We start from the raw sequence: 72,089 nt of genomic DNA on the forward strand, positions 1-72,089 counted from the left end.
GGTTCACATCTATCAAATCCATGTCAAGCATGTGATGACGAACAATGGTGTTGGGTTAAATAATTTTTTTATTAATATTGTACAACAATTGGGTCTATCTAAATTTTCTATTGACCCTAGGAGAAATATTATAATAAAATCTTATGATGAGGTTGAAATATCATTCAAGGGTTTAATGGTGTTACCTATTTGAATTGGTTCAATTGAAAAGGATATGGTCTTCCAGGCTCTTGATATACCTCTTGCATACAACATTATGTTAAGGAGACCATGGATACATATATGCAAACAATTCCCTCTACTTATCATTAGTTTATTAAGTTCCTTTTTAATTGCATAGAGATATATATTCCTAGGGACAACTCTATGTCTATTAATACACTTACTATTGTTGAATCTTTGGTACCAAACAATAGAGTTGTTGATGAAGCTAAAACTACACTTGTTGATTGTAAAAGAAAACTCAAAATTTTGAGCATTGGCATGGGAGAATATACACTTGATTATATGATTGCATTTCTAGTTTTGCCTCATTCCTATGGGTAACCTTTAGAAAAACTGAGACCTTCATCTTCTTTCATGACAATCTTTGATACTTTTTTCTAGTCCTCGGTACCATCAAAAGATGAGAAAGAGGATCAACCTATTAAAGATTGGGCTTATAGAGAACAAGAGATGGCTAATGAGTTCACACTTGCTACTCCTATTTCTCTCAAACATTGTGGAAAAGGCTATGTGCTTATTAAGAGAATGGGATATCTAGAACATGGTTGTTTGACTAATAACAAACATACTCTTGCTAAACCTATGAGTCATAATAATGGACAAAGGAGAAAAGATACCACTAGTCTAGGTTTTGTTGTTGATGATGGTTTACCCATTTATGGTCAAGAACCTCCTACTATAAGTGATTCAAAAGGAGAAGTCCAACCTATTAGTATTGATAGTCAAGAAGATGAGGAATTCATTTCCTATACCTCTATTCTTTGGAGGGAAATTGAACAATCAAATTATCATAGTGCTGAAGTTTCTACTTCTAGATGATTTGATGAATTAGTTGTAGAAGATCCTAATGGAGATAGAATTAGGAGAAATATTTCTCATAAAATGTGATCATATTACTAATTATGATGAATATGAATGTTATTCTTTCTTAGTTGCATCTCATGCATTGGGGGTAGATGCTATACATAATTATGCTAACCAAACTAGTGTAGTAGATGTTTCACCCATAGGGCTTGATGAGTTGAACATGCATATTGTCTTAGTGGACCATGTTGACCTCACCAAGAATCAGTTTGGTATGAGTAACTTTGAATACTACCTTATAGACTTAGAATTTCTTGACATTGGAGATGACTCCCTCTACATCAATAACTTAAATTCTTCTAGTTCACTTGCACTCATGTATCATTATCTCATTGAGTAGTCCTAACAAAATTAGTGACCTGAACTACCTTCTTTCCAAAATGACTATGTGATTTCTTCCGACCTTAAAGTCATTAAACACATAGTCTCTTCCACCAATGAACCAACTATCAACATGAAAGAATAGAATATTGAGTACCTTAGTCATAAAATAAAATAAAAAATTAACAAAGAATAGGCACTCTGATGGTAAAAACCACTTTGTGGTGGTGTTAGAGCCAAAAATAGTAAAAAACATAGATGTATCTAAGGGTGAAAACCTCTTTGAGGTGCTCAAGGATGAGGTACTTGTAGTCTTCCCTATTACTTTTAGGAGAGATAATTAGTATTGATTGAGCCTATACAACCTATTAATCTTAGAACATAAGAGGCTCTTAAGATGATACATCTAGGTTAGTCCTTGTCAATTTAAGAAAAAGAGTAGTTCACTAAGTTCTTCCAAGGGAAAAGGATCAATTTTTCTTGGAACTATGTAAATATGCCAGAACTTAACACAAAACTAATTATGAATCATCTATACATAGCTCTTGATGTTAAGCCAATTAAACAAAAATTAAGAAAAATGCATCCACATGTCACCCTCTTGGTGAAAGTTGAAATAGGAAGACTCCTAAGTATTAAATTTATATGAGCTATAGACTATGTTAAATAGATTTCCAACATTTTACATGCATCCAGGCATGATAAGTCCATTAGAGTTTTCACATATTTTTGAGACCTAAATAAAGCTTTCACAAAGGATGATTTTCCACTACCTAACATTGACATTATTGTTGATATGATTATAGGTTATGAGACTCTTTAATGGATGGGTTCTTAGGTTACAACTAGATTAAGATAGCTCCATAAAATCAAGAGAAAATTGCTTCCACATGGGCATGGAGTACCTTGTGTTGGAATGATATGTCATTTGGGTTAAATAATGTTGATGTCACCCACTAGAGAAATATGACCACTATTTTCCATGATATGATGCACGAGAACATGGAAGACTATGTAGATGACACCTTGAAAAAATCTAAAAGAAGGAACACTCATCTTGAAGATTTGTGCTTGATTTTGGATCACATGAAACAATTTTAGCTTAGATAAATCCTAAGAAATGTGTCTTTGGTGTTACCTTAGATAAATTATTGGGATAAATAATATCTGGTAAAGGGATTGAGGTTGACTTTGAAAAGGTCCAAGCAATCATGAAATGTTACCTCCCCAAAACATTAGTCAGCTAAGGAGTCTTCAAGGATGTCTTTAGTCAATCAAGAGGTTTATATCATGGCTAGCTGATAGGTGACAACCTTTTAATAGAAAATTACACAAGGGATACGCATGTATATGGAATGAAGAATTTGAGAGAAACCTCAATCAAATCAAATAATTCTTGGCTAAACCTCATGTTTCGATGCCTCCTCTCCTAGGAAATCTTTGATCTTGTATATTTCAGCTACGACCACTTCCTTGGGAACATTACTAACACAACAAGATGAACATGGGAAAGAAAGAGTTGTGTACTACATTACAAGAACACTAGTTTCTTATGAATTTAATTACAACAACATTGAGAAGGTTTTCCTTTTTGTGGTGTTCACATACTAAAAATTCTAACACTACATGATTTCTCATACTACACACTTGGTTGTTAAGATTGATCCTCTAAAGTGCATCTTACATAAAGCTACCCTTATTAGTTGACTAGCTAAGTGGAAGATGATTATTTCAGAAGTTGACATTTAGTATGTTGATCATACGGTTATCAAAGGATAAGCTATCTCTTATCAACTAGTTGATTTCCCACTATAGGAAAAAACTCCAATGTATATTGATTTTTCTCATGGATACACTATTCCCAAATCTTACAAGTTTTGTTTCCTTGCACCAATAAAGTAGTTGAATATAAGGCTCTTACAAATGGGATTAAGCTAACTATTGAATGGAAGATTACATAATTGCACATCTTTGAGGACTCTCATCTTGTTATCAATCAAATCAATAATGATTATCAAACTAAAGATGACAAGTTGATCCATTGTAAGAAACTATTTGATGCTTTAATAAATCACTTCACTTTTGTGACATTCCAGTAGATTCCTAGAGCTGACAATAAGGTTATAGATGTTATGGCTACTTTTGCATCTATACTACAATTGCAAGAATATGAGTCAAGATTTGAATTCTTGGTGCAAGAGATACATTTCCCTGCCTATGACTCCCCTAATAATTGAGTTATTTGTACCATTTTTTTCATGACTCTTTCTAATACACCACTATCTACTCATTTTACCATAATCAAATCATACCTGATAACTTAACCTACAATAAGAAATGACAACTCATTCATAATGACTCCCATTATACCCTCATTTTTGATGACTTGTTTAGGAATGGTCTAGATGGAACACTTCTTATATTCTTAGAGAAGGATAACTCTAAACATGTGTTAGCTAAAATCTATGATGAAATATGCAAGTCTCACTCTATAGGCCTTGCACTAGCTCAAAAACTACTTAGGACTAATGTTGTGTGATATGCTAAGTCCTAAAAGTCAACTTCTTGGAAACTTTATTTGTGCTTTTGGATGTGAGTTGATACCTTCCATCACAAATTGTCCTTTTTAGTAGTGGGATTTTGACTTAGTGGGTAAAATTCATCCTAGTTCTTCTAGTGGTCACAAGTTTATTATCATGACTATTGAATACTTTACTATGTGGGTTGAAGTTGTCCCTCTTTCTATTGCTATGTGAAAGTGTGTATCCCTCTTCATATAGAATCAGATAATCTCCCACTATGACATTCCTTCATCTCTAGTCACTAATAATGGAGGATAGTTCAAGAACAAAGATCTCAAAAATCTTTGCAAGAAATTTAATCTTAAACAACACTGGTCTTTGATCTACTATCCTCAAGGGAATGGACAAGCTCAAGCATCTAGAAAAATACAAAATCTTGCATAGCACTATTCAAAAATTAGGAAGGGATTGGAACTTATAGATTAATCATGTATTATGGGCTAATAGAACTAGTATTCACATACCTACTAGAGCTACACCTTTTGCATTAGTCTATGGTTTTGAATTTTTTTTGCCACTTGAGGTTGTGATTCCCTTTGTACAGGTATCTTAGAAAGGTTTGATTACTAATGAAGACTATAGACCTATGAAGATTCAAGAATTATAACTCCTTGAGACCCTCTCTCTTATGTCCATCAAAATATTTCTTTGCGCTCTGAACTAAATCCATCTCATATTCTTTTGTCTCGACTAGTTTGTAATTGGTCTTTGTCTATGTCTAGGGGGAATGAACTATACAACTTATTGGGTCTCTAGGCTGCATTCACATTTCTTTAACTACTATATAGACAATATTTTATACTTTCCCTTAACATTGAGAGTTTTTTAGCACTTGTCAGATACTTTACCTTGAGTCGACACTTTTTCTACAATCTAGGATGATGTAATATTTTTCACTTGTAAACATGAGTCCTAGGATGATAGACACTTGAATTTAACATAAAACACTCAAACTTAAAAATGACTAAGATATCCTTGGCTTATTTCCTTTTTGTGTCACCTATGCTAATTTTTTTCTAAGTGTTCCCTCCTTCATCTTTCAAGGATGTCAATTGAACTAGAGGATTGGGGGCATGGGGTATGTTTTCCTTAAATTTTTGTCCATGGGTCTACTTTACAGATCTTAGTTGTCTTGGGCATCTTGCTTTGACCCACTTGACACTTATGATCTTCAAAGGTTTTTCCTTGTTTGTTCATTATGCTTGATGCGTAAGACCATGCTTATGGCCATCTCAATGTTTTGTATCTCAATGTGAGCATAATCTTGCTATACTAAACCTAGTGAATCTAACTACACTATCATCTTGACCTTTATGTATTTGATGCACAGGTTAGGTTACCACAACTTATCATATTCATATCCTCATAGTTAACACTCGTGATGATTATATGATCTTGTGATGTCCCTAATAAGTCTCAATGATAAAAACTAGGACCTACTTAGCTTATTGTCTTAAAATTGAAGCACTTATATGTTAAGAATGTTTATCCCTTTGAGTAAATGGTTTGGGGTCATGTCAAGCACCTTGAATGGGTCTTTGCATGGATCTAGTTTTTTTTGCCCTTGTTATGCTTCTCTCTCTCTCTCTCTCTCCATTTCTAGCCTATTTTTGATGACTTCCTCTATGAAACTGAGAACTTTGACTTTTTGGGTCAATGACAACCTTTTAGGTCAAGGTCAATCTCAACCTTGACCTAGGTCATAGATGACCTTGACCCTAACCTAGGTTAGGGTTGACTTTTTCCTTGACCGTGGGTCTATTTTTCAATTTCTAGGAGTTTCGAGACATCAAGCTTTAGAAAGTTTCATTTTGCCACTTCTGGGTCGGTTGTTTTGGGTTTCAAAATGGTAGACTCTTAAATAACATTTAATCTAGGTCTATTCCTAGGGGTTAAGGTTAAAGGTATTTAATGCTCCCATGTCATCCTTCTCTAGGAGTTAGTGCCTTAGATCTCTATATAATGAAGCCTTCTTCCCCCATTTTGACATCCACCTACTATGAAGTGAAGATCTGCTAGCATTCAATCACTCAAGTGTTCAAGCATCCAATTCATAAAGGAGATCCATTAGCCATTGAAGGATTCAATCTCTATGGAGCCCCCTTGTTGAAGATTTCTCCATCCACATTTATTCAAGCCTTCTTCTATGCAAAGATACATTCAAGATTGATATTTAAGATCTAATGCCATTGATTGAGACATTCTTTATACATTTCTACATTTATTTGGAGCATCTATACTTGTTGATTCAAGGATTCAAATCCTCCACAAGGATTTCAATATAAGCAAGGTGAATAGTTCCATTTACTTTGTTTATATATATTACAAATTCAATTCTTTTTCAAGGTTGATTCTAAACTAGGGTTCGACTAAGGCAAAGCCCCCATCCAAATAAAAAAGAACCCTTTTTTCTTGTAGATACGTGTGTAGAACAACAAATTAAAGATCAGATTTGGATACCCTTTTCATTGAACTTGCAGGACTTGCAACCAAAAATATTGTTGGAGCAGTGCAGGTCAAGGTCAAATTTTTGGGGTACAGTTGTGCCATGGGGTAAGATTGTGCCTTGTTATTAAGGTCAAGATAAACCTCCCTTCAAAAGGACAATTTTTTTTGGGTTTTCTTTGTCTCAACATTTCTAGTCCAAAACAGGTTGTAGAGATCCTCGAAATTATACACAAACACTAGAAATTAGCATTTTCAAGAATTATTCTACTTCATAGTTAGTATTTATCTTTTATCTATTTTAATATTTAAGCACATACTTCTCAAATAGGATGATCATAAGACCTCTTTTCTCCTTATTTTCCATTACATGATCCACTTGTGCATTGATCACTTTCTTGTGTTTAATAAATTTAGATAATTCCTAATAGAAATTAGATTTGAGGATAGGACATATTTTCACCCTATTCATTTTGGTGAACTTGACATGCTTACCCTATTTTCTTCTATGTAATTGGATGCCCTATTGTGTTTTGTGGTGTTAGATTTCCTTTCATATTATCTTGCATGTTCACCTTCACTATTCATTTTGGTGAATCTGACACGCTTACCCTTTTTTCTTTTGTGGAATATCAAATAGGATGATCATAGGACCTATTTTTTCCTTATTTTCCATTACATGATCCATTTGTGTATTGATCAATGTCTTGTGCTTAATCAATTTAGATCATTTCTACTAGAAATTAGGGTTTAGGATAGGACCTATTTTCACCCTATTCATTTTGGTGAATGCAACACACTTACTCTCTTTCCTTTTGTGGAATTGGATGCCCTATTGTGTTTTATGGTGTTAAATTTCCTTTCATATTGTCTTGCATGTTCACCTTCACTATTCATTTTGGTGAATTTGACACACTTACCCTCTTTTATTTTGTGGATTTGGATGCCCTATTGTATTTTGTGGTGTTAGATTTCCTTTCATATTATCTTGTGTGTTCACCTTCACTATTCATTTTGGTGAACTCAACATGCTTACCCTCTTTTCTTTTGCAGAATTAGATGTCCTATTGTGATTTGTGGTGTTATATTTCATTTCATATTTATTAGGTATTTGCTTGCATTAATATTAGATTTCCTTTATGCTCTTGCATTTTAATTCAAAAATACAAAACAAAAATGCAAATTTTCTTTCAAGATACAAAAATATTTATGCTTTATGTTTTCTTAGCTTATTTCATTTACATTGCATTGGTTTATGAGCTTTATTGCTTCTAGTCCTACTTATAATCTTAGGGTTAGATGTAGTTGTAGACTTATGGGTACCTTTGAGCCTGACTCTTCTTCTCCTTTCCTTAGGACTCTGGATGAGACTTTGATTCTTCCTGATTCTAATCCTCTTATGGAGAAAAGCTCTTCTCACTCATCTCATGATGAGGATGATGCTTTAAGAGTTCCTCCTAAACATGTCCAAAAACTTTCAAGTGAACTTGATAAAATGGTAATTGGCTTCTTCAAGAAAACCATAATCAAGATTCTATTCAAGCTATTGAGGCTCTTAAGAAAGTTATTTGTGATATTGACCAAGGTTTTAATCTCTTGTGTGGTATTACTCACCTTGTGCATTCCAGTGTTAGTCCTTTAGCTCAAGAAGCTCAAGATTTAGGGTTGTTTCCTCCTGTCACTAGTGTAGAACCTTCTTCTATTCCTCTTCTTAGTGTTCCTGTTTATACTCCTTTGGTGACTGTGATAGTTCCCTCTATCCCAATGAGTTTTCCTTCTATGTCCCTTCCTACATCACAACCTTCTTATCATACTATTCCTTTTACTTATTCTACTCCTATGCCAATTTTAGTTCCTAGTGTTCCTCCAATTGTGTCTTCTATTCTTATAGCTTCGTACACTTTACCTAGTGTTTCTAATGTTTCTAGTTCTCCTATTTCTTCACATGATTCTGCAATTATTAGTTTGTCTTAAACTATGTCATCTTTACAACAACAACTTGCATCCTTGACTCAAAACAAGTTTAGTATTCCTATGTGTGACATGGGAAGTCCTTTGTCCCAGGATATTATTTGTACTTCCATTCCTTAACAAGTTGATATGCCTCATCTTAAGAATTATAATGGTAAGGGAGATAATTTTCATCATGTTAAAACATTTCAAATCCTTTGTAGTGATTATGCTCATGATCATAGGATTTTAGCTAAGTTATTTTCTTGAACTTTTCATGACAAGGCATTACAATGGTTTTGTTCCTTGACTCCTTATTCTATTACTTCATTGCCATAAATTTCCAATTTTTTTATTCAACAATTTCAAAATAACATTGACCCACAAGTGTCTTTGACTAATTTAATGCATTGTAAACAAAACTCCAAAGAAAATTTGACTGAATTTATTGGTAGATTTAAGCATTTCCATGCTCAGATTTCCTACCATGTTCCTAATACTGATATTCAACATATGTTTATTTTAAATTTGTAAAAGGATATTAGAGATAAGATTCTACTTACTGAATTCACTTCTTTTCAACAACTTTGTGCAACACTTCATCATTATCAATTACAAGTGAGTCAATTTGAGAGCACCACTACAATGGCTCCTATTCTAGTTGATAAAAGTGATGTTACTCCTAATGCAAATAAAGTTAAAAAATTTAAAAACTATCTCAAGATAAATAAACAAGAAAATACAGTTGTTGATCAATTTTTTGTTGCATTTCAAAATGTAACTTCTACATCTACTGCTTTTCAATTGAATCATATTTTTACTCCTCTTTCTAAATCTTTACACTCTATTAGGAATAGGTTTTTAATTGCTAATATGATTACTTTACCTCCTATTCAACCTCTTTTACTTGCTAAAATAGTGGCTAAATATTTTGATCCAAAAGCTTTTTGTCAATATCATCATCAGAATGGTCATGATAATAAGAAATGTTATTCTTTTAAAACATAAAGTTCAAGACTTAATTGATTCTAATGCTTTATTTGTTGATAATTTTGATGCTAGTGGGAATAAGTTTGTTTCTCCTCCTAATCAAAATCTGCAAGTCTATATGAATCCTTTACCTACACGTGATACTAATACTATAGCTCAACCATCTTCTATGGATATTGTGTATGATTCAAAGATTGATGATTTTAATCATGTTGTTAATCAAGTGGAGCATGTGGTTCAATCTATATCTCCACCTCAGTCTCAACCTCTGCTTCAATCTCAAGTCTTAGATCTACCTCAATTGAAACCTAAGCCAAAATTGAATCCTCAACCTAAACCTTGACAACAACCTAAGAAAAAATGACTGCAAGAACTTTTGATTACCTTTGATGATTCTGAGACTATTAAATCTCTTCATGGTCCCCTTTTATATTTATGCTAAGATTGCTAAGATAGCCACTCGTGGTTGTCTTCTTGATTTTACGTCTTTAATTAATGTGATTACAAAAGAAAATCTTTTTATGAAAGGTTTGCAACGTGATTTTTATAATACATTAGATGTCTAGATTCAAACTTGTAATGATTTTCTTTATCCATCATTTGGTTCTATTAATTTATTGGCTGAACTTTGTGGGAAAATGGTAAACACTACCTTTTTTGGTGTTCATACTTTTGATTAGTTTCAAGTTAAGCTTGGTTTGTCATGGTTAAATGCCATGCATGTTGTTGCTTCACCTATTCATAAATGTCTAAAGTTTTTTTATGATGATGAAGTGAAGACAGTTAATCATAGTTTATATCATACTTCGAGACCTAGGGATTCTGCTACCATTGACTTCTTTTTGCCTCCATTACCTACTTCATGTCCTTTTTGACCTAATCATCTTTTTTGCTCACATCAAGCCTATAAGGATTGAAATATTCTTGAGTTAATTTTACCTCCTATGGATCTTAACCATGGCTCTTATTCCTACACCTTCCATACCTCCACTACGTATAGCTTCTACATATGTTAATTAAGCTCCTCCTATTGCTTGTCAGTCTCTTGATAATCCTATTAATCCTCTTATAGAACTTGTGAAGGATCTCGTAGTTGTTCCTCTTAGTTCTCAACACATTTCAAATAAGAAAAAATGTAATCGATCTACTAATGAAGGCTATAAAAAACACCGTGTTCAAGCTAAGGCTTGTAATTCTATTCTTCAAAAATATTTTCCTTTGTTGGATATAACTATGCATGATGTGTTAAAAGAAGTTATTGCTAATAATGATGTCCAGTTGCATGATTTTGATGATTCTATTCATATCTTAGATCCTATTTTGATTAATCTAGATGAAGAAGATACTATTAATGATGTTGATGATGTTAATGATGAATACGAAACTATTGGCATTGATATTGATTTACCTAATATGCTTTCCTCATAATTGAAACTTACACCTAGTATTGAACATTGTGATCCTCAAGAGGAGCCTTTTTTGGAACTGGCTATCATTCCTACTATGTTGGATATAATTCCTCTTGTGAGTTACCCACCTTCCCTAAATGATACACAATGAGATGGGGAGAGTAGGTAGTGCACTTGATTGGTTAGTCCTTCATGGTAGCCTTTGTTGTATGTTTGTCTATTGTACTATACTTCTCCTATGATATGTTTGCTAAATGTTGTTAGATTCTTTTATATGATCTTTGTTGCTCTATTGGTGCAAGGTGATAAAAAAATTGAACCTGTTGTAATATTCCTCTCTATGTATCTCTATTCTTCTATATGTTGTTTCATGTTGTGTTGTACCTATGTTATTGTTCATACATGTTTCTTTGTGTAATCTTCTTGGATTCACAACTTGGTAGCATTAATTCTTTTTGGTCTCCAATTGATGGTATGAAAAGATTCTTCTTTGTATCTCTTATGTGATCTTTCCTCCTTTGTAATTGTAGTTCTACTTTCTTTGGGGAATGATGTCAATTCATTTGCAATTTTATATATATATATAATCTTATGATCATACTAACCCCATAGTAGGTAGATCCATTTTGTGTTCCCTGTATGTTTATGTGTTATGTCCCTTGATTTCTCTTTGTCTAGGGGCATCTCATAGTGGAAACGTAATCAGTAGAGTTGTTTATATTTGAGACATATGCTTTGCTCACATATTGTGCACACGCGCGCGCACACACACACACACACACACACCACACACACACACACACACATATGTATTTTCAAGATACATTTTTCTCCTTTTTTGGATTAATGACTAATCCTTAAAGCACGAATTTATATATTAGGATCTCTTGATCCCTCCAGTTTCAAATATTTGTGATCCCTTAAGGTCTAAGGAGTCCTTAAGAATGGATGTCTTTTGCTTTTTGGTTTTACTCTTATAGAATAGAATATTCTTGAGAGTGAATCCTTGATGGGTTGACTACTAAGTAGCCACATTCACGATGCAATTCAATTCCATCTCTCCAGTTGTGTAGTTTCCTTGTGTGGTTCATAATGAGACATAAGTTCTCATTAGGCAAGATAATCACACTTTTTTTTCCCCTAGTGATGTCTCTCTTATTGCAATCTTAGAATTGACGAAGACTTGAATCTCTTGGGGCTTGAGGATCTCTTTGTCTCTTTGATTTTAATAAGATTATATTTTCATTACGATCTACTTTACCAAGAGTTTTCATCGATTCCATACTCTTGCTAAAGTGGGGGCTAAATGTAGCATCTTAAAATGGAAACACCTCAATGTTAAGAGTGTGTAGCCCTTCAAATAAGTGGGCTAGGGTCATGTCAAGTGCCTTGAATGGATCTTTGCATGGATCTGGTTGTTTTCCCCCTTGTTTTGCTTCTCTTTGTCTAGTTTCAACCTATTTCTAATAACTTTCTCTATGAAACTAAGGACTTTGACTTCTAGGTCAAGGATGACCTTTTAAGTCAAGGTCAACCTCAATCCTAACCTAGGTCAAGGATGACCTCGACCTCGACTTAGGGCAGGGTCAACCTCATCCTTGACCCTAGGTCCATCTTTTAATTTTTGGGAGTTTCAAGACATTGGGCTTCAAAAAGTTTCTTTTTCCCACTTCTAGATTGGTTGTTTTGGGTTTTGAAATGGTAGACTCTTAAATTACATTTAATCTAGGTCTATTCCTAGGGGTTAAGGTTAAATGGTATTTAATGCTCCCATGCCAGCCTTCTCTAGGAGTTACTACCCTAGATCTCTATATAAGGAAGCCTTCTTCCCTCATTTTGACATCCACTATCTATGAGAAAAGTTATTATCTACTTTTCATGAGAGCATCCACCTACTAGGAAATGAAGTTCTACTAGAATTCAAGCATAAAGTATTCAATCATCAAATTCATCAATGAGATCCATTGTTAGCCATTAAAGTATTCAATCTCTATGGAGCCCCCTTGCTGAAGATTTCTCCATTCACACTCATTCAAACATTCTTCTATGTAGATATATATTCAATATTGATGTTGAAGATCTAAAGCCATTGATTTGAGACATCCTACATATGTTTTTGCATTCATTTGGAGCATTTTTACTTGTGGATTCAAGGATTCAAATCCTCCACAAGGATTTCAATATAAGCATGGTGAATAGTTCCATTTACTTTGTTTATACATATTGCAAATTCAATTCAATTTCAAGGTTGATTCCAAACAGAGGTTTGACTAAGGAAAATTCCCCATCCAAGCAAAAAACCCCTTTTTCTTGCAGATATAGGTGTGGAACAACGAATTAAAGAGCATATTTGGATACCCTTTTCATCAAACTTGTGGTATCCACAAACAAAAATTTCATCAGAATAGTGCACATCAAGGTCAACTTTTCAAGGAACAATTGTGTCTCAAGGTAAGATTATGCCTTGCTATCAAGGTCAAGGCCGACCTCCCTTCAAAAGGTCATAAGTTTTCTGGGTTTTATCTGTCTCAACATTTCTAGTCCAAAATAGGTTGCAAAGATCCCCAAAACTGTACACAAACACCAAAAATTAGCATTTTCCAGAATTATTCTACTTTAAGGTTAGTATTTTTCTTTTATTTGTTTTAATATTTAAGCACATACTTCTCAAATGGGATGACCATAGGACCTCTTTTCTCCTTATTTTCCATTACATGATCCATTTGTGCATTGATCACTTTCTTGTGCTTAATCAATTTGGGTCATTCCTACTAGAAATTAGGGTTGAGGACAGGCCCTATTTTCTCCCTCTTCACTTAGATAACCCTTGAAATTACACTTTGTATACTAGTTTGCATTCTTAGGTTTTATTTGAGCTTAGTTTTGCACTTTGAGTTTAAGAGAGTCTCTTTCTTGGATGCGTCATCAACTACATTTGATCATCTTAACTTATATCTCTCAATCATGCCTTTATCACCTTTCTTGGTCTTTAATCACCATCTTTATTTCAATATTTATTCTATCATGTCATCAAAAATATTTGATCTTATTATTATATCTATCTACCCTTTTGGATCCTTTATATAACATTTTGACCTAAAATTTCAAAGTTTCATTTTTTTGCAAAAATTGCACCATTACCTAATGTTGACATCCTAGATCCATTTTCAAGATCAAAATTGAAATTTGGATTCATCTTTCTTGTTTAAATCATGATTTAAACTACCTTTAGTTGTGCAGTTGATTGACTTTTTGGAGCATAATCTTTGAATCTTTCTAAAGTAATCATCATTTATTCCTCCTATATTGTTTCCATCTTTCTTATAATCATTTGTCTTTATCTTTCATCCTCATTTCATCACCCTTCTTCTTGCTTTGACTTGATTCTCATGGTTCATCTTTCTTGGTCAAACTTAAACAAACTGGGGCATATTATCAACATTTGGTGGTCAACTATTAATCTTAATATTTTATCTACCATCTAGGACTTATCTCGATTGATCATACCTATCTCATTACTGTATCTCTTATTTATCTTTGATTTTGATCCCAAGGGGGTAGGAATACTATATTTGTAATTCTGCAAACTCATTCTGACTATATCAATCTACTTTGGATTGTTAGTTCTCATCTTATTTTTATGGGTCCTAGTTTGTCTTGGCTTGATCTACTTTGATGTATCAGTTCTCATCTTATCATCATAGGTTCTAATTCATCTTAACTTAGCTATCTATCTTAGACTTATTAGTGCCCATCTTATCGTTATGGGTTCTAATTCATCCTATCACTAGCTGCTATCCTAATATCATCGTTCTTTAATGTAATGTGTTCTCAAATTGATCACACACTAGTCAAAAAGGGGTAGGTGTAGTCACCCAAAAATGGTCTAGTAAGCTATGAGACCCCTTTCTATATTTTTAATTCTTGAATGCTTGAGTAAATCTCTTGTATCACCCATCTTTGATCAAATCTTGATTTAATTCAAAATACTTTATAATTGGCCACTTTATCCCACATTCCTATTTAATTAAAAGAACTTGTCCCCTTTTAATTAAATAAGTCCCACTTTATTCCTATGTGCACACATAAAAAAATAATTCTAATTTAAAATAAAAGATAATTTATTTACGTATATATTTTGAATGCACACTTTCCATGGCAATGGAATACCTCTTTTGTCATGTATTCTCCTCTGCACATCTTTTGCCTCTTAAATGCGACTGTTAATTTTTCCTCTTGGAGATTTGTGCATAAAGTCAACATGATATTTATTCTTCATCATATCTTTTTCCTCTTATTCTCTACTATCCATTTCTCTTTAAAAGGAGGCTCTCTCCTCACAACTCATACCTTATGCTTGCACTCTATTGTAATGTTTTCATTTTACACTTGCACTCTTCAAAACTTTGCACTTATTTTACTTTACTTGCATTCTTAGTTTAGATTTCCTTGATGCATTAGCTTAGATCACATAGTCTAACTAAGGGTTTTGTCACTCTCTCATTCTTTTTAGCTTAGCTTGCATAAATGGCATTGCATACTTGTGATTCTCGGATATTGTCACTCTTGCCTCTATACCTTTGAATCTTCTATTCTATGGTGCACCTTACAAGGGTTTCTTTATTAGGTTAATTTGAGAGCCATCATAGCCTATTTTATCCTTTCACATCATAGATAGGAAGCTATATGCCACCTCCTGGGATGTTCTTCATCATGGGTTCTCTCAAGAGTAATGGTCTAATATGTGTATTCACCTTTTGAGCATACAAGTAGTAGTTGGAAGCTAGAAAAATATGAAAGAACAAACTTTTAAAATATGAAAAACCCATGAATACATCTACAATTTATCAAGAAAACAAACCCTCAATAGAAAACTTGAAACCCTTAACAACAAATTTAATAAACAAGGAGGCAAGAAAAATACCCCAAAAATACCTTTTTAATGCAAATAATAAAACTTGCAAAACCCAAGTTACTAGAAACTTTTAAAAGTTGTTTAAGTGAAAATGCCAAAATTTAGTTAGCCATGAATCAGATAGCTTGTGATACATTTAAGTCTAGTAAATTTTGTGACCCATTTACAATCATGGTAAACCAACCAACATGAAAGCTCAATAGACCCTTAAACCTCATTATTTGTTGTTATCAAAACGAATGAATTTTTTTATCAAATAAATAGTACAACACATATATGTTAGATAACTATGAGAGAAGGTGGGGGGGGGGGGGGGGGGTATCAGTGATCCAGGCAATATTAGAAAAATTGACTATATCAACACCATATTCAACTTTAGTAGTAGATTGTGAAATACAACTATGTTTCTTGCTTATCCATGTTATCAATCTTTCTCCTAAAAATAAAGGTCCACCAGTTGTGCTTTTTCTATCATCAACATTACCAGCCCAATTAACACCCATGTAGACTCAAATATTAAAGTCATCATATTGTTTATACCATAGGCCATAATCTTTAGTTCCTTTTAGATATCTAAATATCTTCTTCACAATAATCATGTGTGTTTCCTTAGGATTAGATGAAAACCTTGCAACTATGCCAAAAACTTGTGCAATATCTAGTTTACTATGTACAACATATTGTAGTTTACTAATCATAGATTTATATTATGTTTCATTTACCTCTCTAGTGGTGTCTTCTTTTGATAATTTCACTCTAGTTACCATGGGTTTACTGACTTACTTAGATTCATTCATCCCAAATGTCTTCAAGGTTTCTTTCACATATTTGGACTGAGTCACATATATACCCTTCCTTGTTTGATAACTTGTAATCCAATGAAAAAATTAATCTCACTAAACATAGACATCACAAATTTTGTACTCATTTGATCAAAAATGTCTTACATAACATGTCATTTCCTCCAAATATAATGTCATCTACAAAAAAATCAGTAATCAACATCATACTTTCAAATTGACTTTTCAAATATAGATTACTATTTTCACTTGTTCTAGAAAATCCAGTCTTAATCAGATAAGTATGTAACCTTTCATACCATTCTCTTGGTGCTTGCTTCAGTCCATACAATGCCTTGTTCAATTTGCAACCCATGTTCCTTTGATCAGGCACAATGAATCCTTCAAGTTGTTCATTATAGACTTCCTCTTCAAGTATTCTATTTAAAAATGCAAATTTCACATCCATTTGATAAACTTTGAACTTCTTGTAGGTAGCATAGGCGAACAATGTTCTTACTTCTTCCAATCTTGCCACAGGTGCAAAAGTATCATCATAGTCAATTCCTTCTTCTTGTGCATAACCTTTGTAAACTAATCTCACCTTGTTTCTTACCACTTCTCCATTTTCACTTAGCTTATTTATGAAAGTCCACTTTATTCTTATCACATTCTTGTTAGTGTCTCTCGGTACTAACGTCCATGTGTTGTTCTTTTCTATCTATCATTCATAATATTTATCCATTCTTCATTATCCAATGTAACCTTCACTATTCTTGGTTAAAAACTAGAAATGAAACATTTATTATCTCTTAACTTACTTCTTGTCTATACTTGAACGCTTCTGTCTCCAAATTTTTTTTTTTTAGGTGAATGATTCTTCCTTACATATTTTGCCAATATAGGTTGAGATCTATGACTTTCAAAAAATTTCATGACTTGGTAGGGGTTCAACTTCTTACCTAGGGAGTACTGTCTAGTGCTTGGGTTTTATTGTTTAAAGCTCCAATAAAGCATTTTGTAACTCGGATAAAATTGACTAGTACTTGGTGGCTCTCTATTGTAACTTGGGTAGTGTGTCTAGTGCCTCTTCATACACATACACAAACTTTTTGTAATCTTTAGGTTTCTTTTTTCTTTCCACATCATTTTTATCTGCAAACTCATCAATTTACATTTTTACTTTCAACCATTTTGTTAGTAACTTTTTTCAAATATTCATAAGCTTTACTCTTAGATGAAAAACCAAAGAATATACCTTCATCTGCTTTGAAATTAAATTTACCATTCTTTGCATCCTTATGAATGTAACACTTACTTCCAAAGATTTATAAATATCTTAGATTCAATGTATGACCATACCAAAGTTCATAGGGTGTTTTATTTGTTCCTTTATTCAAGTGAACTCGATTGAGAGTATAAACAATAGTACTAATTGATTCTCTTCAGAATATATGTGCCATGTCTTTCTCAATCATCAGTGTTCTTGCACAATCCACAATTGATCTATTTCTCTCTTAGCAATTCCATTTTGTTGTGGTATCTTTGGGATAGATAATTGCCTCTTAATACCACTCTTAACACAAAAGTTAGTGAATTAAATAAACAAAAATTGACCACCTCTATTAGACCTTAAACATTTCAATGATTTACCATTTTCTTTCTCAACTCTAGCCTTTTATCATTTGAACATATCAAAAGCATTTGATTTCACCTTCATGAACATAACAGTCATTCTACGATAGTCATCAACAAAAAAGATAAAATGTATGTCACCATAATAACTATTCACAACTATTGGTCCATATAAATTAGCATGCATTAGTTCCAATATATCATTAGATATGTGTGTCTTGCTTGAAAAACTATATTTTTTCATCTTACCTAGATGATGTTCTTTCTGTAGACACCTAAAAACCTTTAGAAAATAAAGTATTTTATTTTCTGAAAAATTCCTGATGACATCATCATTTATTAATTAATTAATTAATTAATTATTTAATTTATTTTTATGCCATTAAATCCCTTTATCTTAATTAAAAATATTTAATTAAGGAATCCCTCCCAAAAATGTTTAAATCTTATTTAAACATTATTTCCTTATTTATTAATTATTTAATTAATAAATTGACCCAAAAACCCAAAAAAAATTTTAAAAAAAATTTTTGCCCAAAACTTGGCCAATTTCCTTAAGACCACTAACCTCTTCCAAAATCTTCTAATCCTTCTTTAATTTTGATTAAAGGCTAATCCCACCATTTCCTACCCCTAATCCCAACTCAAAATATTTAATTAAGATTAAATATTAATCCTCATGTTTATTAAAAAAGTTTTAATAAATATCTCCTCAACCCAAACCCTTGAAATAAATAAAACTTTATTTATTTCCTAAAAATCTAATTTATCCTCATCCTAAGAAGTTCTAGACTCTTCTAGAAAGTCTTCATCCTCATCCTAGGAAGTTCTCGACTATTCTAGAAAGTCTTTATCCTCATCCAAAGTCTAGACTCTTCTAGAAGATGTCTTTAAACCTAATCCTAATCCCCTCCTAACCTTGTCACATTCCCTAAAAATGGGTTAAGTCTTACTAACCCAAGCCAAAGTTAACAAATATCTCCTCCTTCACCCACCCTCATTAAATGCCATCCACTTGCCTATCCCTAAACTAATCCTAAACCATCCTAATCCATCCTCTAATCATTTGCACAATCCTAAGCAAGCTTAAAACCTTCCTAATCAAGCCCAAGTCGAAATTCTTCTCATCTCCTTCAAAATATCCCAACCATAAAACTTTATGAAGCCCACTAGGCCATAAATGACTCTTTCAAGCCCTTTTATTGCTCTTACAAGCCATTATGAGGATCTTTATGAAGATTTTATCCCTTGAGCCTCCTTTGTTGACTCATCCTTCCCCTTTCCTCCATCCTCTCACCCTGTGACATGTGTCACTCCCTGATTGGCTATGAGGAAGCACAATCCATGTGCTCTTCTCTCATGCAATCTGAGCCCTCCATGAGCTTTTTCCCATCCTTGCATCTTAGCCCTCAATCCCTCAAGCCTCTTGCCTATAAATTGGATCCTTCCCCTTTGCAAAACAACACAGTCCATGAAGTAAAGTCATAATGCCATTTTAAGAAGCCATTTTACATCAAAACCATACACTCACACCCAAATTTCAACTCCATTTGAAGCCCTTTTTGAAGCATAAGCTTGAGCATACATCCTATCTATTTAGACAAAGCTACTCAACAAGAGAGCTTCTCATTGAGAGAGCCCATTAATGGCTCATATCCTCAATTGAGAGCTCATCTTAGTCTATCTTGAAGTTTATGAATTTTGTTTAGTTTGTAGAAGCTTTATTTAAATTTGATTTCTATTAGCATACTAACATTGCTCATATACATTTTGGCATGCCCGATGGGACCCCGCATGGGTCATCTTCATTAGCTTTTTTAGTCAAGTTTTGTATGTCATTTGCTAATTTTGGCTAATTTTTCTTGTTTTTGTGATTGGTAGGATTGTATACATTGGTTTTGTAGGTCCACATGAGCATGAAGAAGACAAAGGAACTCATAGTCTATCTCATAGTATTTGCAGATTTTTCAAGCTTATAAGTGGACAAAGCACTTGGAATTCTTCTTCCTCTTATTGTCTATATTCTTCTTATTCCATCTACTTCTTCTTCTTCTTCTTGTGGGAGATCTTGGCCATTTTTTTTAAGGAAGAAAAATCATACACACTTCTTTTTAGTGCTTAAAATGAACCCCCAAATCATACTTAAATCCATTAAAAACTAAAAATTTGCAAAAAAAAATAAAAATCTTTTAACAAGTGAAACTAAACCAATCCAATCATTTGCATCCTTGCAACATCAAGATTTTAGATGCATTCATGCAAAGTTAGGAACACTTCATTTTTTGGAATTGAAAAAGAACTTCAAGTTTCCATTTCAAAAAGGTTCAAAATCAACACTAAGTGCACACTAAAATTTAAATCAAACTCAAAGCATCAATCAAGGATAAAATGAACCTCATTTGCAAATATTTTAAAGTTCTTTTAAAAATCTCATGAAAACTAAGAGTCCTAAATGGTTGCCAAAATTGTCCTAAAAGCTTTGTTATTTGTTCCAAACAAATGTCTTGTTGCAAAATTTTGAATGTTTCTTAGGTTTTTCATGCATCAAAACAATCTAGGAATATCATTTTTGAGCTTAAAACATGCAAACTAGAACACAAAATCTTGAATGAAAGCAAAGTCCAAAGAGTCATTTTCACTTTTGAGTCCAAAACAATCTTGAATGATCTAAGGTTAAAACAAAGCACTTCAAAGTTCTTAAAACAACACACAAAATCTCAATCTTGAATGCTCAAAGGAAAAAACTTGAATGTTTAATCACTTGTCTTTGAATGCATGTTGCTAAAATCACTCTTGAGTGCCATGGATTAAAATCAAGTTTTTTTTTTTTATGAATGCATGATTAAAACAACAAATCCAATCTTGAATGCAAAAGGTCAATTAATTATTACAATATCTCACACTTCATCTTTTGGGGCATAAAAAGAATCTACATTCTAGGAACTTCCTAAATTATAAAAACCAAATCAAGATGCTTTAAGTGAGTTTGTAATTGGACTCACCCTCTTTAATCACCCATCAATTTAACCATTGGTTGCAATCTCAGCGCCATCTATGGGGATGGGTCCACCTAAGAGGGTGTTAAGTGCTCCACAAAGATCAAACTTCACTTACTTGCATTTTTATTAGTTTTTCTAACTTAGAAAATTCTTTGAATGCACATTAGGCTCGCTAACACTTCATTTGGGCATTAAAATTTGAACAAATCTTGACATGGAGGGCCTCCAGGCGCGCGCTTGAAATCGAATCTCACACACTTTTGTTTTGGGCTTAAAATAAAATCACACCAACTCTTGAATGCCTTAAAGAAAATTAATTGATACTTGATGTGGACGGCCTCTGGGTGCGCGGGTTTACTTTTTTGTTGACCCTAACTCTTCTTCTTGTATTCATTCTTCACTCGATTTTACTTTTGTTAAATGCTTGAAGTTGGAATTGAACATTGTCTCTTAAACATGAGTGCTTGCAAAGTCTAGATCAACACACATAAGAGTCAATTGGTAAAAGAACAAGTGTGTTTTTAGCCCAAGGTCATCCAAGTCTTCTCTCCCCTTGTCGTCTTTCAAGGCCATCTTGGGTGCATAAGATTAGGATCCAAAACCTTATTTCTCTTTTTAGGAGGCTTGCTCGGGGATTTCATCACCCCTTGGGACGACCTCAACTCCAACGTTCCAGCAAAGTATAAAGATTGGAAGGTGAATCCAAAGACACCTCTCTTGGAATCAAGATTTTGTCACTCAGGCTAAGCCTCAAGGAACTTTATACCCTTGAGAAGTGAAAGAGGAGAAGTGGGTTACCGCTTCTCTCGGCTGTGTGACATCTTTTTGCTTTCATCTATGGATTTGGGCCTCACATACCTTGGGTATATCGAGGACTCCCTAGCTAAACCAACTGTCAGCCTTGTAGACAACCATCTAGAGTGTTGATGTGTTTGAAGTGACTGATCAAAACATTTGTAAAACATACACACTCCTCAGTGCAAGTATCACATTCTGAGAATCAAAAACTTCTATTTGGTTGTTCCTATCTATTGCTTTATTTTTTATTTTTTGAATTGAATGTTTGCCAAACTTTGTCAATCCTAGCTTAGGGCACACTTAGCGTAGTCACTGCCTATTCCAAAAGTTGAACAAGTTGAAGAAGAACAACCAAGATCTCTCAAAGCTAAGCAGATTCAGGAATTGATGTCAGAGCAACCCAAACCCAAATAGAAGTTCCAAAAAGTTAAACTCAAGCCATCTCAGGCATACCAAGAACTTTTAGCCAAGAGAAGGAACTAACACCAAGCCCTCAAATTGCCAAACTCCACAAAGCAGAGGACAAAGCTGCTAATGAAGCCCTTCAAGACGCCTGGTTAGATCGCACCATCCAATTTAACCAACATCCAAGAGTTAACAATGCTTATGCCTTACCAACTAGGTATGATTTCTATGACTAGACCCCCTTGTTTCTCCACATCTTCTTGCATAAGCTTCACTTTTGCATTAGAGTCATCTTTGTAGGTAAGCTAGCCATCTTTAGTCATCCCCTAAAGCATTTTAGCTCATTCATCTCATTTAGAACCAAACCATTTAGCCAGCAATCCAAAAACTTCACATCCAAGCCTTCAAAATTGTTGTCACTTTGCTAAAAGTTTGCCATTCCTAACATCTTTCAAATCCACTAATCTCACACAGGTTATCCCTTTGACAGAGCTTTGTTTAGGGTAATTTAGCTTTGTCACTTGTTATCCCTCATCACCTTGAGCTAAAGGTTTGGATCCACAAGTGGTCAATCTCGTGTTCTTCCTAAAGGATCATCGGTCTATCCTTAAGTTGACACAATCACCACCAAGCTTGCACATAGGAAAGCAGACCTTTCATAATTTGGAAACATATCTTTGAAGTTAGAATCCTCAACCCAATCCTCCTTAGGTTTTTTCATACAGCTTTGCCTCAACCTAGGAAATCATTTGCATATAAAAGCCTTCCTCTTTTGCCTCCATCAGCATTGTTGCATCTCATACCTAGGAAACATTATGCATTTTTTATGCCACCCATCACTCACTTAGGCAAGAAGAAGAAGGAAACAATGGATCCCTATCATTTGGATCCAACAGCATCGCTCCCCTTGAGCACCCAACCATCCTTCAACCCAGAGAACACCATACCATCACCTACTGACATTGAAGCTTTCATGAACCAACCAAGAAATGCAGTATTGGTGAATGCCATTATAGACAAAAACAAGGAAACAATCATGGCTAACTTTTGAAGGGACAACATTGGAGCCTTCGACTTTGGAAGACCTCCTCCCCTATCAGAGCCATCTCACCCATTGTTTGGACAACTCCCACCATCCATAGGCTCTTATGATTCAAATTATCCTCAATATATGCCAAAAGAAGAGCCTCAACCCACCCCATATGATCCAACAGACGCAAACATACTAGCCTCCACTCAAGTTGAAATCTCCCTTCCACAAGCCAATCCAGTCACCACCACTCCACCATTGGTCCATACCACTTCATCCCAAACCCCCTTCACCTAAAACACCTCATCATTCACTCTCTTCACTATTGTTGCTGCTGCCCCCCAACCCAGCCTTCCAAATCCACCCATCTCCCAAATCAATGCTAGCATCTTTGTCCAACCGCAACAATATACAACTAGGATGCCACCCATGGGGCCAAGTAATCAACCTTTTATCACCCCCAACATGTTTACCTCTGCTCAGAACACAATTTCATCATTTCCACTAGGTCCTTGGAGCTCAGTGCCATTAGCCACAAATCCACAAGCTACTACCTTCACTCCACAAAGCTATCACACCCCACAAGCTACTACAAATGTTCTGCCAAGCTCTCAAGTGACCCAAGCTCCTGCCACCACTTTACCAAGCTTTCAAATCCAGCCACCAAGCTATCAAACCCCATCAGTTCCATTCCAAAGCTTTCAATTCCCACCGCCTCCACCACCAACCAATCCATTACCTCCTATTACCAACTATTTTTCTATGCCACTTCTAGGAGGAGATCCACCACCACCAACCACCAATTACTTGGCCTCTTTTGTCATGCAGACACCTTCCCAAATAGGGGCACAACCCACATATATTGGTCAAACTCCTCAAATCCAAAGTCAAGTTCCACAAGCTCCCCGATCCTTTCCCCAAGCTTCACACCCATCTTATACCTTACCTCCACAAAGCAATCCATTTATCCCATAGCTAGCTTATGTTCCTCAATCCCAACCTCAAATCCAATATCAATAGCAAGCCTCGCAACATATGCAGCAATATGTGCCACCTCCACCTCAACAACCCATCATCCACCATTCAGTTGCCCAAGCCATGTACAATCCCTACCAGCCCATACCTCAAAGCCATCCATATTCCATTGCCCCATCTAGCACATACCTACCTCAGGGCACTCCTACATTGGGGGCACCCCAGATGTCACCCATTAATTCAGAATGGGAAGCCATGAAAACAGCTTTGAAGAACATCCAAGAGGGAAATGATCCAAAAACCTTCAAGTTTGAGAATGTGTGTCCTTACCCATTTGACAGAGCCATTACCTTGACACCATTTCCCAAGCATTTTGAGACACCCAAGTTTGACAAATTCAGAGGAAAAGGAGATCGTGTCACACATATCAAAGAATTTTACATGCACTGCCAAGAAGTGGCATATGATGACATCTTCCTCTTGCATCTCTTTCCCAAAAGCTTGGCTGGACCAGCTCTTGAATGGTTTTATAGAATCCCCTATGGCACAATTAAATTTTTTGCTGAATTATCTGAGGCATTTGTAGCCCAATATGCCCATCTTGTTGAAACAGAGCTACCAGTAGTTGATCTTGTCCACACTAAGCAAAAAGGTGGAGAAAGCCTTCCTGAATATCTGCAAAGATGGCAAACCCTTACCACCCGCATATCTTGCACCTTGCCAGAGCGCCATTTGGTGAAAATGTTTATTGATAATGCCCATCCTAGCTTGGCTCACCACATGACCATGAACTATTTGCAGACCTACAAAGAAATCAAAGAAAAAGGAATGACCCTTGAGCAAGGACTCATTAAAGATGGTGTGGTCAAGATTTACAAGGAAGCCAACCAAAATCAATCACATTCCAATGACAAGTCTAGGTATTGGAACAAAAACAAGCACATTGCAACAGATGGTGTCACTGACACCAGACAAGTGGATATTGTTGGTCCTTCCCAAAATCAGTCTAACCCACCATATCAATCAAACAATCAACAAGCTATCAACTACCAATAGCAGAATAACCAAAGCTATCAAAACCACAATCCAAGACCCAACTTTCAAGGGTCTAGCAATCAAGTTAATGCCATCAATGTAGTTGTAGGGCAAAAGCCCAGATTCCAACCTGCACCTAGAAATTATACACCCCTTGGTGAACCTTTGGATGTCATTTTTGAAAAATTAGTCAAGGAAAATCTCATCAAATTTCCTCCTACCTAGCAAATTGACCCAAGCCAATCCAAAGCTACATGGTACAAAGACAATGAGTACTGCAAATTTCATAGGGTAAAAGGTCACACTACCCTCAGATGCATGAAACTGAAAGATTATGTGCAGGACCTCATTGATCGCAAAGAAATCACCGTTGGTGCCCAAACCTCTCCCAATGCAGGCTTATAGATATATCAAAATGCTTTTCCTCCTCACAACAACCAAAATCTTGGAAAAGCACCTATCCAAGCCAACAACAACAACACCAACAACCGCCAGCCAAACCAACAACATGGGAAGAACAATGACCACACTTCATCCTATATAGACTATGGTAGCCTCATAGGTTGTATATCTGAGAAAGAGCCTTCTGTCAATGTTATCAATATTCAAGGACCAAACAATGAGTGTGCAGTCACCACTCGAAGAGCGCGATTTAACATCGCAGGCCCACTAGTTTCACCAGCACCATCAACTCCATCAAAAAGCTAGTACAATATCTTGGAACACCTTGGGAACATGCCAGCCCAAATCTCCATTTTAGACCTTCTTCGCACCAGTCCCGTGTACAATAACATCCTTGACAGTGCTCTTATAGAATCTTGTGTCCCTTCAGATATCAATGCTACTGATTTTCATAATCTTGTTGGACACCTATCCTCCTCATGTGCCCTATCTTTCAAACCCACCGACATACCCATGGTCGAGCCAGATCACACCCTTCCGCTTCACATAGCCATCATGGTATCCAATTTTTTCGTGAAAAGAGTAATGATAGATAATGGATTAGCTTTGAATATTTGCACCCTAAAATTCATAAAACAAGCTGGGTATACTAAGGCAGATATCATCAGTGAAGTTATCACCATCAAAGCTTATGACAACTTGGAAAGAACCATAGAAGGAACTATTTTTCTGCCAATCAAGGTTGGGCCAGTCATCCGAGAGACACTTTGCCATGTTATTGATCTAAACCTACCATTTAACATCCACCTTGGTCACCCATAGATTCATGCCATGAAAGTCATTCCATCCACTTACCATCAGTGCATCAAATTTTCGCATCAAGGCACTGAGGTAACCATCCATGCTGATCCAGAACCCTTTGCTTACTGCAATGTGGTTAAAGCTTCATATACAAACCATTGCCCTAGAATTGATATCGGCACATCCATCGCCAGCTCATCGCACACTTGTAATGACCCAGAAACCATCCTCGCCTCTACCCTGTCTACCGTGAAGATCAATAACAAAGGCTGTGGAGAGTATAGTCTGTCGGATGCATTTGCTGTCGAGGCACTCCCACTTGATCCACATGCCCATGGACGACCGACATATCAAAAAGCTAAGGAGATTCCACCTCCTCAATACAAATAGTTTGGCCCAACAACCTTTGTATCCTCGAAAATCCCTCTTCATGAGGAGCTCACTCCAGATATCAACAATTGGTTACATAAGGATGCACCTTAAAGAAATCAAGCACACCTTGATCACTTCAGCCAGAAGTATCCCCAAGAACATAAGCTCATCATTGACAAATGGAATTATCAAGGTGGTGGTCTAGGACTAGAAGAAAGAGGCATGCAGTGCCCCATTGATGCACACAAGTGGGAATCAAAGTTAGGTCTTGGCTTTGGCAACCCACAACTAGGGGCACCAATACGGATGGTCACGCTTTTTTAAACATTCACCGTGACCTTGTCAAAATCGAAGACATTCCTGGGGAAGTTGAAAAGAGAGCCTACGATGATATCCCAGACCAAATCTCCCTCGAAGACTCTATTCTCCAAGAACTATCCATCCACCTCATTGACCTACCACTCGCCCATCCACAACTCATAGATTGGGACCAACCAAGCGTCATACACATTGATGAGTTCACATCAGAGGAAGCACTTCTGAGATTCATGGGAGTTGAATCTCCTAATAAGCAAACAAAGCTAGATTCTGCCTATATCTACAAGCTAGATCCCAAGGGGTATTTTGGAGAAAATCCCCAACCTAGTTTCGATACACCCAAAACTGGAACTAAGGTGAATTCAAGACTAGCTATGGCAGCGAAGAGAACCCCTCAGCAAGAAAATCTAGAGCCACAAGTAGAACATGAAGATTTAGCATTGCCTCCTCAAGATAATCGACTAGAGGTGTCTTCTATTCTAATTGAGGATACTCGAGAAGTCAACATTGGTTCTTCAAAGATCCCCAGACTTGTTCACATTGCTGCATCCCTATCACAAGACCAAGCTGATCTCCTCTTTGAGGTCTTAAGAGAGAACATTGGCCGATTTGCATGGTCATATCAGGACATGCCAGGACTTGATCCAAAGCTTGTAGTTCATCATCTTGCAGTTGATCCAAAGATCAAGCCCATTAGACAAAAGCTTAGAAAAATGCACCCCAAGGTGGCATTACTGGTCAAAGCTAAATTAGAAAGAATGTTTGCTGCTAAGGTTATTCGACCTATCGACTACTCAAAGTGGATCTCCAACATGGTCCCCGTCACTAAACCTTCTGGTGACATCATAATCTGCACTGATTTCAGAGATCTTAGCAAAGCTTGTCCAAAAGATGATTTTCCCTTGCCCAACATAGATATGATTGTAGATCTTACAGCTGGACATGAAATTTTGTCCCTCGTGGATGGATTTTCTGGGTATAATCAAATCAAGATTACAGAAGAGGATCAGCATAAGATAGCATTTACTACCCCTTGGAGAACCTTTTGTTACAACATGATGCCTTTTGGCCTAAAGAATGCTGGGGCTACCTATCAAAGAGCTCTGACAGCCATTTTTCATGATCTCATCCATAGCATTTTGGAGGATTATGTGGATGATATCTTGGTCAAATCTCATACCTTCATGGATCATCTTGCTGACCTGGACAAAGTCTTTGATAGGTTAGCCAAATATCATCTCATGTTGAATCCCAAGAAGTGTGTCTTTGGGGTCACATCTGGCAAGCTTCTAGGCTTTATAGTCTCTAAACAAGGTATAGAGATTGACCCCAAGAAGGTCAAGGCTATCTTAGACATGCCTCCTCCCTAGACACTGCGACAACTTCGCTCTCTTCAGGGAAAGCTTCAATCTATCTGGCGCTTCATCTCCCAGCTTGCAGATAAGTGTACACCATTTTCACATTTACTGAAGAAGGATGAGAACTTCAAGTGGGATCCTTTATGTCAGCACAACTTTAGTCAGCTCAAGTAGTATCTCGCCAATCCCCCTATCTTGGTTCCACCAGTTCCTGGTCATCCCTTGATTTTGCACATATCAACAACACCTACTGCTCTAGGGGCACTTCTAGCACAGCTCGATGACTACGGTAGAGAAAGAGCCATCTACTACATCAGTAGAACCCTAGTTGGTTATGAACTCAATTATACTCCTATGGAAAAAGCTTGTTTGGCAGTTTTTTTCTCAACTCAAAAGCTTCGCCACTACATGCTAAGTCATACCATCCAACTAGTCTCCAAGATCGACCCTCTCAAGTATATGCTCCAGAATAGCACTTATAGGCCATTTGGCCAAATGGGTTATGCTCCTTAGTGAATTTGACATCTAGTATGTGGACAGAAAGGAAATCAAAGGGCAAGCTATAGTAGATCACCTAGCTGATGCACCTCTAATAGATGCTTATCCGTTGATCATAAAATTTCCAGATGAGCATATTTGTCTAATTAAAGAACAACCCCCATGGAAACTTTATTTTGATGGCTCATACACATCTCATGGATCAGGGGCAGGAATATTATTGGTCACACCTCAAGGATATTACATTCCAAAAGCCTTCAAGCTATAATTGCCTAGCACCAACAATATAGCTGAATATGAGGCCCTCATAGCAGGATTAAAGATAGCTGTAGAATGGAACATTGCTGAGTTACAAATCTTTGGTGATTCTCAGCTCATCATCAAGCAAGCCCTAAATGAATATCAAACCAAAGATGAAAAGCTATTACCCTACAAAGAGCTAGTTGATCGGCTAACCCAACATTTTACAAGGCTTCAGTTTACACAAGTGCCTCGAATACAGAACAAAGCAGCAGATGCTATGGCTACTATAGGCTCACTCTTGGAAATTCCCCAAGCAGCTACACAGTATGAGTTTTTAGTCAAGCAGCTCCTCACACAAGCCTATGCGAATGAGGATTCAAACCGTGTTTGTATCTTGGTTGGTCCCCAATCCCCTTGGTACCATGAGATTCACGCTTACCTTAACGATGGTATCATATCCCCTCACCTCACATGTACCCAACGCCAAAACCTCATTCAAAAATCATCCTGCTATGTTATCATAGCCAATACCCTATATCGTCGGGGTTATCACGATACTCTCTCTCGATGTTTAGACCAAAACAAGGCTGTGATGGTGTTAAAAAAAGTACACTCTGGACTTTGCGGTGCCCACACGAGTGGTATTGTCCTAGTGCAACAAATCCTTAGAGCAAGCTACTATTGGCCTACCATTGAAGAAGACTCCTATGACTTTGTCAGAAAGTGTTTCCCATGTCAGCAACATGCAAATCTTGTGCACACTCCAACACAGGATCTACAACCTATTGCACCACCTTGGCCTTTCGCTTGTTGGGGCCTTGATCTAGTTGGAACTATCACACCTCTCTCATTTGATGGACATAAATGGATAATAACAGCTATAGACTATTTCACTAAGTGGGTGGAAGCAGTCCCCCTAGTCTCAGCTACAAGAGTTCAAGTCTCCAAGTTCATCTTGTACCACATTGTTTGCCGCTTCGGCATCCCATCCACCATCTTCACCGACCACGGAGGTAACTTTGAAAATCTCAACATGGAAGAATTATGCACTTCCCTCTGCATCCATCACCGCTTTTCTAGCCCATATTTCCCACAAGGTAATGACCAGGCAGAGGCAACTAACAAAACCCTCCTCAAAATCCTAAAGAAATTTGTCAATGATTCTGGCCGCGATTGGCACCTACAAATAAATCCAGCCCTATGGGCCTAGTGAACTTCCTTTTGTACATCCACAGGCGCAACTCCATACTCCCTAGTCTATGGTGCCGAAGTGGTACTACCTATAGAGGTTAAACTTCCCTCCTTGCGCATATCTTTGCAAGGGCTAATAACAGATGAAGAATACAGAGTAGCTCGGCTCACCCAGCTAGATCTCTTAGATGAGAAGCGACAACAAGCCTATGATCATCTCACCGTCTATCAAACTCATCTCAAAAGGAATTTCAACAAGAAGGTGCTTCCACGACACTTTCGGCCAGGTGACATGGTCCTCAAAGAAAACATGAAAGTCCAAGCAGATCGAGAAAAGAAAGGCAAGTTTGAACCTACATGGCTTGGTCCTTATGTTGTCACTGCATCCTTTGGCTTCGGAACCTATCAGCTATCTACACCAGAAGGAGAACTCTTGAATGATCCTACTAACATCATTCATCTCAAGAAGTTCTATGCTTAAAGATCCTTGGTATACCCAACTTTTGAAAAATACAAAAAAAAAAAAAATAGTAAAGAGAAATAAGCATCCAATGGTGAAAACTTGGCAATTCAAGCGCCTTGGATAGGTACCTTGGTGAAAACATAGTAATTTAGGTGCCTTTTGTACTAAGACTAATCCATTATCTATCACTATCCTATCCCTCATCCATTCACCCACCATCCCATAAAAAACCTTCTTATTCCCTTGGTGTTCCAACCAAATATCCAAAATCTAATGGAGCTTGTAAATACCTCCTGTACAGCTTGTAAATCTTGTACCTCAGCTTGTAAATCTTGTATCATCCCTTGTATCATACCTTGTATATCCAAATCTTGTCCAAAGCTTGTACCATATTCCAGCTTGTAAATAATCTTGTATCCTAGCTTGTATCCTATCACATGCACACAAAGAATCCCATTTTCCTCAAGCTTTTCACAAACCATCTACCTATCCGCCTATCAACTATTGTAGACATCCCACCCTTCACAAACATTTCCATCTCACAAAACCCAAACATGAACAACCTTGTACATTTGTAACATATCTTGGTCCGTCAGCTTGTACATCCTCTTTAGCTTAGTAACATTGTATCTATCCAGTTTTCGTGTCAGATCGTCCTTGCTCAACATCTTGCACACATCGCACAACCCTTGGTTAGCTATCCCAATGTATCCTTTAGCTAGATCTCCTGTCACCAAAGTGTTATCCTTCTTAGTTCAGCTTGCCAGACACATCACTCATCCAGATCCACTAGCTTAGGTGCTCTCCGATAGATCCTTGTAGGATATAGCTTTCCTCATGTTTGATCTTGGTCCATTAGTACCTCATCCTACCCATCTCGTTGGAAAATGTTTCTCTTTTGGATTTTCACTTTCTTTTGATTTGGAATCTTCCCTTTTGGGTCTTGAAGTATCTTTTCCAAACAATCTTTTTTTTCCCTCCTCAAAGTTGCCACAATCTTCCATATCATGGTATACTACGAATGGGGTAATCTGGGCGTAAGGTCTTGATCAAGTCTTTTGTTTGTTTTTCTTTTCTACTTGTGGGTTACCCAGTGTCGGTTCCACTCTGATTCTTTCGAGATTCATGTGTGATGCTGGGGCAATCCTTGTGTGTTTGTTTTGAGTTAGTCCATTAGTCCTCTGGACAGTTGGTGAAAAGGCCTTGATGTTCTTGGTAACCTTGGCAATTAACCAATAGTCCTATAGCAAATCTAGTGCTCAACTACATGGTGGTACTTCTCTTTGAAGTATCCCCCCCGCTCAAAAAGCTTCAATGGTTTTCCTTCATCTCCATTATCCCCCATCCATATCCATCATCCATCTCTCCTACCCCAACTTATGCATCAATATCTCTTTGAATCACTCCTCACCTTTAGCTTTAGGGATCCACAATCCTAGTCTTAGGGATCCACCAATCCAAATCAATCCACCAAGCCTCATCTTTCGAGATCCACAATCCTAGTCCTAGGGATCTCCGAAACCCATCTTCCGCCAATTTGACTCTTTGTAATCCTGTTGCATCAGCTTTTTAATCCCCTCATCCATCTCCCCATCCTGGATTCCTTTTATAGCGCTCCACTCCTTCATCCTCTGCAATCCCTGAGAACTTAAGCTTACTTCCTCTTGTGCCTCTAATTCTCCCTTTATCATTCTCCCGTAGTGAGAGTTTAAGCTAACTAAACCTCTTCTCTTAAGCCAATCTGAGTCTTCTTGCTCATCTCAGATTCTTGTACCTTTGAAGAAGTCGTCGAGCCTCGCTTTCTCTCCCCGCCGCCTTCTTGAGGGGGCATCTTGCAGTCCATTCTCTCCTCTTCTGCTCTAGCCTTGGGCATCTTATTTTCTTATCTTTGATGCCATGCCACTTGCGGCATCACATCAAAGAGGGGCAAAATGTAGACACCTAAAAACCTTTAGAAGATAAAGTTTTTTTATTTTCTGAAAAATTCCTGATGACATCATCATTTATTAATTAATTAATTAATTAATTTATTTATTTATTTTTATGCCATTAAATCCCTTTATCTTAATTAAAAATATTTAATTAAAGAGTCCCTCCCAAAAATGTTTAAATCTTATTTAAACATTATTTCCTTATTTATTAATTATTTAATTAATAAATTGACCAAAAAATCCAAAATAAATAAAAAATTTATTTTTTGCCCAAAACTTGGCCAATTTCCTTAAGACCACTAACCTCTTCCAAAATTTTCTAATCTTTCTTTAATTTTGATTAAAGGCTAATCCCATCATTTCCTACCCCTAATCCCAACTCAAAATATTTAATTAAAATTAAATATTAATCCTCATGTTTATTAAAAAAGTTTTAATAAATATCTCCTCAACCCAAACCCTTGAAATAAATAAAACTTTATTTATTTCCTAAAAATCTAATTTATCCTCATCCTAAGAAGTTCTAGACTCTTCTAGAAAGTCTTCATCCTCATCCTAGGAAGTTCTAGACTATTCTAGAAAGTCTTTATCCTCATCCAAAGTCTAGACTCTTCTAGAAGATGTCTTTAAACCTAATCCTAATCCCCTCCTAACCTTGTCACATTCCCTAAAAATGGGTTAAGTCTTACTAACCCAAGCCAAAGTTAACAAATATCTCCTCCTTCACCCACCCTCATTAAATGCCATCCACTTGCCTATCCCTAAGCTAATCCTAAACCATCCTAATCCATCCTCTAATCATTTGCACAATCCTAAGCAAGCTTAAAACCTTCCTAATCAAGCCCAAGTCGAAATTCCTCTCATCTCCTTCAAAATATCCCAACCATAAAACTTTATGAAGCCCACTAGGCCATAAATGACTCTTTCAAGCCCTTTTATCTTACAAGCCATTATGAGGGTCTTTATGAAGATTTTATCCCTTGAGCCTCCTTTGTTGACTCATCCTTCCCCTTTCCTCCATCCTCTCACCCTGTGACATGTGTCACTCTCTAATTGGCTGTAAGGAAGCACAATCCATGTGCTCTCCTCTCATGCAATCTGAGCCCTCCATGAGCTTTTTCCCATCCTTGCATCTTAGCCCTCAATCCCTCAAGCCTCTTGCCTATAAATTGGATCCTTCCCCTTTGCAAAACAACACAATCCAGGAAGTAAAGTCATAATGCCATTTCAAGAAGCCATTTTACATCAAAACCATACACTCACACCCAAATTCCAACTCCATTTGAAGCCCTTTTTGAAGCATAAGCTTGAGCATACATCCTATCTATTTAGACAAAGCTAATCAACAAGAGAGCTTCTCATTGAGAGAGCCCATTAATGGCTCATATTCTCAATTGAGAGCTCATCTTAGTCTATCTTGAAGTTTATGAATTTTCTTTAGTTTGTAGAAGCTTTATTTAAATTTGGTTTCTATTAGCATACTAACATTGCTCATATACACTTTCCACATAGCATTCTTAGGTTTTTATAGATTTGGTAAGCCTCTTACACTTTTTTTTTTACTCACATTCGCCATGTTCTCAAAGTTTACATGACACAACCTTTTATTCCACAGCCATACATCCTCAACTTTAGCAAATAAGCATGTCTCAATAATAGGACCATGATAAAATAAGTTACCTTTTGTTTGCATCCTAGTTCCATTCAAAGTTTCTTCGTCATCATAGATATTGACTTTTCTATTATGAAATTCTAGCTTATAGCCTAAATTGTTCAACTAACACTCAAAATATTATACTTTAGTCCTTATACCGAATATGCACCATCACATCTACTATTATCATTCAACATTAGTAATCCTCTACCTTTCATTGGACATGGAACATCATTAACTAGCTTAACAGTTCCATCATTATCAATTTCTTCAAGTTTGTCAAACTTACTTAGACCATGAGTGATGTAATGTGAGCAACCACAATCTATAATCCATGAATCATTCTTGCTAACATGTGATATAAGGGAAATTTCACTTTCATACCTTTCTCAATTGAGATCTTCCTTGATTGCAACATATACCATCTCAACTACTTCCTTTTCTTCATCAGTATTGGACTCGATGTGCTCTTCTTCAAGAATATAACATGACTTCTTCCCTTTGTCTTTGTAATCCTTGTTCTTCCTATATTTGTATTATTTATTGTCATTTTTTTCACTTTTACTTCTGTTAGGACACTTAGCAGCAAAATGATCAACTTCACTACACTTGAAACAAATCAGGGGTAGTTTACCTTTACTTCTTGACAACCTTCTTGCAAGCAATGATTTAATTTCATCCAAAACATCTTTAGTTTTAGAATCACTCTATTCTTTACTTTTCTTCTCTTTCTTTGAACTAGCAATGGTTAGTAAAGATTTAAAGGAATTTACAAGTGTAATCATGTTGTTATCATAATTATTTATTTCAAATGTAGTCAACCAACCAACTAAACTATCAAGTGTCAACACATTACTAGGCATAGCTCTTACTTCTTGAATTACAAAAAAATTGATAACATAAACATGCAGAAGAGTTGTGAGAACCTTATTTACAATTTCACTTTCACTCATAAGTCCTCCAACAACTATTATTGCACTCACAACTTCTTTGATTCAGTTCACACATTGTGCAACACTTTATCCTTCTTTCATTCTCATATCATCATACTTACCTCTAAGACTCTCAACTTTAGCTCTAAGCACATTTGGATCTCCACTGTGTACAAGTGCAATCTTATCCCAAATCTATTTAGCATTTGTACAATTTTTTATATCATCAAACTTGACATCATTAAGTGCAAATGCAATCTCAATCATTAGGCTATTATGGTTCCTCGTCTCACTCATTTGATCCACAATTATAGGAGTGGGAGGGGCAATGCATTCATTGTCCAACCGATGACATTATCCCCAACTCTAGATAGGTGCACTAGATAGGTGCAATCTCATTCTATCTTTCCATGAGGAAAAGTTTTCCTTGTTCAACTTTGGTACCTCTCTCTTATACATCTTGTGATATTTAGCTCAAGTTCTTTTGAACTTCCTTCTCCAAGCACTGTGCTTTGATACCAAGATTAGATAACTGAGAGGGGGGTGGGGGTGAATTAGTTATGTTTAGTTATCCTACAGTCCTATTCAAACTCTATAGTACCCAAAAATGTTTATAAATATCACAAGCTTTCACTCAGTATACTCATTCACGTTCACAATTGACTCACTTAATCACTTTACTCCAAACTATTCATTCACTATTCTATTATAATCGACTAACTGTACTAAAACTTAGTTATCACCAACCATTAGCTTAGTTGTTATCGAGTTATAGTAAAATGTAAATAACATAAAAATCAACTTGCAACATAGCAACATTCACACATTTGAAACCAAGATTTTTAACATGGAAGACCTGTAAAGGGAAAAACCATTTGGGACTGACAACCCATAATTTTCACTCTTCTAAAGTGACCTCTGTTAGGAGCCAACCTTGTTACAGGTTTATTTACACAATGTTAATGTGACCTTTTTAGAGGACTTACACCAAAAAATCATCGAGACCTTGTTCATTCTTTGGTCATGTCTAAAGAATGGCCTTGTGATAGGTCTTACAAACACTAGTAATTGATGTTACCATATAGGATTTCAAAGACTTGTTAGATCCACTTAGTTAAGAGATTTTTCTGCTATAATGATTAGAAAGTAACAATATAAATGATCTTTTAGGTATTGCACTACCTTGCTTATTCATATCTTCTTTCTACTAAGTCTCTTTTAAATCTATATCCTCTGATCTCTTTACTAGCTGATTCACTCTTTCACATTTTCACTTTTCTATTCAACTCTGCTTGATCTTCACATTTCTCTACTCATTTCTTACTTGCTTCTTTTAGCTTCAATAACTTCGCACTTTGACCTTATCCTTAGCAACATTGACAACCAAAAAATTGATTTGACATCTCCTTAAATAGTAGTCTTTGTGCTTCTAGATTCTTCCAATTATTGTCACTTAATCATAATTATCGATCTTAGATTCAATGCGTTAAGACACTTAGAAAATAGAACTTTCATAGAACTTTGTGCTCATCCTTATCCTTCTTTAATCTCCATCATCGAATCTTCATTGTGTTTTCCATCTGTAGATCTTGAAATAGACTTTGTCTCATGCCTTTGAACTTCTTGATCATTCTTAATTTCCATCAAAAGTGGGCTAAGATTTTGTCTTTACAAACTTTTTTCTTCTTGTTGATACTTGGTGAACATAACAATTCACTTAGGTAATATACCACTTGGTCAAGTACTAAGCTTATGAGTGGTTAATACTAAAGTTCCAACTTTGCTTTGCCAACCACTCAATGAAGATTGTAGTCACTTGACGAATATTATCTTCCTTCTTTAATCTTGTCACTCAATATAGCTTGTATAGCTCAATTCATTACATTATTGCATGATTGTAAACCGATCAAACTAACATTACATTATCACCGTCCAACTCATTCAAGAACCCATTGAATACCATACTTATCAACTCTGCCATCAACATACTTTCTTCAAATCCTCTTCATCAATCAAACGATATGGCACTCTATTGAGTTAGCATAATGTCTAGCCAACTAAGACTTGATATTAATGACAACATAACAATTGATATGACTCTTTTACATACATTCATAGCATCATCAATTACATTATCAATTAGGACTAATAATATATATTCATAATACGACACTGAAAATGAACATGGATGCTTCACAACCAAAGAAAATGCAAACTTTCTTCACTGAAAACACACCACTCCACTAGAATAGAGGAGTTTGATTCCCTTGAAGGAAATAGTGTTAATGAACAAAGTAAATTGTGTTAAAAAACACAATTCAATATATGTAAGTTGTTTCAAACCAAACACATGCAAAACAACATATATTGGAGAAATGTGTTAACAAAACAACCAAAGGAATGAAAAGAAGTGAAACAAGCAAAGAAAAACAAAAAACACACAGATTTAAGTGGGCTCAATAGCGAGAGGTGACCTTAGTTAGCATAGTTATCCTCACCTTCGTCAAAGATTGAACGATATTCAACCCCCCATAGCTCCTCCCTCAACTACTCCTTGTCTACCTCCATCTCAAAATCTCCTACATTATGAAGAAATAGGAAGAATTAGCGTACAACCACAAGAAACATCAAAGAAAAACAAGACAATAGTTAGTAGTCATAGGTAAGTGGGAAAAAAAGGAAATAACAAACTTAAAAAAGGAAAAAACCACATATATACCTGCAAAGTCGAAGAGGAATGTAGTCCATTCGCGAGCAAGTATGCCAACATTTAGTCTTTGCAGGGATCTTTGTCAAGCATGTTTGGGCTCCCAACTAATCAAATGCTCGAAGATAGACATGAATAAGGCCCCGTTTGGTTGGGGAAGATGAATTTGTGGCATAACTAGGTTTTCGAAAACTTGGTTTTGTGGTTTGGAAAGCCAATAGTCCGTTTGATTGACACGGAAGATGAATATACCGTGGACCCCACAGTATTATTAAAAAAACTGTCATAAAATTCAAAACTTGGTTTTAATTTCAAATTCCACCTTTTTATTGGAAGAAACATCTTCCAATTTTTGACCAAAATTGGAAGATGAAATTGAAAACCATGTTATAATTTTAACAAACCAAACGCCCATTTTTTTTGCAAAACCTGATTTTACCCCTGATAACCCGATTTTGGCCCTCATCTTCCAACAACCAAACAGAGCTTAAAAGTATTGTTCAGTCTTGATTCGTGAAGAAGAAGGTGTATTAAATGGAATTGCAATTAGAAATACAATCCAAATAAAGGAAATTAAGGTGACTTGATGCGTAGTAAATGTAGCTACATGTTGTAGTATTGGAAGTCATGCTAGAGGATAAGGTAGAGCACCGACGATACGCTATGCATCCACTGTATCGTGTACCTAAGGTGCCGCTCCCATGACTAGCTAAACGCACATGTGAAAAACCCAATCTTACTTATGTCATGCCAATCATGTCTAAACACACAACTTCCGACTCTCAAATGGACTCAATTTTGATTTTGGACCAGCTGAAGTGGAAAATTTTTAAAAATATTTTCAAGTGTCCACCTAGCTCCTCTCCTATTGAATTTTATGAAAATATAATAATCATCTCGTGCGACACGCGTGCATAAACCCTAATCTACTTTGCTCAAATGGCCTTCAATACCGATGGCCGCTATTTGCAGTGATCCTCCGATAATGCGATGGCAGTTTTGTATACAAAATTCTTTCTTTCTTCAATCAGATGTTTGCCATGCCTACCTCTGAGGCTTCTACGGTTTGCACCATTTTCATCATCATCATCATTTCCATCCGCACCCTCGCTCAATGTCATTTCAGATTTTTTAACAGGAGAATGTGGGTTTTCTTCTTCTCAGGTGACAGCTGTCATGAGAAAAACACCAAAGTTGTCGAGGACCAAATCCGACCACACTGCTAGAGAAGCCATTCGTATCCTTAAAGACTCCGGATTTACTGAGAATCAGCTCAAGAGAACCATTCTTAGTTGCCCAAGTGTTCTTTCTCTCAAAGTGGATGGGCAGTTGAAGCCCAAGATAGAATTCATGAAAACTTTAGGCTTGGCTTCTGAAGACGTCCCATTTATTATATCTCATAGACCTAGAATACTTACTGCGAGCGTAGAAAACACTCTCGCTCCTAGAATTCCCCATTTTGGAAGCCTGTTTGGCTCCAATGACCATCTGCGCAAGGCTCTCAGACGGATACCTCACCTTTTGTTATGTGATTTCAAGGAGGTAACACCTAAAGTGGAGTACTTGAAGAATAATTTAGGCATTGAAGAAGGTTCCGCAGCATTTGTGCGAGCCCTTAGTACGGTTCTCTGTGTTAGTTTTGAAACCCTGGAAAAGAAGACTAAGAATTTGGCGAGCCTTGGTCTGGCGGAGGAAGAGATTCGTCTAATTGTTTGGAGTAATCCTAGAATCCTTCTGAGTTCAGCTAAGAAAATAATGGAAAACATGGATTTTTTGATAAACACTGCAGGTCTGGTGCCCGAGATTATTGCATCACGTCCTTTTATCCTGAATTACAGCCTGGAGAAGACACTCAAACCTCGCTATGAACTCTTTGAATATCTGAGGGTAAATCCGCACTGCAACTGTGTACTTAGTCTGGTTGATTTTTTAGCATTAAGTAAAAAAAGATTCTTTAAATATTTTGGTCAGTACAGTACTCAAATCAAGTCTAGCGATCATACAATCTCCTAAGGCAAAGCATTTTATGGAAGTGATGAAGTGTCAAAGTAAAAGTTACCGCAGATTCTTCAATGGTTGGACTGAAGTAGAAGGGCGTAAAACTCGTCTAGGTCAAGGTAATGTTACTGATACCCTAATTTGATGAAGAAAACGTTAAATATATCACTTCCATCGAATTACGGCTAATTAGTGAAGTGCAAAATAAGAATTTTGAAACGTCATGTCTATTGAGACTAAATTGTGATTTTGTTTCCCTGTTCTTTTTAAGTATGCTCTGTTGCTCTGTGTTTTGTCTAAGCGCGGCTTCTACGTTTCAAGCTAGCTGCTAAACATTAGACACCCATTACCTCACTATATAATGTTCTTTAGAAACTGCAGATATATTTAAAATCCATGATATATGGTGCATGCCATTCAGGCTTTTAGTGTCATTGCGAAAGGGAAGCAACCTTATTTTACTTAGAAGGATGTATGTAATCGATTCATTAGATTAAAGAATGAAAATTATTTGCCATCATGGGCTATAAGGTTCTATGGCGTGTTCCTTTCTGTATGAGTCATGGACATATTGACATCAGTTGAAGGGCGAGTCATATGGATTTTGCTTAAGCTTTACTTCAAATTCTTTCATGTTTGGATCATTCTGCTCTAGATTAGATCAAAGAGAACAATTACTAGATCAGGTTAGCTCCACCCATAGTTTTCTCTCCAATCTACAATTGAGATTTACACTTACAGACCATTGAAACAATTGCTTTCTTCTACATAGCTTGAACTTCAACAATAACAGTGATAATCAGAAAAGTCTTATTTTCTCCAAGCCCAATGGCGTTCATAGTATCATACAAAGTCATATTGTAATCCGAATAAGAGAGTGCAGTCAAGATTTTTCTTCAGTATTCTACTTCGTTTTATTGGTTAGACATTGTGATATACGTAATCTACTTGAGTTTTGATATAGATTTCAACCTGAGTAATCTTTGAGCTTCTAAGTCAACCTTGGATTCTTCTTCTCACGCGTAAATTTTTCCCTGCTTGCAGCTAGTAGTGGCCTAATATCCAATCTGCAATATTCTTTCTACTTTTGCAAATCAATTTTATTAAAACCCTACTCAATTTCGTTCTACTTTGAGACTATCAATATTGCTGTCTGAGATTTCTGATTATGCTTTAGTTTGATGGAGTACCTTGGATTTTGACATTTCTATGCCTTGGATGAATTCATACTTTAGCCTGCATAATTTGGAAATGGTTTGCTAGAGCTGCTATTATTTGCATCGTCCATTGGTTTCTTGCTGCCTTTGATATGTCAGAACACTAGGTTGCGTTAATTAAAAAGTGCTACTTCAATTCCTGAAAGGAAGCCAGAAAAAAAAGCTCCATGTAACTTTCATTTATATGAAGTTCACATTGCTTGTAGTCATGTCATTTCATGCCTCATTTATTTCATTTTGTGAAACAGTGATATTGTTTTTAGGACTGGAAGAATATGATCTTTAGCTAGAGACAGTTAAATCCTTGAAATTATAGTTGGCAGTTCACTTTTTTGAAGCATTAATGTGGAAATAATGTTTTCTATTAACATTATGGTAAATAAAAGTGTATAGGGAAGCCACTTCTAGCTAAATGCTTGAACCTTTCACAGGATATGATTTGATTGCAAATTTTCAGCGACATAAAAGAACGATATTGTTAAGAATGCCCTTTATTTAAATGGTATTGAATAAAAGCTTCGGCATGTTAGTGCTGGGACTCTTTTTCTTGTGGATTACTTCATCATATATGTTTGTGTTAGTCATGAAAAAGTTGTATTGAGCTGGATTTCACCATAAGTGAGAAGCAATAAACAACCAGACTGTATGCCATGGACTTTCTACTTTGGCAGAGGATGTGGTCACAGTATTACTAAGTTGTGAGATGAATTTTTCATGTTTTCACAGATTTTGACGTTTATTTTCAATTTGTACTACAATACATCAAAGAGGTATCCATGTAAGGAGCTCCAATCTGTAATCCTAAACATATACATATAAACAATGAAACGTATAGCATGATCACAAAGGTCAAGGCAAATTTTTGGACAAAATAAAGGTCCTTTTTGGAAAGATTTTTCTTAGATATGGACACGGGAAGTTTTAATACTCCTGATCACTTCTCCATTTTATTTGAAATAGCCAGATTATCGATCAAGGCTGCCAAGTTAACTTTGACCAAGTCAGAGATTTTTCTGCGGAGGATCTTGATAATATTCTTCAACAATTAAGATCGCAATATTGCTGTTTTCTTTTTTTTGTTCATGCACATTTTGAAATTTTAAAGATCACATTATAATAAGTCTTAAGAGAAAATTGCTATAAGCTGAAAGGAAATCAACATATTGCTAAATGGTGAATGGACTGAAGTGCTGGCTAAACATGTTATGTGTGCATGTAATAATGCAAGAGGTATTTCGATGTGGTTCATATTATATTACTAACATTTGAGCTAAAGGGAGGTACAATGGTTATGCCGATTGCATTTTTATAAAACATTTTATAAACTTATTAAATAATTTATTATTAATTTTATAAGTACTCTAAGCAAAAACATGATACAACTTTGTAAGTGTTCATTGATTATTATGATGTAAACTTGCTGGGTTGAGGCCCTGCCTCCCCTCCCATTTTTGTACCTGTCTTTTTGATCAATCGATATATAATATTAAAATAAAAAACATTGTGCCCTGCAGTATCTTATTCATACCCTGTTTCATTAGGAAATGACAATAATGATGAAAAAATACAAAAGTTAATGAATGCTGTGTGAAATTGCATTTGTAATTAAAATGAAAATTGAAATTTGATAAATCTTCTTGTGTAAATATATTCAGGTGGAGAAGATGAAGGGAAGCAGAAAAGAACTGGAGATATATCTAATATGGGAAAAGTAGCAGGATCAAATATGGACAAATGAATATGAACCTTGCAAAGGTGTGGCTCCTGCTGATGGAGAGTGTTATAATTAAGAAAAATTGGACCTCTGACAGGATTAAAAACAGGGATGGCATGGGAGATAGTCAATTGGAAATTCTGAGGTCCAATAGTGAAGTCTGTGTGGTTGACAGGGAAGTCAACCACATCGGGTTTCCTTTCACCTCTTTGCCTTGGCTTCTTAAAAAAAAATTTCGAACTTAAAACAAGAAATACATTTACTATATTATCAGCTGCCACTCCTAAGCACAAAGGATGATATTCTGCAGAGGAAGAAAAGGGGGCCAATCAGTTCTAAAGCTTTAACAAAATAGGTGGTCAGCATTACCTTACGGTTCGATGAAGAGCATTTATGGCCAGAGCAATTTAATCTCAATTAGATCCCATCCAAAATAATTTGGAGCTCTCAGAATGACTGTTGTTTCCTGGTGTGAGACATTACTTTTTGCTAGTAGGTTTTTCACAAATGATAGCCTTTCGCTAATTATAGTATACAGTTATCGATTTAGTGAAATTATAGTTTGATTATTATTCTGTGTATGCTTATGATTTTCAATACTTCCAGAACAATTATCCTTTATATACCTGTGAGTAGGAAGTGAATCCTTGCCTTCAAGCAAAGAGCATTCATAAAGGAGAACTCAGAGAAACATAGGCAGTGATTGAAGTCGAATACAAAGTTACTTTGAAAATATTTCTGTGGATCCATCACTGCAAGCTTGATGAAGATAGTCTACATATTGTTGGGCTACGACAAATACAGAATTTCAGCCAATTTTGACGGAGCATAGAACAGAGTCTGTTGGTCATCCTTGGAGATTTGGTTTAGGTTTTGTTCCCAATGGTCCCTAGAGTTTTCATCACAACATTATTCACTACAATCAACTCTTAAGAATGACAGCAAGAGCACAAAAAAATTTGTATTATAAATGAAAATATAGAAAGGCTACAAGAGTGCCTATGAATTCATGCCTTGATAGTTCAGCTGTATGTAAATTTTGTGCATTGAGGGAAAGCTTTGCATATTTTATTAAGTCACAAGAGAAGGAATAAACTACCTAGAAAGCTTCTAGTCTGAGATGCCCATAGCAAGCTCCTTTCAGAGACTGGTACAAGGTATGTTTCTAAAATATTTTTCTCTGATCTTTAGATAACTGTTTGGATAAAGAAGCATAAACAGTCGTGAAAAAAATAAGTAGAGGTAATTTAAATGATGGTGTGAAACTTCAATTAATTGGAATTGAGACATTTTGTCACAAGTAGCTCAATTGGCACATGTGCTTAACTTTAGCCTTCAAGGACGAAGCTTCAATTCTGCTTGGTGCTAATTGTATTATTAGTATTTAAAGTTTGATTTCAAAGCTTTTGCTTTATATAATTTACCTTAGTAAAATTGGAGATAGAAACTGATACTGAGGGTTCCTCAAAGAAACGAGACCTTATTATTTTTTTGTTATCTTTGTAACACATGGTTGGCATGAATATCTTCAACGCTCAGTGTGTCATTTGTCATGAAAAACAAAAATTTGAATTTAAAGGTGGTTATGAAGAAAACATTGAAAATAATGAAGGTAGTTAGTAGAGAATTTTTAGTTGTGAAGTCTTAGGAGATCAAAGGAAATGGTGGTGGACATCAAAGGTTGGAGGAATTTTTTTTAACCTTCAGCTAGTTTCTCGCTTTGCAACAGTATTTTCTTTGGGAAGCATCACCGCATTCTTGTAGGTAGGGGTGGTTGGTAGTTTTGTGACAATGGACAGTTGAGAATGGAAGTTCACACTTCGAAGATGGGCAGAGATCTAGTGTAGATGAAGCTAAACATGGATGGTTGTTTATTTAGTTTAGGATTTCGTGGATCTATTCTTTTGCAAGGGTCATGAGACAACTTGATGGAGCACCATGGAACTAGTGCACCATGAATGATTCTTTTTTAATTTGAAATTTGGAGAGATGGAATTTGGGAACTTGTGTATATATTTGATTCGTTAGATCACATAATAAAAATCTATTCTCATCAAGAGATTCTTCCTTTTCAGGTGAGCCATTGACATATTTTGAATACTTACACATTGTGTCATATTGTTCAAAGTGAACAATCACTAGAAATCTACTATAAAGATTCCACTTATGGAAGAAGTCAACAATTTCTTTCTTCTACATAGCTTGAACTTCAACAATAAAAGTGATTGTCACAGCAGCCTATATTTTCTGAGTCCAGTGGTATTTCCACAAAGTTAGGTCATATTGCAGCTTTAATGTAATATTGCACTTAAAGACTTTCTTCAATATTATACTTATTTTGATTGTATAGTCCATAATTGGAAAACTCGGATTAAGCATTAACTTAGCAGGCCCAAAAATATTTAACCACGGCACTTGTAAAAAATTAGTAAACATTTGAAAATACATCAATTTGAATATTCTTCAGAAACATACATTAATACTAAATTATTAGAACATATTACTGATTACTATCATATGTAAATCAATGATATTCCATGAATCCTTATCTTATGATAATTACCTTGCATTGATTTTCTTAGATTCCTAAATGTCAAAAAACATGGAATGGTTTCTCCCCAAGCTTCTTTCTCCCTCTTTATCATTGCTTTTAACTTTTAACTTGAAGTATCCATGAGTAAGGTTTTTTTTACAGCGAAAATATGTTATTGTGTTGTTCTCTAGTGTTGTGAATAAATCTGTTTGATGAATGTTGATTGTTGTATATATGAGATTCTTCTTTGCTGAATTTCAACTGCAACTCTAGTTTTATTTAAAAATTTATCAAAGGAAATGCAACTAAATTTATGTTCTTGCTTTGTTTGCCTTGCATATCATTAGCTAGGGACTAGAACTATATATAATTTACAGAAGAGACTTAAGCACAGAGAGTCAATTGTGAAGATATTCGAAAACCTTCCTACCAGTTTTTTATGAATATATTCAAAAGTAACATAATGAATAATGTCACCATGAAGTGTAGAGGTGTATCTTCCCTGGTAAGCATCATATTTCTAAATGGGGCTGTCATTGCAAAATTTGGTTGTTCAAAAGTAAAGCAACTCCAAGTTCAAAATTACTGACCTCAAGAGATCAAAAGCTTTCAGTTTTGATAACTGGTGCTTGCTAAGGATACATTATTAAAAATTCAACTGTTGGCTCCAACAATGAAAGTTTGTTCAACTGTGAACTGTAAAAGAATTAGAATAAAATCTCTGTTAATTGTCTGTCGGTAGCTGTACACAGAAGAAAATGAAGTTCTCTCAGTTCCTGACAGAAAGTAATGTCTTGAACACGAAAGAAAACCCCAAAATAAAATGCAGAAAATTCACATTTATACGGGGTATGGTGACACATTTATGAAGAATTTTGCAAACAAAACCCCACTTAAGAGGGAATTTTTCCCAAAACAATCACAAGTTTTTAGAAAACTTGGTGATGAGTTATTTGGAAATTAAGTGGCTCGTGTTAGAGCTGTGACTGCGAGTACTTGTGACTGCGAGTACTTGTGAGTTCTGTGAGCATATTCACAGGGTTCTGCATCTTTGATCCAACAGTTATTGTGCTATTCTTAATCTAACAAGTCATTGGGGTATTCTTATTCTCCCATGTGTAGTCTACCCCTGCTTCCAGTTAATTGTGGTATAAATTTTTTATTTGCAGTCTTATTACTCCTTTGTCAGATTTACCCTGAATCGTACAGTTGGAAATGCACAATCCATGTTTTAGAGGCATACAAATGTCATTGTTATTAGTCCCTGCAGAAACTAATGTTTTCACTTGCTCATTTAATTTTCTCTGAAGTTTGTGACAGGTTAACTATTAAATTGAGTTTTTTCAATGCTTTTCCCAAACTCTCTTATTGGCCAGCAACATTTTGCTGGTAGTTCTATGATTTTTCAATTAAAAATATAACGAACTAATGAATAACGAAGAAAAAATTACTTGAAGTAGGCCTAATGTTTTGTTTGGGACTTTTTTATTATAAAACTTTAAATTTCCATTATTTGTTGCCATACCATAGCAGGTATTGTGCTTCTGAACTGCTCCATTTCATCTGGTGTTGCTGCACTACAGCTGGCGGTGGTGAATGCAGAGCTAATGAATTAAATTAAAAAACAATTCCCATAAAAATAACTTTCATTGACAGTTCTTGTAAAATGTAAAGTGAAAGATTTCCAGAAATTTCTATGTGAATTGTTGCAGACAGAAGACCTTCTATAACACATATCAAAATATTCTGGTAGAGATTTGAAAGACCTTCATTTGAGAGGGCAGACAGAAGACTTTGTATGATACATTTCATTCTGGTAAAGATTTGAAACCTTCATTTGAGAGGGCAGACAGAAGACTTTGTATGATACATTTCAGAATCTTCTGCTAAAGATTTGAAGTCCCTAATTTCAGAGTGGCCTGATAAAGATTTGAGATCCCGATACTACAAACAGAAGTGAGTATATATTAATAATATTTTTAGTTGTTTCGAGTCAGGATCAATATTCGATGATGTATAAAATGGTGCATTGGCAATTCTAATTTTGGAATATAGAGATTTTTTTGTTTTTGTTGTGGCTTTTACTTTTGTATTCCTAGCAAAATTGTTGGAGGGTACTTTAGTTTTCTATTTTGTCATTAGAACCTTCATTTTTGCACTCTTTTTTTCTAATTGTCTAACGATTATTGGTTTTGGGTATTTTGTTTAGGGTTTTATTATTATTTTATTTGGCGAAATAGGATTTTTCTAGTGATCATCTCTAGTAGTGTTTTAAATTTTGGTCTATTTATGTTTGATGGTAGTCTGATACTGGATTATGGTCTACCTTGTTTTGGCAGACATTGTTGAAGACAATGGTCTAATAGGTATTAGTTTGCTTAAAAGGGTTGACCCTTCTCTAAGGCAAGGGTCTCATGAAGGGTGCTTGCACTCTATGTTTTAGGGAATAGAGGCTTCATGAAATTTTTTTGGGGGCTAAAGGATTATTTAAAAAATTTTCCTCTAAAATAGGAGCCCCTATTGACCTGGTGAAAAAGAGGTGGGGCTTTTCTAGCTCCATCAAGGCAGGGAAAAGTTTTGCCACATGGTAAGATGTGCTCATTTTTTCCAAGTTTTTAATATTAAAAACTATTTTAAAATTTTAAAATCTTCTCAACTTCCACAAATTCAAAAGATAAAATTGTAAGTTACAATACATGAGACCACTCACCTTGTTACACTCTAGGTAGCAATATTAGTGTGTAATCAAACCTCGTAATGCTCTTCAACTTTGAAATGTCCTTTTTCTGATTTTATATGATATTTCAAGCCTCTAATCAGATTTTTAAAATCAAACAACCAATCTTTCAAAAATTCACCAATTTCTCAATAAATCCCAAATTGGGTATGCCAGAAATAGTGCCAAAAACTTCACAGCTTCACATATTATTAGTAAATTTGAAAGTGGACATTTTTATAAAAATTTTAGCAGCATAACAGCCTATAAAATGACATTTTTAGATCTGTATAACATTTACACAATAGCTTCCAAACGGAGGATAAAAACAATGCTCACCGGGCTCCCGAAAACAACATAGAATAGTTCGGAAACACCACAAAAACACTAATAATCTATCATAGAAGTATAATCATGACTAAATACATATATTCAACTCTATCTTAACATCTAAAAGTTTGAAATACAGCAGCAACCCAAACTGATATGAAATACTCAATCGGAAACACCAAACTCTTACAAAAAACACACCCGAAAAATCACAAATCTGCACTGTTTAGCACAAAGGCAAACTCTGCATGAGCATGCACATGAAATGGCTTCAAACTCCTGTTCTTAGCCTTCCTGGAAACTTGCAAACTCCCGTTCTTGACTCTCCTTCTCCACAAGTTTGGCAGTCTTTGAAGAATAACAAAGAAATGAGCAAAAATCAAGTTTTAGAATGACCCCAAAATGCTTCCAAACCCCTTAAAAGAGAGCATAACCCTAACTCACGTCCAAGAGGGGTTAATAAAACATATTTTAATAATAATTTTCATTTATTAGTTCATTCACTTCCAAAGATTATCCCCTTTTGCTGAAACGTCACCTTTTTGGGCTTGCCTGCCTTAGTAAAGATTATTATTTTTAATTATTTGAAAAGAAGACATGACAAGTCCTCCCCTCCCAAATATTGCTTGTCCTCAAGCAATGGCTGAATAATAAACCAATCAATCCACCTGGATCCCAAATGTAGTCATGAACTATACTATTGCCAATTAACACAGGCTCCTGCAATATCCTCTGCAATATGACTAGGAGGAATCCATAATCAAACTGACAATTATAGCTCAACCAAACTCCAAAATCACAACTTCCAGAGTCAGAAACCCACAAGAAACAAACTCTTAGAACATTAAAATCCAAGTAAAGTGGACAAATCAAACTGCCAACATAGTAAATACCATCAACGCATCCCACTGGCTTATACAAGATGTACAATCCAACTTTGCAACAATGGTGAACGCTCTCGAATGAAACTGTACCAAGTATGGAGAATCCACACACTGTACAACTCCTGCAGTCAACACAGCTCTGCAGATCATCGACAACTGTCTCATAACCATAACTCCCATGCACCCCTGATGGTGAAAAGCCATCACAAGATAAACAGCAAGAAATGGAACCCAAACCAAATTTGCTTGCCATCAACTCCTGAACACAAGGATCAAATGCTAACTGATGTACATACCCTACAATATAATGTTGATAAAAAAAACTAACCTCAGTCAATAGCTCACCATGAACAAGTGATACAACTCATTGTGTCTGATCACCAGCTAAGTTAGGAGATGTCATAGCCAAAGGAGTAGAATCAATAACAACACCCGTTGAAGCATCACTCCAAAACTCTTGCTCTAAGTCATGTATTATCAAACTGTCAATTGCAGAACTTATCGCCATGTCGTGCCCATCACAACTCTCATCCTGAGGCATCAAACTATCCCATAACTGATGATAAGCACTAGGAACCAAAGTACACCTCTGTATCATCATTTCATCAACATGGTCATCAAAGGTGAATTGATGAGCATGCCTCACAATATAATGTCGATAGAATGCGCCAATCTCAGTCAGTGGCTCAGACTCCAATCCAGATGTAACTAATTGCAATCGATCACTAACCAAGTTGGAACTGACTACTACCTTTGAAGACATCACCAAGGGAGTAGTATTACTAGCAGGAACCATGCCAACTGTCAGCTCACCAACATCACACATGGTCTTTGATACAACATCTCTAGTCTCCGTGCCATTACTACTAGAGGTCACCACCATGTCAGGCATACCACAACAATCTGTTGCAGCACCCAACTCAACTGAACCTGACTCTAGTGGGGACGAACCCGATATGCTAATGTTAGTATTAAGGATGGATGCATCCCCATCTCCACTATCTTTGACAATCTCGACCATGGACATCCTCGGATCACCAGACACCATAGCTTGTGACTGTACAGAATCTACTAAAGACTGTAGTTGCTCTAACTCTATGGTCACCTTAGCCAAATGAAATTGTGACTCTTTGAAAGCCAACTGTGTACTCTCAAGAATCTCAGAAGTCACCTCATGTAGTGCCTCTTCCATTTGACTTTTGTAAGTCGTCCTGATGGATGCAACCTTGCTAATCTTTTGTTGTGATGGGATCATGATTGTGACTTGAGTGGTCTACACCATTGAGGTGTTTGGATTTATGTTTCTTTATCAGTTGCTTTGTTTATGCTTTTGTCTGATCTTTGAGATTATGATGTGATTCTTGGTTCACTGACGTTTGTGCCAGTGGTTACTAGGATCGATGTGGTATCATGAGGTTGTTCCGTGATTACCTTGAGATGTGTGCAGAGATTGCACTATGTTCTTTTACCATGCTACACTGGACTAGGTTCCTGTAGCAGTGGTTAGTCATGTTTTTTACTGTGTTTGCTTATGTGTTTTAAATGCTTTTTTATGCAGAGTAATCAATCATTATTAAATGTGTAAGTAATTAGAATGGATTGTCCATGTTGATTTATTGGGTTATGTGCTAAGGCATTTACCTTGTTATATTTCTGATTAGAGAGATATTTGTTACTCATGTTATGTTTACATTTGAGAGGACCCGATGGTCAAATGCTACACTTTGATTCCAGTATCATGGATTTTAGACTACTATGCTGTTCAATTAATCATATTGCATGATGATGCCATTTTGAGATGACAGTGTGTTTTCTGATGTTATCTGGTATTTGGACATATCTCTTATTATGTTGTGTGATAAATTTAATGCTATGGTTATTTACTTCATTCCTGCATTGTTATGCTTTATGCGAACGTGAGTGATGTAAATAGATTATTTTAATATAATTAAATAAATGGTTAAATTAGGTGATTTAATGCATTTATTGCTTCGGCTATATTATTATATGCAATTGCACTTGATCGTGTTGTTTAGTGTGCAGGATTTATATTCCTGGCAGTGGCACATGGAGTTAGTGATTCAGCCGTTCATATTTTACCAATGTCGTCCTTATATGGTCGACGTATCCTTTATTAAAATGTTTAATTTAAACCTTTCGGTGATTATTAAATCCGAACTCATTTGCATTATGTGATTAGACCAGTAAGCGTGTCTGTGCATTTAAAGGTTCGCATTGTCGCGAAAGTTGTTAAGGTGATTTTTGTGTTTTTGGGTTTTCGAGCTTTTAATTGATTTATTTTAATTTCTGGCAGCTTTGCCATATATGAATTCCTATTTATAGGAATAGCCTGTTTTCGTTTGGGTCGATTCGGGGTTTAACTAGATTGGCTGGTTAAATGCCCTAATCGATTATTCACTCGAAAAGTGAATAAATATCCAAAGAGGAATTTAATTCCTCACTTCTCACTTTTGAATTGGAAAGTTGGAGAGTAAAACCCAAAATCCTCTTCATGAGGATTTACTGTTTTGTTCGTTGTGGGAGCTACGGGTGTGGGATCGTCGCGAGGTTGGGCTCGTTGGATCCAGCTCGGAGAAACCTTGGATTGCCGCGATTTTCAGCTACTTTTGCGGGATATTTATTTTATGGTTCAGATTTCCGTTTTGCCCTTTTGGCTGTGAGGTAGGGCTTTCCCGTTTTATTGGTTCTGCTCCGTTTCTGCTTCTGTTTTTGGTAGCCGTTTGTTTGGAGGCTGAGAACTAGTGTTCCCCTCCGTTTCTGTATGCTAGTTCTACCCGATTGGGTGGGTATGAACGTTTCTCTGTTTTTTGAGATGAGGGTTTGGGATTTTATGCTGTTATGCTGGCCGTTTTTGCATACGGTGTCTGATTTTATTTATTTTTGGATTTTTGGGGTTTTTGAACCCAAAGGCCAAATGGGTTTTTAATTTTGAAGTTTTTCAATTTTCAAAATTTTTACCTCGTTTTGCGTGTCGCCATGTTTTCTCGAGTTTTCTTGGCACAATGTGGGTCGTGGACCTTGATGATCCGTTTGGATATCAGTCACACCACTTTTGCACTGTTATGTTGCATTGGGATGCGTGTTGCATCCGTACGCTCGACATTGTGTTCGGTTGAGTGATTTTATACCTGGTGTTATGGTTTCTTTTAGACCTTTGCTTTTGTTTCGTGAACGCTAGGATTCCTGTAGAATCCATACTCTCGGATTGAGGCCGATTGAGTGAGTTCATGATGTTTGGTCTTGTTACAACATTGGGATTCTTGTAGAATCCATACTCTCGGATTGAGGCCGGTTGAGTGATTTTATGATGTATGGTTTTGTTGGCTTTGGGATTCGTGTAGAATCCGTCCTTCCCGTGTTGCTTTCGGTTGGGTGTTTTCTTTGCATTGTGTTCTCATTCCTGTCCTTGTGTTATGATCTTCGTGATGATGGTGCGCCACACACGAGTACGTACGCGTACATTTGTTGGGTGACTTGCGAGGCCCGATCTTCCGTGGATTTGCTGGAAGTTATGATCATTGGGGTTGGGATGGGAGTATGCATGCCCACGGGCACTTGTCGTAGGATGAGCATGGGTAGGGTAGGGTAGCATATGGAGGGGGCTTCTACCTCGTAGTCTGGTGATCATTGTGCTCAGAGGGTTGGCGAAGGAAGCTTTAATTAAGTGAAAATTAAATATAATGTGTGACTGGTAATAAAACTTAAGATAATAAAAAGGTCTGGGGTGCAAGAGCCTTTCCGTTAAGGGATGTTGAATCTGCGCAAGTCCTAGCTTGGGCTTTTTGATGCCAAGCGACTCTCCATGATGTTAGTCCCTACATAGTAGCCTATTGAGTGTCTGACCAGGACCTGTACTCCTTGCATTGTCTTAGGTTCTTGGTTGCAGCCATCATACTGTCTGGCGTGAGTGTTAGCCATGGATGTTGTGTTTTATGTGTGTTTGTGGTTGGATCATTATCTCCATCAGCACTGTGGGTGTGGACCTACAGGTGCCACGTGGTTGGGAGGCGTAGCTACCTTCACCACTGTTAGGGATCGGTGTACAGAGACGATCTTTTGTCCTAGTGCGACCGTTGCTGGATGTCTTCACTTGGTACTTTGGGTTCCAGAGTATGCTTTCTTTTGATTTATGCTTTCATTGGGATGCTTGTATATCATGTTTAGATGATGTTAGTTTACTTGACGCATTCCCTTATCATGATGTTTAGCATATGATTATATGACGTTATTTGATTTAGTAGTATATCTGTTGCTTACTGCTATTTAGCATGTGATAGGTGATGTTATCTATTGTAGAATTATCTTTATGCTTTACTACTAGCATGTTAGATTTCCTTATGATTATATTGTTGCATGTTTTAGTAGTGACATCCCTATTACGACAGTACTGACGATCTGGTCGGTGGCTTGGGATGTTACGCACAGGGGATGGCTAGGACCCACGATGGTCTTATGATGCTATTGACGGTTGGGAGGAACTGCGTACTTAGTTTGGTTGTTTTGTTCCTGAGATGTATTTATGTACATTGCGATGTTGCTTTTGTTCTCTGCGATGTTTATATTCAGTGTGTTCTATGCTGTTGTAGTTTAGATGGTTGATGTTCTCCATTTTTGTGTTGTTCTTGCACTCGAGTGTTCATTCCTCAAGCCTTTGTGGATCCGGTACTCCCTGGTGTAGAGGTTCTTTGCTCTATTTTGGTCCTTTTTGCTTATGGGAGTGTTTTCGTGTTTCTATGGGCGACATTTGTTCAGCATGGTGCGACACTTTAAAAAGTATCGCACGCCCATGCAAACTATGTCGTACGACACTGTAAAGTATCGCACGGCTTCTTGAGAAATGTCGTACGACACTGAAAGAGTGTCGCATGCCTTCTTGAGAAATGTCGTACGATGCTGAAAAGTGTCGCATGCCTTCTTGAGAAATGTCGTACGACACTGGAAGAGTGTCGCACACCTTAAGGAGAAGTATCGCCCTTCCATAGTAAAAAGTGTTGCACGGTTTTTGTGAAAAACCTGCACGTGCCATCAGCGGGCACTTTTCTTCGTGATCCGATCTTTTTGAGAGTGGTTTTGGATACCCTTTTGGGCGTTCTTCGAGCCTATGTTGTTGCATTTTGAATTCAGGAGGTTTCTTTTGAAATTCAGTTTTTGGGTTTTTGTTGTAGTCCTTCGGGGTTTAAAATATATCGTTTAAGTATAAGTTGACGTATATTTAATTCTTAAGATATATTTTAATATATGCGACAAATCGTTTGAGATAGGTTTTAGACCTCTCAGAGATAAGTTATGGATTCTAGGAAATTTCAGGGCTTCAGAAATCCAGACTTAGCCAATTTTCAGGGCTTCAGGATTTCAGGCTTAGCCAAATTACGGGATTCTGCATTTTACCCTAGCTTGGTGTTTTGTTGATGAGTGGTCATTTCTTGTGCCCTCATCTTGTTGTTGTCGTTGTTGGCTTTGTTTGTGTGTGTCAGTTTGGTAGTGGCGTTCGGAGATTCGTTGGTTGCCAGGATTGTGTGGAAGTCTTCCGTTGCGATTGTTGTGATCCCTGTATGATGTTGTCATGTGCATTCATACTTGTTAAAAAAAAAAATATATATATCTTGGCTTGATTTGAATCCTTGTTTCCAAGGATCTCCGGGTGGGGCATTACACCTCAAACTATTGAGTAAGCTCACTCACCTCATCTTCCTTGGCCAACAATGCATCGTATGCTGTACTGCCCCACTCCATAAGATAATCTCTATCGGCTACCAACTGCATATAATCCCGTCTCAAAATCTGGAAAGCCTCCCATAAAGAGTGGAACTCTGTCAAGGAAAGATAACTACCTCCCTGCTCATCACTAGTAGGAGAACCCCATCCATAAACTGCCAACAATTGACGAAAAATATCAAAATGTTGGCAAACAATACCAATGTCTCACTCACTAACTCTCAACTGACTAGACACATGATCGCACTGGCTAGACTGTATCCTACAAACCTCCTCTGACGACTATCTAAAGGAGTATCCTCAAGGTTATCGGTCTCTAGAGTATTACCATCCATATCATGCGAATCAACTCCAAAGCTCATATCATCATACAAAGTATCAAAAACTGTAGCACTGCTATCCAACTCCTCTGTACCAAAAGAAACCACCAAGGAAACTAAGTCTTCAAAACTACCCACTGCATCCTCCTGGATGTCATCAATGCCAATATGATCTTGAGACTCATCTGTACACACTGCCAAATATGAAAGATCATTAACAGATTCCAGCAAAAATGGTCGACTGGATATATGAACAAAGCCCAACACCGGTGTATAAAAACTAATACCAACATCAGACAAGCTGTTGGCACAAGAAAAGACAACACCGTGCAATCTGCTAATCAAATCCATTATAGCACCCAAACAAACACTACTACCAAAAAGTGTTAAAGATCTCCAATCAACTGAATCCCAAATGCCAATATAACAATCTTGAGTCCATATTCGTAAACTAGAATCAGCTAGTAACTCAAACAAACTCCTCACCTGAGTAATATGACCAATACCAACTAACTCCACATACTTGTCATGATGAGATAATGAAGTCACAATACTGTCTTTGTTCACTTTCAGCTAGCTAGACAAATCATGTGAAGTACTACCAGCCTCAACCTCATGTGATGAAGCATCTAACTGTGCCTGGTACTCTTTCTCAGCAAATTCATGAATGCTCAATGTTTGCTCATCTCTACCAGGTATCTCACCATCATGCACAACAACATCCTCATAATCATCATCTGAACCCACTACCTCCTGTGGTAGAGTAGAATCTGAGACCTCTGCCTGGCTATAAGCTTGTTTCTCAAACTCCTCATGCAAGTTCTTGGTAATTGTGTCATCTGCCCTGTGAGAAAATCTGCCAAATAGAAATCTAGTCAACTTATCCACCTTAGCTAGGTCGGACAACATGTCATTCATCATACGGTGGTGCTCAACCAACTGTTTAGACATGTCATGGCTTATTTTCCTAAGTTTATCTCGAATGTCTAAATAACCATCCTTTCTACTGTTCTGACTCTGGATATCAATTGTCCAAGATCGTGTCCTCTGAGACTCTGTACTATACCTGTCCATTCTGGATAAAGTAGAGTGTAACCCCAATAGGTTATAACTTCTTCAAACACCAAGAACTAACATGCAAATGATTAGAAGTAGCATGCAACCATAGATTTTGACATGCAGCTGATTAGAAGCAACATGCAACCACCAAATTCACTAAGAACTAACATGCAAATGATTAGAAGTAGCATGCAACCATAGATTTTGACATGTAGCTGATTAGAAGCAACATGCAACCACCAAATTCACCAAGAACTAACATGCAAATGATTAAAAGTAGCATGCAACCATAAATTTTGACATGCAGCTGATTAGAAGCAACATGCAACCATAAATTATGACATGCAAGATTTGGGTAGTTCTCAAAACTGACATGCAAACTTCTACAAACCCTCAAGCTGGTAAGATCATAGCTCTGATACCACTGAAATGTCCCTTTTCTGATTTTATATGATATTTCAAGCCTTTAATCAGATCTTTAAGATCAAACAACCAATCTTTCAAAGATCCACCAATTTCTCAATAAACTCCAAATCGGGTACGCCAGAAATAGTGCCAAAAACTTCACAGCTTCACATATTATTAGTAAATTTAAAAGTGGACATTTTTATAGAAATTTCAGCAGCATAACATCCTACAAAATGTCATTTTTAGATCTGTATAACATTTACACAACAGCTCCCAAACAGAGGATAAAAACAATGCTCATCGGGCTCTCGAAAACAACATAGAATAGCTCGGAAACAACACAAAAACACTAATAATCTATCATAGAAGTATAATCATGACTAAATACATATATTCAGCTCTATTTTAACATCTAAAAGTCTGAAATACAGCAGCAACCCAAACTGATATGAAATACTCAATCGGAAACACCAAACTCTTACAAAAAACACACTCAAAAAATCACAAATCTGCACTGTTCAACACAAAGGCAAACTCTGCATGAGCATGCACATGGAATGGCTTCAAACTCCCGTTTTTAGCCTTCCTGGAAATCTGCAAACTCCTGTTCTTGGGTCTCCTTCTCCATAGGTTTGGCAACCTCTGAAGAATAACAAAGAAATGAGCAAAAATCAAGTTTTAAAATGAGCTCAAAATGCCTCCAAACCCCTTAAAAGAGGGCATAACCCTAACTCACGTCCAAGAGGGGTTAATAAAACATATTTTAATAATAATTTTCATTTATTAGTCCATTCACTTACAAAGATTATCTCTTTTTGCTAAAACTTCACCTTTTTGGGCCTGCCTGCCTTAGCAAAGATTATTATTTTTAATTATTTGAAAAGGGGACATGACAAACTTATAAGAAATGAATAAATAAAATAAATGTAAATTTGATTCCTAGGATATGGTTGAAATAAGTTTTTTCAAACAAGAGCTCTTGGTGAGCTAGTCTATGAAGTTGAAAAGTGTCATAAATTAAATTTGTATACTATAATTTTAATATGTGAAATTAAATATTAAATAATATAGATTAAATGATATATTATGCTTAAAATAAAAAGAAGAAAATGTAAGAAAAAATAAAAATATGTAAATGTAAAAGCTTATTTAGTCAATATTAATTTATTTTAAAATTAACTTGAAATGAGAAAATGAATTTACGAGATCATATTTATATGCATCTTAAAATAAACAAGTCTATCATAAAAAATAAACTTATAGTTAAGATTATAAATTCATTTTTAAATTAACTTAAAATCAAAATAAATAAATATATCTATCTATCTTAAAAAATAAACTTACATAATTTAATGTTATAGATTCATTTTAAAATTAACTTTATATGAAGAAAAAAGATAATGATATTATAAATCTATCTCAAAACACAAGTGTACGTAAACAATATTATATAAAACATATTGTCAAAGGTCTAATTTTGTTTGGTGATTGTCATGTATATGTGCCTTATATGAATTTGTTGTTATGTTTTTATAGTATAAACAATGATTTACATGTATTTACTCCCTCTTACATGAATGAGTGTTTGCCATACATGTCTAGTGATTTTTCTCGAAATTGATATAACATGGCTTTGACCATATGTGTCAACAAATTTAGCATATTAAATATAAAAAAGCCTTGCTTGCTAAACTTCCTAACAAAAAACTTGCTTGCCAAACTTCCTGACAACAATAACGTCTGACAAACATTTATTTCACTCTTAGCCTTTTAATCCGTTTTTTTCATTCTAGAAAATATGATTCTTCCTACAATAAGAATTAAGAAATTTAAAGGGTCTAAATGAAATAAAAGATATTATATTCAAAACCTTAGTTTCAAATATATTTTTGCCATAAATTTTTTAATAGCGATTAAAGTGGGGGCTAATAGGAACATTAGTTCACTACCTTATATATAAGACATGGATTAATAAACTTCCAAAATGCTTCTACAATGAACTAGCATCTAACAAAGTAATTACATTATAAGTCTTAGGTTGAACCCTAGTTTGTCATTATTTTGTGACTTTTCCAATGCACCATATATCAATTCAAGAAGTAAATATTGTTTATTTCCTTCTGTTGGTGTAATTAAACATTCACTAATTACGCTTACTTAAGCTTACTTAGGATAATGCATTGCATAGTAGTTTATGATTGAGACACTTAGGAGTTTCCACCTCAATTAAACACATGGTGTAGGAGAATTAACTCTAGGTGGTCATAGTTGTTATCTCATTCCACCTTTAGTGCACTTATCACATTATCATCCTCATCATTGCACATACTTTATTGCATAATGGAGGATGATCCACCTTTGGTGGACATGTGATTCCACCTTGTGTGGGTGATAGCTTATCTTCTCCTTATCATTGTCTCCTATGATCTCTCCTAGATAAGGAGGCCTATTATGTATATTTCAAATCAATTCATTGGATGTTAATCAAGTCTATTATCAATAATAACATTCTTGCATCTTCATGCAATTGTCTTGCCAATCTCTTATGGAAGTTGTCTTGGTCTTTCATTCGATCCTAGGGGTAATGTAGAGTCACCTAAAACTCTAACATGGTATCAAAGCTCTCAAGGGGTAAAAAACTCTTCTCAAGAAGTGCAGTCTTGGTCTAACTCATTGTTGGTGCAAAATTTGACAATTTGGACATCACAATTTGGAGGAGATTTTGGGAGTCCTATTTTGTGACCTTCTATTGCAAGTGAAAATTGGAGCTTTCTGGTGCAAATCAGAGGTTGGCATCATATAGAGGAGGTCCAAAAACTCCTAAATTGAATTTTGTTTCATCCAAATCGGACATCTGAGGCCAACTCTAGAGCCATTTGATTTTTGAAGGTGCAGTGGCTGCAATTCAGAGGAAATAATTTCAGAGGCGATTTTCAAATAGCGATATCTCCCTCATATAGGCTCCTTTTTTTGAGTATTTTATTTTTTCTTTTGGAGTATAATTTCACAATCTACACAGTGGTGCAAGTGATTTTGGATCTCTGTCTTTGAATTTTTCTGAAAATCACAAATCCCATTTTTCACAACTTTCAAGGCTCTATTTGGGCACATTCAGTAACATTTTTAGGTGCAATTTCTTTTGAAAGTGAATGGTTTTTCCTCTATTTTCTAGATCTATAATCATATTTCAATGATTTGGAGTGGACATATCACTTTCAGAAATAGGTCTTTTTTGGCTATATTTGCACTTGTTGAACACTTGGATTTCAGTTTTCTTAATTGAATCAATAATTTGAAGGAGTCATCAACTTATTTTAGCTATCATTTGATTTCATTATGGATTTTTCAAAAGTTTCATTACTCACTCCATATAACTATCATAAATGAAAACAATCAGTTTCTAATCAATTGATGAGTATTGGATTGCCTAGAATGATTCTTGGGATAGGATCTAGAACCATCTACAGGTATTGCAAAAAGAAGGAAATGGTTTGATCAAAGGGATAAAGCACTTGGCTCTCTTAGATCCACCATATCTCATTATTTGCTATATCATATTGCATCCTAGACACATCCTCATGATGCATGGACTACATTGGAAGGAATCTTCGGTAAACCTGATAGAATAAGACAATTCGAATTGGAGAATGAGCTTATAGGTTTAAGTTCGTGTAATTTTAACAATATTCAAGACTTTTTCTCTAAGTTCAATTCTATTAGATTAGATCTTTCTAATTGTGGTATTACTAAAGATGATGAGCAATTGATATTATCTATTCTTTCCAAGCTAGGCCTTGAATATTCAATCTTTGTTTCCACATTCTATGCTACTATTGATGCTCTTGGTAGTGCATACAAAATGCTTTCTTTTAATGAATTTGTAGCTCAACTCACAAGGGAACAAGCAAAGTTAGCACACATGGGTCAATTGAAGCCTTCAAAGCATCAAGAGTTGGTTGCAAATGACTCCTCTCCAAAGGCTTCCAAAGGAAAGGAAAACAAACAACACAAGGATCCTAAGCAACATAACAAAGGTGATGAACCTCCTTCACAACATAATATTGAATCCAAGTCCTCTTCAAGAGAGGAAACATCTATAAGAAAGAGAGATAAATGTTCTTATTGCAAAAAGTTAGGACATGATGAGCATAAATGTTTCCATAAGAAGATTGATGAGCTCACTCACATTCCTCAAAAGAACAATATCTAGTTGCCCTCATCAGTGTCTTCTCCTTCTTCTCAATATCAAGCAACTACTACATCTACATCATCATCTAGAGGCAAAGGACAAGCACTCATTGCTTCCACACATTCTGAGCAAGCTAAATGGCTTCTTGATTCAGGTGCATCACATCATATGTCATCTTCTATGGATATGTTTTCTTCTATTAAGCCTTGTACTTCTCAACCTATATTGATGGGTAATAATGCATACATGAAGGTTTGTGGGAAAGGTTCTATTCCTATGGGAGAGGGTACATTTAATGACGTTCTTTCTGTACCATCCTTGATCACTAATATCTTTTCCATTTTCCAAATTACTCATGAGGCACAAGGTAAAATTGTTAAGTTCACTCCTAATTATGTCTATATTAGGTACATACATTACGCTTGTATTCTTTTGCACATTTTGTTGATAATGATGTACCTAACCCTTTATCATGGGTGAATAATTCATGTGAGAACATTGAACACTTGAATAATTTTGTTTTTGAGACAAGTGTTGAACTTCCTACTCCTCCACCTCTTGCTTCTTCAGACATGAGTTCTACTATACAACAGGATGATCTTTATGCTTTAGCTCTTGCAGTGTGGGAGGAATTCCTGGATGCTCTTTTAGATGAGTCTCATAATGCAGATTTGGTTAATACATCTGAGGAGGTTTCTCTTTGAGATACTTCTTCAACTTCTTTGGAGATTGGATTTTCCAACTCTTCATGTTCTCTTGATTTTTCACATCTCATAGCTTAGCTTGATGGTGATAGAATCTTTGAGGTTGGAGACACCTATTCAGTCTTCATAGATGCATACATGGAGACCTTCTTCCTCCTTCCTCACTTTTTACATGGAGTAACTTTTTCATCATTTGATGTATTTATCTCTTCCTAAGGAGAGACATGTTTCTTGTAGGCATTGGATTATATTTTTGTTGCAGGTACTCTTCATCTACATTGAAGCTTCTTCATTATGGGGGGGGATATCATGTCTCCTTATTTCCTTCCTATGGGGGAATCATTTTTTGTATATACATGATGTAAGCAATTTTTGGGGGGTCTTGAGTACTCCATTCATCCATGCATCTTGTTTTCATCTCTCTTTTTGGAGGAGGGTTTTTCTCATGAGGTTTTCTCTCTTTTTCCAATTTATGAGAGATTACATTTCATATATTGCATTGCATATTGTACATGGGTACCTAAAATGGCCTAGTAGATCCTGCATTGTGAATTTAAGTGCATTCCCTTAAGTTGCACTTAAGGGGAGGTGTTGGTATAATTAAATATTCACTAATTACACTTAAGCTTACTTAGGATAATACATTGCATAGTAGTTTATGATTGAGACACTTGGGAATTTCCACCTCAATTAGACACATGGTGTAGGAGAATTCCACTCTAGGTGGTCATAGTTGTTATCTCATTCCACCTTTAGTGCACTTATCACATTGTCATCCTCATCATTGCACATGCTTCATTGCATAATGGAGGATGATCCTCCTCTAATGGACATGTGATTCCACCTTGTATGGGTGATATCTTATCTTCTCCTTATCATTGTCTCTTATCACCTCTCCTATATAAGGAGGTCTATTATGTATATTTCAAATCAATCCATTGGATGTCAATCAAGTCCATTATCAATAATAGCATTCTTGCATCTTCAGGCAATTGTCTTGCCAATCTCTTGTGGAAGTTATCTTGGTCTTTCATTTGATCCTAGGGGTGTTGTAGAGTCACCTAAAACTCATCTTCCTTATCCCCTCTTCCCTATGTAGATCACCTTTGGTCATCCAAATCTCTTTTACTTCAATTCATGGACATGTAAAGAGGCATTTCCATTTAATCTTTATGCAAATCATAGTATGGAAACAATTCAATTTATTAAAAAATGCCCCTTTTCAAATCACAAATGGCTTAATGACTTCAAATGGTGCTTTGGTATGAGTTCTTACACATTGCATCATGATTCTTTCATAAAGATTAGCATCTATGTCAAAAATGGTATTGGTGATTTTCATTGACTTTTCAACGTGTAAACTAGTTTTTAAGAGCCTATAAGTGCAAACTTTCACAAGGTTTACCATCATTTATAACTTAAGCCTAGAATTCTAGTAAAATGTCATAATTGTAAGGATTGTAGTTGCAAGTTGTAAATTTAATTTCGCCTCTCAGTTTTATAGAGATTACATAAAGATAAAACATCATTACAAAAACCTAACTACTACAACCCCTTTTTACGTAAGATTAACACACACACACACACACACACAACCTTTATCTACCAACACCTTCCACCAACATTACAAGTAACAAATACTTAGCTACATTGGTTGCCTTTCATAAGGCCTTACACACACAAGACACTCATACACTTTACAATGATCACTGCTTTTAAACATGCAAAATTATAAGCTTGACATCATCCTCCAATACTCGGAACCAAAACTATTAGCTAGTTCCAAACATCTTTACCTTGACTACAACCACTTTGACCATCAACAACCCGTTCACATCACTTGGCTTCACATTATCACACAAGCTTAGACCCCCTTTTGTCTGCACCATTTCTATCTATTTCTTCATAGTAGGAGAGGTCATTAAAACAAAAACATGACCCTTCCCTTCACCAAATTTTATTTCCCTCTAATAAAAAAACCATGGTCCTCTCCAGCCTATACTATCATTCTTGCCCATTCAAAACCACCCTTCAAACAAAACTTATTTGCCTTCATCCCCCACCTTTGATTAATCCCTTCCAAAAAGCAAAAAGCTCACTTCTCCCATCACACATTTGGGAAACTCACCTACACCACCATTCTTCTACATCGAGGGATAGTAGACCTACATCGACAAGGGTGTGCCATTGGGAATCCTACCACCCGTCTTGACCCAGTGCTTCTTGATACCCATGAATTTCCCTCTTCAACTTATCCCATCCCACAACAAGTTGTTTCTTATAGGCCTTTTGATTATAATTTCCTAGCCACCACAAGAAAGAGTAAAGACCCACCTCAACAACCCATTCTAGCAAAGAATCTAGTCCCACAATCAAATCCTTTGGGAAAAGGGATTCCATAACCCACTTAACCACCTCCTCTAACTCCTTCAATTCCAAACCCAAGCCATTATCGTGGCTACAATGTTCGTGTTCACTTTCTAGTGATGTTTTCCTTGGAATAAGTTCCCTAGAGTCAACTGGACCACTTAGATGACACCAAATGAGGGGCATTTTAGCAAGAGTTTCAAACGGTGCTCAATCACAAGGCCAAACAACACCTTCTGTTGCTTCCTAGTTTGAAAGGTAAAAGTCAGCTCCATTGCAAAATTCATTTCTTTCCTTGCAAGTTTTGCTAAGAACCACTGAAAATACTGTGTAGATGCCACTCCCAACACATGTTTGAAGTCATCTCACATGTTTGACCTAGTCAATCTGATTCCACCTAATTAATGTCCTTTTATAATTACCAAACCAACAATGTCATTCTTTCCCTTTTAATCATTCTAATAAAAAAATACTCTACCACCTCACGACCTCCTTTAATAAACTAAAAAACACATCTAAACAAGGTCAAATTAAAAATAATTAAAACACAAACTCATCCAAGACACCATCCAAACAACCAAATCTTTCAAAATTTTAGCCCACTAATTTTTTCAAATTTCATTGCCCACTTTGATAAAGTGTTTGTCTTTCTATTGCCTTCCCTTTTAATGTGACTAATCTTAATATCCTCAAAGCCATTTAAAATTTAACTAATCTGCTACAAATAGTTCCTCAAATGCCACACTTGAATCTACTTTTTTCTAATGGCTTCAACCACTAACATCAAATCTCTTCTTTTACATGCAACTTCTGCAAACCTAAAATTCTAGCACATTGGACAACTAAAAGAACCACCTTCATTTCAGCTTAATTATTTGTTCCCTACTGTAGTCTTTAAGTTGCAAATGTAGTGACATCCCCTTTTGTATCTTTGAAAATCACCCTAGCCCCCAAAGGACTAGGGTTCCCACTTGCAACTCCATCAAAATTCACCTTCAACCATCCCTCCTCAAGGGTAGCCCATCTAACTTCCTCTAAAAGGGTGTCACTCTTACCTTCCAATTTAAAACAACCCTCCTTTTATGATCTTGATACACAAACACATTCTCTAAATCACACTATCTTCTTTTGTAAACAAGAGTTTTGTTTGGCTACACCTAAATGTGGTTGTGCTCATAACTTCCTCCACATATTGATTTATTCTTCAAAGAAAACACTCTTGAGACTTCTCTTTCTCCTAGAATATCATCCCATTCATTTCCTTCCAAATTTCCCATAGATTAATTGAAGGGGTTACCGGCCATATGCTTGACAAAAATGGTTTGAAAGCTGGCCTTGACCAACTAACAAAAAAATCTTTCATAGAATTCATCCAAGACCCCTATCACTCGAACTTCTTCCTTACCATATCCCAACGATCTTGAGCCATTTGAAATTGTAGAAGAAGATGGTCCATAGATTCTTCCTCCTGTTTACACATCACACATCTACTAGGCCCATAGAAACTCAATCACTTCCTTTGGTCATCAGTTAGAATGCAACCATGCACAACCAACCATGCAAAGGTCCCTGCCTTTGGAAGGTAGTCCTTTTCCCAACATAGATCTTCATCCTCAAAATTTTTTACTTGTCTCCTAGAGATCAAACCATAACCCAATTTCACCAAGTAACACTTGAAGAAGCACACCAAAAAACCTTGTCTCCCTTATTAGTTGTACACACTTCCCTACTCTAAAAAATATCTAGTAATAATTCTTTTTGTTGCATTGTGAACCCCTTAATTTCACAAACTCTTCCATTTTCACACCTCCCCAAGAGGCCCATTTATTCTTTCAATACAATCTACCACCTTATCCCCCTACAGTCTAGACATAACCTCTTTGACCTCCTTATATTCTGGGGAGACAAATAGAGCAGGGTAAGTATTCCAAGCATCATCCCATAACTTTGACTTCCTTCCATCTCCCACCAACAATGACACATGATTAGTGATAACATATCAACAAGACATCATAAAGTTCCAAATGGTGACCCCAAAGAGGGATTTCTAATAGGCAAGACTCTTTTCGACTCTTGAGAATCCAAATATTTAAATCTGATAATTTTCACCCATAATTGAGCAGAGCATTGATAAAGACTCCATACCAACTTAGCTCCTAAAGAAACATTCATCAAATTCTAATCACACAAAATTGCTCCCCCATACTTTTTAGGTTTACAAATATTCTCCCATGCCAACAAAGGGAGCTTATCTTCCTCACTTACACCATTCCAAAAAAAAATTCTCATCTTCTATGCAATCAATCTAGATACCTTAATAGGAATATTCATACACATCATTGAGAAAATAGGGAAAACTAATACAACAAATTTCAACATCAAAATATGACCCTTTCCAACCTTCCATTTTTTTCACAAATCATCTTTGTTACGCCCTTGGAATAGTAGAATACCCAAATATCTACTTAGTAGAGATCCAAATTGAACATTCAAGATCTTCTCAATGGCTATTTGCCTACACATTAGCACATTAAAAAAGAAAAGTTCAGATTTATTCTAACAATTTTTCTAACCTAAGACAGTACTAAAGTTCCAAAGTCCTCTTCATCTCTCTTGCTTCATTTTTTGTAGTTGTCTAGCTAAACAATTATCATCTACAAATTGTAGGAGACAAACCACCTCCACTCCTGCTGCAACATTCACACCCTTCCGAGATCCTCGATCTCTCTAATGAGTAATTGGTCTCCCTAACATTTTAGCCATAATAATAAAAAAGAAAGGGCGGGGGGTGCTTTTTTTATTCCTTTCTCCAACTCAAAAAAAAAGGCTTGTGGACTTCCATTTACCAATATGGAAAAGCGAGGGGTAGTAGTACAACTACCTACCGAGTCAACCCATTTTTGATCAAGACCAAACTTCAAAAGAACTTTCAAGAAGAAGTCTTTATCTATCTCATCATAACTTATTTAAATATCTACCTTCACCATCATTTTCTCCAACTTCATTGTCTGAATTGAATGAATCATTTCATGAGCTATAATCATCCCCTCATAAATGAATCTTCCTGAGGAGAAACCAATTTTTTTAGAAGAAATAACAGAGTTTAAAATCTCTTTTAAATGGTTTTCCATTACATTTGAGATAATCTTATAAATGGTTTTGCATAAGGCTATCAGGGAAAAATCCTCAAAGGTCTCCAATGAATAACACCAAAGGAAATAATGGTGTTATTTACTTTTTTTAGAACAAAACCTCTTGACCAAGATTTATCTACCACTTATCAAATTTCCCTACCCACTAAATCCCAAAACTCCTAAAAAATTAAGCCAAAAACCCATATGGAACTAGAGATTTATCTTTACCTAAGCCCCATAGAGCTAACTTTACTTCATCCACTAATACCTTTTCCATCAACATTTGATTCTATCCCTCTAAAATCTTTTTAGGGATAAAATTCAAAACCTCATCTACCTCAACATAAATTACCTCTCCTCTACGCCCTCTTCTTTGGAAGAAATCAACTACTTCCTTGTTAATATCCCCTAAATCCCATAGAACCCTTCCATCTTTCGCTTGAATGAATTTTATTATTATTAAGAACCCTTCTCATTCTGATAGAATTATGAAAAAACTTTGTGTTCTTGTACCCCTCATTATGCCATGTTTTCCTTGACTTGTGTCTCCAAAAAAAACCCTCCCTTACCAACACTTTCCCATATTCTTAACTTAAGGATTTCTCTTATTCAAAATCCTCTTCTCTCGTCCCAAATTTAATCACCTTATCATTTACCACTTTTAAGGATGCCTCCAATGTCAATTTTTTTATAAAAGATATTATGAAAATGTTCCCTATTCCAAATCTTTATCTTTTCCTTTAGCAAATACAACTTCTTAATGAAAATAAAATCCTTATTATCTTCAATCTCTAGAGCATCTAACCACCATTCCTTGACCAAGTCCCTAAAGTTATCCACTATCATCCACATAGCCTCAATTTTGAAAGGGCACCTATTAGGCAAAGACTAATCACAAACCAATACAAAAGTGATCAGAACTAGGGATAGAAAAAATCTATGCATTACATGACCATTTAATCTTGACTAGTCCCCTACCAACATAACTCTGTCAAATTAAAGGAAAAAAGGAAAATCCTCCAAACCTTCATTTGATATGTCTTTACATTCTCAAAAGACTGGACCAATATGTAAATCTTGATGGCCCATGGCTTCTTGGGTTGTTTTCCCTTTTGTTGGGAACTTTGTTGAGTTCCTCTAGTTTGTTAGGTGGTTTTCTGCTATTGTTTTATGATGTTTTATGATCCTTATTCTTATATATTTATTGTCCCTTTGTACAAGGTTTTGGGTTCTTTCACAACCTAAATTTACTTAATGAAAATATAACTCTATTAAGCTTCTCTGTAATATTAACAAAAATAGGATGCTTCGTTGTCCATGTAAACTCCCCTTTTTTGAAAGAATATCAAACATACCATTAACAACAACAAAATCATTGAGATCCACTTGATTGGTTGAGATCCAACCCCAACCCCCTAGCTTCTCATTTGGGCTAAGAATTGCATTAAACTACCTCCCACCCCTCAACAAAACTATCTCCTCACTCCCAACTTGCAACACCCTAGAAAAAGGCCTCCAAAGATCTATTTTCTGTCTATCTTGAGTTGGACCATAAACATTGATTAGATTGAAACCAAAACTTAACTATTTTGAAAAGACTCTTACCCATTGCTAATGTTGCTATTTTTGAACCAAATCCACCATTATTGATTCATTCTTCCATAACAACCGTATTGGTGTAGGAGCACGTAGGTAAGGCATTGAAAATTCTAGGTCTACTAGTCAATTTTGGCTTGTAATGGCCCTGGCCCTAGCCAAGCTACTAGTGAATAATGGGACACTTAGAGTCCTAAATTTGTGAGTAGATGATAGGAAGATCCAACAAGGTGATAGGTTGTACTTTGTCAACCTAGAATCTACAATTGTTCAAAGTTGCAAAAATTTGTTCTAATGCAACTAGGGGGTCAACTTGGTCTTGGCACCCAAATTGAAGAAGGAATTTTTGAAAGGTGTACTGTGGTCCATAGGTCTAATGTAGGTCTAATTGTAAAAAAGTTGTCAAAGTTAAAACCTGGTAATGTTGTCATGATAACATTTCTTGTACAATTTACATTCTTGAGCATGGTTAGTTATGGATATGTCACAACTGATGGATAATGAGGAGGAGATGTATATAAGACCATCCACAACCTAATGTAGAGGTTGATTGGTGTTTTGAAAAAAATTTAGTAGCAAGTTATTGGTTTTGTTTGCACTTTTCCTATCACAGTCCATTTGCAACATGAGATACTTGTCCTCAATGGATTGATCTTGGTATCTATAAATTTTTGTTAGTTATATTGGTGTGTTTACTCATATCTTACAATAGATTAAAAGTTGAAGTTTTTATTTTCATTAGTTTTATAAATCTTTTGGGAGGAACTAATTTACTATTCAGGTTCTAACTAAACATGGAAAAATTGCTCCTCCCATAAAATCCCACCATGGGATCATCACAACCTATTGCAACATGGGAGGGAAATTAATGTAGAATTTAAATATGTAGTTTTAGGGCCATAAGAGTTGGATAGATATTTTTAACTTCTTACCCTAGGCGAGACAACAGGGTCTCGACAAGTTGCAAGAAACATCACAGTAAGTGATTATGAGCATGGTTTGATTGGAGAGCATACAAATGGAGTTGGGATTTTCTCTAGAGAGGTGTCATAAGGAGTCATAATCATTAGATTTATGGTGTGTGATCAAACCCATGAAATCCATAGCCAAATCCACTAACTTGTTGATTTCCTTTACAACTTGAGCTAGTTAGGGTTTAGGGATGTACAAATAGGTTGAGAATCCTAGAGTAAATTTTTTTCTACAAGAATAGAAAAATGGGTATCAGGATTGGTGACATTTTTGGGGTGTTGTTAAGGAAGTTTTCAAGTTATATTAAAAAACCTTAGTTTTGGAGGGCTAATTGCCATTAGGTCTACTAGGGCTATTTTATAGGGATTGTAGAGATCATATTGAAGCTAAAGATTGTAATAGCTAAAACCTTGCAAGAATAAAGTGTTAACACATTCTAACAACCATCCATCCATGAGGAAAGCCAAGTTGTAGTTGGAAGCTTTGGAATGCATTGTGACTTTAATGAGCTAGAGTGAAGTTGAGACCTTTGAAATTGGTGGAGAGCTTTCTTATGGAGGGGAGATAACAAAGATCTCCTAAGGGATAGGGAAGTCTAGAAGATCCCTAGGGACTAGAGAAGTGGTCTTGAAGTAGGATTAGAGGAAGAGCACCCTAAGAGGAAGCCTAGTGGTTAGGGATATCTTGGGAAGCTCCACAATAAATTAGTATAAGAGCCCTAACAAGATTTGGGCTAGACATAGTATATGTCTAAATTATTGGATGAAACAAGCATGATGACAAATGTTGAGTTGGAAAAAGAGATGTCAGAATAGGAGGAGGAGAATAGACTCCTTAAGAAAGTGCTAGAAGATTTATTGAAGAGAAAACTAGAAGAAGTTGCATATAAGGATGTTAAGACTAGTGAGAAACTCAAAGATGGTGATGACAAGTAAAGCCATAACCCTTGAGGATGAATTTCTTGAACTAGAACCATCATTGTAGGAAGAATTTTTTTTGAAGGCACTTAAGGCATTAAAAGGAAAAGAATTGGAAGGAGTTCCCTTACTCTTAGGAAAAGTAGAGCCATAGTTGGTCATTGAGTGGCTAGAATGGATGGAGAACCCTTTTGAGTGTGAGGGCATTACAGAGGCACAAAAGGTGAAGGTGGCCAAGTCTAGATTGAGGGGATCATCCCTGATTTGGTGGAATTTTTTGTAGGTAGAAAGAGAAAAGGAGGCCAAGAAGCCCATAGTCTCATGGAAGGCCATGGAAGATAAGGTGATAGAAAAATACCTGCTAGAGGACTATGAAGTATAGTTGTAGAAGAAGAGAAAGATCTTTAGGGAGAAGGATATTTATGTCACTACCTAGATAAAGGATTTCTAAAAAGTAAGCCTAAGGTCTCAAGTGAAAGAAGATGAGAATCTCAAAGTAGCAAGGTACTTGAATGGTCTAAGATATAACATATAAGAAGAGATTAGTCTGTTGAGTTTAAATACTATTCACAAGTGCCTCCAAATTGCCCTTATGGTGGAAGAGAAAGGAAAGAAGAAGAATGATACACAATCAAAGGGTAGTGGAAGAGACAAAGATACTAGAGGCCATAGCAGTGGTTATGATGGTAGAGGTAGTGATAGTATGTCATAAGGGGATACCAAATTTGTGGAGTAAAGTAATGATTCTAGTTCAAGAGGGGGATCAAACAGAGATAGAGGTTTTAGTGGCAAAAAAGGATGAGGAAAAAGTTGTTCTCATTTAACAAACATGAAGTGTTACAATTGTGGGCAAGTTGGGCACCTGCTTATAGCTTTCCAGAGAAGGGATCTAGCTCACAATTAGAGAAAAGGACAATTTATATCCAAGAGGATGTAGGAAGAGTGAAGTCTCCTAAGGTCAACTTGGATTCAAAGAGTGGAGAGAACATGTTTTTTAAGAGGATCCTCATGAAAGAGATAGTTAAGGAAGAAGCTAGACAAAGGGGAGCCTTATTCAAGATCAAATGG

The 72,089-nt window shown here is 36.0% G+C and overlaps 1 pseudogene across 1 annotated transcript; it reads left to right on the plus strand.

Moving 5' to 3' along the window:
* The first annotated feature begins 39,018 nt into the window (after positions 1-39,018).
* Positions 39,019-43,725, plus strand: LOC149545951 (uncharacterized; annotated as a pseudogene). Its single transcript, XR_016353629.1, has 2 exons — positions 39,019-40,344; positions 43,098-43,725. The product of XR_016353629.1 is annotated as an uncharacterized LOC149545951 (transcript).
* The last annotated feature ends 28,364 nt before the right edge of the window (positions 43,726-72,089 follow it).

The sequence above is a fragment of the Cupressus sempervirens genome, chromosome 7 (genome assembly GCF_028749045.1).
Source record: "Cupressus sempervirens isolate cs-2001-9-10 chromosome 7, ASM2874904v1, whole genome shotgun sequence".
Classification (NCBI taxonomy): domain Eukaryota; kingdom Viridiplantae; phylum Streptophyta; class Pinopsida; order Cupressales; family Cupressaceae; genus Cupressus; species Cupressus sempervirens.